The 72,089-nt window shown below is 43.6% G+C and overlaps 1 pseudogene; it reads left to right on the top strand.

The window, feature by feature from the left end:
* The first annotated feature begins 34,050 nt into the window (after nt 1-34,050).
* LOC102962793 lies at nt 34,051-34,831 on the top strand (annotated as a pseudogene).
* The last annotated feature ends 37,258 nt before the right edge of the window (nt 34,832-72,089 follow it).

The following is a 72,089-nucleotide window of genomic DNA, read 5'->3' as shown; positions in this document are numbered from 1 at the left end:
AAAATTAAAAAAAAAAAAAAAAGAACAGCACTGTCCTTCATGGGCTGTCCTGAGAATTAAATGAGATGCAGTAAATGAACAAAACTTGGCACAGTGCCCGACATAATAAGTGCTCAGTAAATTGTAGGTAGTTTTTTTTTTTAATTTTTAAGTCCCTTTCTCTCTCTCTCTCAAAATAATTAAATAGAGCATGAACATGAGCAGGGGAAGAGCAGAGAGAGAGGATCCCAAGCAGAGCCCTGATGCAGGGCTCGACCCCACAAACTGCAAGATCGTGACCTGAGCTGAAATCAAGAGTCGCACCCTTAACCAACTGAGCCCCCCCAGGGGCCCCAAATTGTAGGTAGTTTTAAAAACTGTAGTAGGCCTTCGATATGTATTTATTGTGTGAGTGAATTGTCTATAATGTTTTCAGTTCTTCTGAAACCACGTCTGAAACTGGAGGGTATCGAAACACCCCAGCTCTCTAATCCACACGCCGTCCACATTCGGGGAGCCTGGCATCCGCTCGGCGGCCTCACTTCCCAGCTTAGGGCTCTGGTCTCCACTACAGTGAGTCCCTGTGTTCATGCTCCTCTCCCGTGCTCCCTTCTCTCTCCATTGACTCATCTGGCAAATCCCAACTCTGCTGAAACTCAGCTCACCACCTGTCCCTCACCTGTGCCCCCCAGCAACTGACAGGGCCAGAGAGAAGTACAGACCCTCTGTGGCCCAAGTGGGTCCTCCCCACTGTGGGGTAAACCCACAGCCCTGTATTTCCATGGCCTGTCCGGTCCCCCTCCCCCAGAGGCTCTCTCGTGTCTTCCTTCTCTCTTCTGCCTTCAGCTCCTCACTCGTAGCTGATGACATACTTGCCTCTCTAACAAAACAAAAAAAAGAAGGAAAGAACCAATAAGGAGAAAAGTCACATTTTCTCGCTGCCAAATCCACCGGCCTATCTGCCTCAGCACCAGAGAGCCCCGCCTTCTGTCCTGTTACCATAAAGTCACCTTCTCTGACCCCCATAAGGGCTACCCTGCAGGTGCCCCCAGATGGCGTCTCTTCTCACTCACAGATTTTGCGTCTGCAGGTATCCCGTCGTCCCCCCTGCACCATCGGTGCCCTGTCGTGGCCCCCAGCGTCCGCCTAAGCTGTAAGGTGGCCCATCTTTAGACTGGCGGGGGCTTCCCCGGGGTCTACAAAACCCCAGATGATCTGGCACTGAACTACTTTGACTTGCTCTATGGCCGGTCTCCCCGTCTTACAGCCTGATCGCCCGTTCCTTAAACACACAGTTTCTTCTCGCCTCTGTGCCTTTGCACGCGCTGTTCCCTCTCCCGGAGTGCTCTTCCCCCTGATCGTCACGTGCTTACTTCACTTTATCCAGGTCTGCTCTGAAACCTCCTCAGCCAGATCTTCCGTGACCACCCCATCTTCTTGAATGTACCCCCCCAACCCCACTCCGTTCCCTTAACCTGCTCTAATTTCCTTCAAGGTACTCAACATCACTACTTTTGTGTTGTCTGACCTCTGCCTTAGTCGTAAGTTGCCTGAGCAGGAATGGTGACTGCCTTGTTCCCAGCTGTATCCCCAGCACCGGGAACTTACCTGGCACACAATCCGTGGCCCATATTTTCTTTATTGCAGCACTGAATAAACAAAGAAAAACAAACCATGGGTAAATGGAGGGTCTCTACGAATGTGACTCCTGTTATATTTGAATCTTCCTAAACACTCATATGCCAAGCATAGCCCTTCGTCTAAACTATTGTTGAAATACAGTCCCTGCAGCCGTACTGGAAGGATTTCTGACATGGTGGCTCATAAATGTCAAAACCTATGTTTATCTGCTTAAAGAAAGAGAGCCAGTATTTACTGTGGGTCTGTGTCTTATGTGGGGGACTGTTGCATATATATGATCTCATTCAAAGCTATCAGCTTTCTGTGGAGTGTCTGAGTGCCCATTTTACAGATGAGGAAGACTGAGATTTAGCGGTGCAAAGAACCTTGTTAAGGCCACACAGCTCGTTTGGTACCTAAGTCAGTCCGACTTCAAAGCCCATGTCCTTCCCTTTATACGACCCCCTGAGAACAATATAGTATGTGGGCATTTCATTCTGTAATTTGTTCTGTGTCTCAAGTAATTATGAAGCCTGGATACATATGAGATAAGTTCTCTATATGATTTATCTCACTTGCTCCTCTCATTCCTATGAGGTACGTATATTGCTACCTGTATTCTACAAAGGGGGAAACTGAGGCCCAGAGAGGTGGGGATATTTGCCGGGGGTTGTTTGATGAGGTGGTGAAGCCAGTATTCAAATCCGTTCTGTCTAATTTCAAGGCCTGAGTCTTTTCTGCAACATTGTGCTATCTCCCTTAAGACAACTCGCTGCCTCAGATAGGAAGAGAAGAAAAATGACTAAAGCAGACGAATAAAGTATCATTACGAAAATTCATGGTGACTTGGATTTTTAAGTGGGAAGCAAAGGGCAGGAGGCAGACAGCCAGTCTAGCCTTGGCTCTTGCAGGTTGGAGGTTCACATAACTCAACGATAACTTAATTTGCAAAGATCATTCTTCCAGGAACTGGGTCTTATCGTGTATTTTTGTGAGTGGAAATGAAGAGACCGGAGGGTGTCTTGGAGACTGGGGCGAGCGGTCAGGTGTCAGCACCAGCAGGAGAGGGCTCCAGCCGCTTGTGTGAGGCCAGCGCCCCCTGCTGGCGTAGGAAGTCATCTTCAACATCTAAAGCTGTGTGTGTGTGTGTGTGTGTGTGGTGGGGCAGGAGGTCATTGGGAAGCATATTCAATGAGATTTGAGAAATGTCTAGCACACCCAGTATATAAAAATAATAGCTACCACTTACCAATATAACAGAGTCGTGGGCAGGCACTGTTTTATAGATTTTACATTAATTTTATTTACTCCTGGGACTTTACGTACTACATCTAATTGAACCATCACCCCAATCCTCTGAAGTAGAAATTATTGTTTTCACTCCCATTTTTCACCACAGAAGCCTGAAGCACAGAGAGGGTAAGTCATTTATAATGTGGCTATTAAGTGTAGGATCTGGGACTTGAACAAGTAGACTCTAAGCTTCGTGCCCGCGCTCTGGAAACCACTAACTGGCCATTCCTTATGTCTGGGGCACCCCCTGGCAAGCCCCTTGTAAAGAGCCTTACTCAGGAATTTCCATGTCTGGATTCCCTGTACTTATACTATTAAATTTGATTTTCTCCTATTCATCTGCCTCGTATTAATTTGATTCTAAGTCCAGCCAGAAGGGCTTTGAAGGGCAGAGGAAATTCTTCCTCCCGAACAGTTGGTATAGTCAGCAGGATACTTTAACTCAGCGGGCACTGATGGGGGAGCATACAGCAAGCTGAGACCCTGCAACCCCCCTCCTCCCCTTGGGCGGGATTCCTGTGACATTCCCCAGGCACTCCTGGCTCCCCGAAAGCTAAGAAAAGGAGAAAGCAAATGGTTAACCGACGGAGAGATCACAGTCATGCAGGACAAGAGCCTCCATCGGTTCACAAAATCACAAGAAAAAGGCAATCTTGTCACTAGCCTAACCTCCAGAAACCCAGAGACTCTGTTTCCTGGAGCCCTAACATCACCTTCCCCTCCATACTGGGGTGGGGAACGAAGGCAAGAAGAAAATGTAAATAAACTCAAATTTCTTTATAACCTGCAGCCCACTGACAAACACTTGAGGCAAATACAGAGTCTAACACTTCTCCAGGACCCCTGCTGTCTTAATGTTAACACCTTGCTAGAGGGAAAAACAACCTTCCCTTGGCGGTAGCTAGGCCTCCCGTGTCCTTTGAGTCCTCTTTAACATATGAAAGTCCTTTTGGAAACCTTCCTCTTGCCTTTACTCCATAGTATAAAACCAGTCACTCCTCACCACCCCAGTGCAGTTCTTCCTGCCCACGGGTCCTGTCCCCGTGCTTTAATAAAGTCACCTTTTTGCATCCAAGATGTCTCAAGAGTTCTTTGTTGGCTCTTGGCTCCGGACCCCCACCACCACTCCGAAACCTCATCAGACACCATTGGCCCCAGACCGCTGAGAGATCCCTGGGAAATGTGACAGCCAGAAGAGTGGATTCATTTGAGAACAAAAACTGCCCTTCCCCCCCAAGCCTTGCAAACTAGATGTAAAGGACCTCGTGTAAACTTCAGGGAAATCACCGCAGCAGCTCATATAGAGACGATCTTCAGGCCCGTGGCTGTGTGTGCCAGAGACATTTGAACCACAAACCAGGAAAATCCGTCAGAACGCTGCAGCCGCCTCTCACTCTCTTTGAAGATGCTTCAAGTTGACCTCTAGAAAGGTTCCCTGGCTATCCTCAGAACCCCCAAACTGACTTCTGTTCCGACCCAATCATTAACCATCGTTTTTCTTGTCTTCCGGTAGAAACGCCTCTTGTCTAGTGTCTGATTTCTTGAACCATGAACCCAACTTTGAAAATGCATCCGCTTCGCCACCTCCTGAAATGAGTTTAACTGAACTGACCGATTTGTCAGGACCAAGACTGGTTCCGTGAGACAGAACGATTTACAAGATCAATTTTTAATGCATGGAATTTCAAGGAAGTTTTAGAGGAGGGAACTGTAGGGGCCAAGGGCAGGCTGCCCCAAGATGGGCCACTTTGGCAGGGACATTATTTTGAGTTAAAAGCAATCGGAACCTAGCAGATTCAGAGAAAGCTCTTTACCTCTCCAGCAACTGCCTGCTTTACCGGGAAGAGAGCTATTAACAGAGCTTCTATTCGTCTAAGGAACTTCTCTGCATAATAGGGCACCGAGTGTTTTCCAAACATCTCCATTCACCTTCCTGCTAAAGGCCTTTCTGCCCTTAGTATCCTCAGACCCCTACCCCTCTCCTTAGCTCATATAAGTATCATGTTGCCTGAATGTCCTTAGAATTTCCAAGTCTGTGTGGATTCCCTGTACTTACACTATTAAGTTAGGTTTTCTCCTGGTTAAAAAAAATGAACCTTACGCAGAGCAGACACACAGCAATGGCTCAATAATTTCTTAGAAAATGGCCGACATACTAGGATTTAGTGGTAAGTCTGCTCCTTCTGGACCCCAGCGGAGGCGGGTGGGGGAAGTAGATTCTTCTGGGTGACTGGTCTTGCAAACACTCCATCTGTCTGGATGGGAGATAAGCCCCCAGCCAGGGATAAGCGTGGCTCCTTGGGTCTGCTTCCCCAGCATCTTGGTTACAGCAGAAGCAGAGAATCCTGAACGATAAATGTACACTACTTAGCAGCCATTGAGGAATGAGTTCAGGACTGACAGATCTGAACAGACAGCTCCTGGAGAAGATTCCTCGGGGAATTTCTCTGCCCCGCCACCCCCCCCCCCCACCTCCTGTGTCCCGGACTGAAAAGTTACTGGAATGTAGAGAGGTGAAGAGGTTAGGGGTGGAGGGAGAGGTCAGGGCTGCTGGCCACTCAGCTGCTGCTGGGAAAACGCTCAGGGGGGTGAGGCAGCTCCTGTGTACCAACGAATATGGAAGAATTTCAATACTCGGACAACAGGTATGACTATGCTGGCTGAATAGTGCCGCCCTTACTGTGCATCCTGAGGCAACTGGCCCGACCTCTCTGAGAGTCCTTATCTTCATGTGTAAAACAGCGATGGCGTTAGAAACTGACTCATGAGGCTGGTGAGGGAGTCGCATGAGTTAAAATAAGTTAAGTTCCAGCTTCTAGCTCATGGTAGGCATTCAGTCAATGGGGTTGTGATTAAAGGCCAACCACTGTGTGTGTGTGTGTGTGTGTGTGTAAGAGTGGGGTAGCCTTGTTGACCAGATTCCCTCTGCCACACTGTCCCTTGCCTTCACCCCTCTGCCTCCGACTGTAAGCCCACTCCTAGAGCTCAGAGCCCCAGGAGGGGTGGGGGCCCCATTCCCGGTTGGTATTTCCTTGGCTCCGGTAGACTCTTTCCTAAGTTTTACTGACCTGACCTGGTTTGTCCAGAGCAGCTGCCCATTTGTTGAGAAACTGAGGCAGCCATCATAGAAGAAACGAAGGGCCCACTCTTGCCAGAGGCCCTGGCCTTGGAGCTCTGGCCTGGGAGGAAACTGTGTGGAGAGGCTCATATATGCTGTGGGAAGACCTTCCTGCCCGAGAATTCGTCTGTAGGGAAGATCTTGACTTGGACTGGGTGGTTGGATCATCAAAGATAAGGGAAGAGGAGGGTAGGAAGAAGCCAGCTAATGCAAGCCTGTCATCTCTGCTGTGAAGACTCTAGGTTTTGTTCTACGTGCAGTGGGAACGTATTAGAGGCTTGTAAGCAGGGGAATAGCACTGTCTGATTTGATGTTTTTTCAAACAAAAAGTCTCACGTATTTATTACCAAACCAACCTACTGCTGCAGAAGCATAGTAACCGAGAAAAATAATCTCCCCATAAAACACGTCTATTGGGGCCACCTGGGAGACACGGTGGGTAAAGCGTCCAACTCTTGATTTCGGTTCAGGTCATGATCTCACGGGGCGTGAGATCGAGCCCCACATCGGGCTCTGCGCTGACAGTGCAGAACCTGCTTGAGATTCTCTCTCTCCCTCTCTCTCTCTGCCCTTCCCTCTGCCTCTCTCTCTCAAATGAATAAATATTACAAACCTTGGCTATTGTTGGGGTAGTGATGTCCACAGAGCAACAGGACAGCAGCGCGTGACCTTCATGCAGCATGAACACAGTGCTATCTCACGGGCGATCCCTCATAAGCCCAGCCGGGTTCTCCTTCAACGCCTCCTCTTGGAGTTGAACCTGATTTTCTTACCAGTCTGCGTCCAAATCCACTGGGGAATGGGACCATTCTGCCTTTGTTTCTCCGTCGGGAATCGCTTGATCCTGAAAATCTTGTGAGGAGGCATGGAGAGGGACCATGAATCGCAGGCACCACGAGGGCGGAGTAAAGGAGAGAGTTGACTTGAATTTTGAAGGAAGATCCCATGGGTCGCTGTGATCAGACTGTGTTGAGAATGGCTTGTGGATACAAAGATGGAGGCAGGAAGACAAAAGAGGTGTGTGTGTGTGTGTGTAAATATTGAAAAGCCTGCACATGCCTAGGAAAAGAGTGATGGTTTCCTACGGCCCTAGCAACACGTCACTGCTGGAGCTGGCCTTTAACTTGCCCCCTAGGTCAATGGCCACTCATCTCGCCAATCTGGCCTCTGATTTATCTCATTTAGTCATCAGAGGGCAGCCCGGTCTCTTAAGATTTGGGGAAATCGCATCATTGTGGCCTCCTGTACTTCTTTCTAGTTCCTCCCTGCCTGGTGGGGGGCAGAAGCACGGGCAGCTGGCTGACCCCCGGCAAAGTGCGATGCCTTAGGTGAGTGGAGGCCCAGAGGAAGCGGGAGAATGTGGTGGTGTTCAGCCTGAATGGTTCGGATCCTCGGAAGTGACCACGCTGTGTTGGTACTGACCTCGAAGGCCGAGTGATGAGTAGAATTCCAGCAGAGTTGACAAAAAAGACCGTCAGGCCCATTTTACAGAAGAATGAGCTGAGGCTCCGAGAGTCCCTTTCTTGAGTCGGTAAGAACTCTGACTGCCTAGCACAGAGTCCTAAACCACTGCCTTGTGGCCCACTGCTTGTACTTTCTTGAGGTTTCTCCTCCTATGAAACGGGGAGAACGACATCTGCCTTTCAGGGCGGTGGTGAGGGTTTGCTGACTGCATACGTTAAATAGAAACACAGAGCCATTTTGGGAGACAGATGCTGGACACATTCCCACTCCCACTCACCAGCCTTGCAGCTTACAGTTCAAATTCGTGCCTCGGCAAAGTGAGGAAGCAGTCCATGCCCCGGATCTGGGGGTGGGAGGGGCGGTGGTGTTATGACAGAGTCAAAACTAAGAGGGTGAAATCTTGAAGGTCATTGTCTCAGCCGATACTATCAATGAGGATAACGATCAGATACTTCCATTTAATGAGCACCTACTATGTATGTGCCAGGCATTTTACGTTTATTACTTTGCTTTGTCTATTCATCGACTCGGTATTTAATGCACTACGTGCCAGGCATCGTTTTACGTTAATTTTAATAAGCACCATGAAACTCGGTGGTAGGAATTATTATTCCTGCTTCACAGATGATGGAGCTGAGTTAGGAGAGCAAATGGAACCAGATTATAGAATAAGGATCATTAATATCTTGGGCAAATGAAAGAGCCTGTTGTATCAATTTTTTTAAAAGTGCACAACAAGGGACGCCTGGCTGGCTTAGTCGGTACAGCATGTGATTCTTGATGTGGGGTCATGAGTTCAAGCCCCACGTTGGGGGTTGAGTTTACTTTAAAAAAAAAAAGTATTCAAAAAAAATTTTTTTAACGTTTATTTATTTTTGAGACAGGGAGAGACAGCATGAACGGGGGAGGGTCAGAGAGAGAGGGAGACACAGAATCCGAAACAGGCTCCAGGCTCCTAGCTGTCAGCACAGAGCCCGACGCGGGGCTCGAACTCACGGACCGCGAGATCATGACCTGAGCCGAAGTCGGATGCCCAACCGACTAAGCCACCCAGGCGCCCCCAAAAAAAGTATTCAAAAAGAATACAACAGCTTTATGAATCAAAAAAGTTTGATTCTTCTTAAAATAAAAATAATAATTCTTTTATTCATTTTGATTTTAGGGAGAGTGAGAGTGGGGGAGGGGCCGAGAGGGAATCTTTTTTTTTTTTTAACCTTATTTATTTTTGAGAGAGAGAGAGCGAGAGTGAGCGAGCAAGCAGGGTAGGGGCAGAGAGAGAGGGAGAGAGAGGGAGAATCCCAAGCAGGCTCTGCACTGTCAGCACAGAGCCTGATGTGGGGCTCGAACTCATGAACCGTGAGATCATGACCTGAGCCGAAATCAAGAGTCGGACACCTAATGGACTGAGCCATCCAGGCGCTGTGAGAGAGAATCTTAAGTAGGCTCCATGCTGGGCATGCAGCCTGACATGGGGCTCAATCCCATGACCCTGGGATCATGACCTGAGCCAAAATCAAGAGTCGGATGCTCAACCAACTGAGCCACCCAGATGTCGCTAAAAATAATAATTCTTTTAAGGATAAAATCTTGATAGATGGATTGAAGAGCAAAATGGATTTAGAGAGTGAAGTAGTGAACCAGAAGGCTGAGCAAAGGCATTCTCCCAGAATGCAGTGCCAAGGAATAAACAGATGGAAAGTGGGAACAAGCATGGAGGCGTGAAGGGTATTGCAAATGTCGCATTGTCTGCTTCATGTGAGTTACAGAATAAGAGAAGGAAACAGAAGGAGGAAAGTCCCTGAAGCAACGTAATAATTCAAGACTTCTTAGAACTTAAGAGACACATGAGCTCTTATGTCGAGAGGATCTAGTGAATATTTACAGGAAGAATATGGAAAGACTTACATCTAAGTACACCTTCCTGAAATCTCAGGACCCTAAGAATGAAAAGGAAACGCTGAATGTTTCCGGAGTGAAACAAATTATCCAGAAGGGAATGAGGATAAGGTTGACCTTAGTCTTCCTTCTTTGCAACTTTGTGAGCAAGACAACAGCCCAATGATGTCTTCAAAGTTCTCTGGTGGAATACGTGTGAGTTTAGGAGCGTTGAGGAGTGTTTACTCAGCTAATCTATCAGGCAAAAGTGGGGGCATCACCGACCATTTTAAGACACCGATGGACGAAAAATGTTTACAACTCATAGTCACAGCATTCCTCCGCAGGGTCCTGTTGGCATTTGGGGTGGAACGATTCTTCATCGCATAAGCCTGATCCACACGCTCCCGACGGTGTCCTTGGTGTCCCTGTGACCACCATCCATCAAATGCCAGTGGAACTGCTCCTGAGCCACGGTGACAGTACAAAACACCCCATGTTGGGAAGGGGTGTGGTACCGGCCTCTGCTTGAGAACCCACCGGTGTAGGAGTTATATTCCAACGGAGAGAAAGTGGATCCAAGAAGAAAGTGTGGGATATACAAAGCACAGGCAAGCAAAAACAAAACAAAACAAAACAAAACAAAAAAAACCCAGCAAAATGTCAGACTACATAAAAATCTTTACTTACAACAATTAACTAAAATCTGAGATGACAACCCAGGATGGGGAGGCATGAAGACTGGGAAGGAGGTAGGAGAGAAAAGTAAAAGCATGCTAAGATCCTCATTTTATTCGGTAGGAAGATACAGATATTAATTAATAGGCTTAATGATTCGTGTCAAAAATAAAGATAATAGGAACAGAATATATGCTTTCTTAAGTTTTTTACTATTGTATTAAAAAAAATTTTTTTTACATTTATTTATTTTTGAGAGGCAGAGAGAGATAGAGCGTGAGTGGGGGAGGGGGCAGAGAGAGAAGGAGACACAGAATCTGAAGAGGCTCCAGGCTCTGAGTTATCAGCACAGAGCCCGTCGCGCGGCTCGAACCCCCGAACCGTGAGATCATGACCTGAGCCGAAGTCGTACACTTAACTGACTGAGTCACCCAGGCGCCCCAATTATTATTATATTTTTAATGTTTATTTATTTTGAGAGAGAGAAAGAGAGAGAGAGAGAGAGAGAGAGAGATGAGTGTGGGGGAGGGGCAGAGAGAGAGAGCATCCCAAGCAGGCTCTAAGATGTCAGCACAGAGTCCAATGTGGGGCTCGAACCCACCAACTGTGAGATCATGACCTGAGCCCAAATCAAGAGTCATGTGCTTAACCAACTGAGCCATCCAAGTGCCCCTAAAGTTTATTTATTTAAGTAATCTCCACACCCAGTGTTGGGCTTGAACTGACGACCCTGAGATCAAGAACCAATGCTGTACCAACTGAACCAGCCAGGTGCCCCTATACTTTCTAAGTCATTAGAAGAAAGGGTAATTGGCAGCAAATAAATGCTATCAACTAACTGAAAAGCAGAGACGAAAAAGAAACATGAACACAGCATATATAGTAGAAAACACCAGGTAAATAAATTGGTAGAAACATACAAATCCATCAATAATATATTAAATTCACTGTGAGAGGACAGATACTCTAGAATTAAAAAAAAAAAAGTCAAACCGTATGCTGTTTTATTAGAGACAGCAAAAGCAGGGTAGCACAGAAAGACTGGAAATACTGAGTGGGGAAAGTTGTCCCAGGGAAGCCGGGGAGAGGAAAGCAAGTGGACAACAACAGCATTAGGCAAAATGGATTTCACAAAACAATGATCAGTGTTATTTGAAAAGACACACACACACACACACACATATATATATATATATATATTTAAATTAAAAAAATGTTTATTTATTTCTGAGATAGAGAGAGAGCATGAGTGGGTTAGGGGCAGAGAGACAGGGAGACACAGAATGCGAAGCAGGCTCCAGGCTCCGAGCTGTCAGCACAGAGCCTGACGTGGGGCTCGAACTCACAAACCGTTGAGATTGTGACCTGAGCCGAAGTCGGTCGCCCAGCCGACTGAGCCACCCAGGCGTCCCTAGACCGAAATATATATTGATAAATATTCAATCTACCAATAAGTTTAGCCCTTGTGCTTGTATGCGTCTAGTGACATAGGATTGAAATGTCAAATACTAACACTGATAGAATCCCAAGGAGAAACCACCAATCCACAGCTCAGTGGGAAACGGTTAGAAATCTGCAGAACAAGCAGTCGAAACAGTAAGTAAATCCCATGGAAGATTTGAATGCCATGGTTCACGAGCTTTATCGAACACATTTATGTGGAGATACATGTTTGCCCTTTTCGAACACACACGATAACTTCACAGAAATTGTCCTTCCTTGAAATGATAGTTTTTTTTCCTTTTAACCTCTCCCCCCCGCCATCGCCCCCCGCGCCTTTTCTCTGTTCTCATATTTTTCTTTCCTGCCTTCCCGTGTTTTTATCTGTACCACCTGCTTCTCCTCCTCCTCCCAGGTAACCTTGCTAGCAGGGCGATTATATCCTTCTAACCCTCTCTTCATGCTCATGAAATCAGATGTAAATATACATGTCTACGTAGATTTCTCTCCCGGTCGCTTACAGAAAGGGAACCACAGGTCATGCATGTCTCTGCATCTTGCAGAGGTGGAAGATGGTAATTCCCTTGCGTCAAGAGATTCTTTTCTAGTGGTTGCGTAACCTGGCATGATACAAATGTATCACACTTTATTCAGCCATTCCTCTGCCTATACTCATGGTCACTGTGGATGGGAACGTCCGTCCTCTCCGTATATTCTGGTGCTTTTATTTCCCTGGCGTGGATTCCCAGGCATGGGATTGCTGGTCAAAGAATATGGGGAGTTGTTTTATTTTGATAGATGTTGCCAGACTGCTCTCCAACAGGTCATAGCCACTGTGATGTGGTGAGGAGGGTCCCTTCCCAGCCTCCAGTAGGTGCTGCCATGCTCCCGATTTGCTAGTCTGATGTGAGTAAAGCAATGTCTCATTATTGAAGGTGTATTTTCCTGACTCCCAGGGAAGCTGAATATCTTCTTAGGTTTATTCACCATTTGGGTCTGTTCTGTGAGAACTTCTGACCATTTTCATTCCGATACTGATTTGCCAAAGCTCCTTGTGGATATAGACAGGAACCCCTTATCTGCCACCTGCATTGCAGATGGATAGAAAGATCTCACAGATGCTAGCTAGGTATAGCGTTGGACGTTTTCTTCTAAGATTTTAATCATTTTATTTTTTAGATTTACATCCTTAGTTCACTTGGAATTTGCTTTTCTTTAAATGATGTGTGAAATAGAGTTCTGATTTTATCTCTACTATCTAATACAGCCACGAGCCACATGAACCTTTTGGGCACTTGAAATATGACCAGTCCAACTAAAATGAAGGGTAAGTTTAAAATATACACCAATTTCCAAGTGTTAGTGTGAAAAAAGAAGAATGTAAAATGTCTCATTACTAACTTTTATATTGATTGTATGTTGGATTAAGTATTAAAATTAATTTCACATATTTCTTAAATATGCTTTTTTTCTTTAAAGTGTATTTGTTTATTTTGAGAAAGAGAGAGAGAGAGAGAGAGGCAGAGAGAGAATCCCAAGCAGGCCCCGCACTGTCAGCAGGGAGCCTGATGAGGGGCTCAAACTCATGAACCCTGAGATCGTGACCTGAGCCGAAGCGAATAGGTGCTTAACCAACTGAGCCACACAGGCGCCCCTAACTTCACATATTTCTTTTTTAACTCTTTTTCATGTGGCTGCTAGAAAAAAATTAATTACCTACACAGCTTCTATTATATTTCTATCGGACAGCACTATTCCACATAATCGGTTTGCCAGAACTCTCTTTCTCTTTTTTTAAAAGTAGGCTCCATGCCCAACGTGGGGCTTGAACTCACAACCCCGAGTGGGATGCTCTGCTCACTGAGCCAGCCAGGGGCCCCTCCAGAACTATTTCTTAAACATGTTTTTGTCTGTTTTACTTATTTCTGATCTGCCTCACGAGGGGTGTATCCGTTTTATTGCTTCTGGTAGACATCCATTTTCCCACCATCTTTGGAACAGCGGTCTTAGATCTGGAGAGATTCACAATCGGGAGTCCTGTCCCTCCAGGCTTGGATCGGAACTCAAGTTCCCAGCCTCCCTCATCGTTAGGATGTAGGCCCTGGGCCTTTGTGGGATGACTAAGTGCTCTAGCTAAGGGGGGCGGGGCGGGGGGGGGTTCAAGTTCTGCATGGAATTGTCTTTTCCGTAGGCCCAGGTGGCATAGGCAATGGGCTTTGCAGGAGGTAGTGCCCTCAGTGGTTCCAAGGTCAAGGTCCTGGCATGGGGGAGGGGCGGTGACAAGAATGGCAGTTTTTCATCATCATACAGAACAGTTGGGGGCATTACTTGACCTTGAGTCTGGCTTTTCAGCCCTCATAACAATAGTGTGAGCTGCTCATTATCTCTTTAACAAACTTGCTTGCTGCTTAATCATCAGAATCGGCTTGTATCCCTGACAACACGGAAACTTGACTGCTGATATACCGGGATTGTTTTCCTCAAAGAAAGCCATTTTGATCCCCCCACCCCTCCACGATTCCTAAAATAGCATCTTCTGTCTTCATGAATTCTCTCTTCTTAATTTTTTTTTTTTTCGGTTTGTTTTCTTGTTCTTTGTCTATTTCTCAAGGACCACGCTGTCTCAGCCTGGGCTCCCCAGAACGCAGAGCCCTCGGCAAAAGTTTACGTGGTAACACTTCCTGGAGGAAACCAGGCTGAGGGAGAAAGTGAGTCAGGGAGGAGGAGAGCCAGGGTGAGCCGGGGCATTGCTGGGAGTTTTGTAACAAGCATAGCTAGTTGCGTGAACTACTCCGACTTGGAACACCCCGCTGGAGGAGAAGGTGAGCAGAATTTGTCCACCGGCTCCTTCCTATCCCCGCACCGGGAGCCCCTGGGACCAATCCAAACAGTTCACGTCGTGGTCTGTCTCTCCCTTTCGGTCAGCACTGCCGTGGGGCTCCTTGACCTGTAGCGTCATCAATGGCAGAGGCAGCCATCAGGCTTAAGGACCAGGCAATCGCCCGCCGTTCCCCCGTAGAGCCCCTCCAGCTGGGAATCAAGGCGAGCGGCTGAGGGGTGAGGTGAGCGTGCAGGGTGGTTGCAGGGAGAAGGCTGGAGATCCGTGGTGGTGCATAAACCGAGTCTGGCACATTCCGGCCCTTGCACCAGTAAGAATAAGATGCCTTCAGCCAGTCCTTCAAGGGGGAAGCCTGTGGCAGCTCCTAAACAGTCTTGAAGAGGGTTCGCAAGCCAACGTCCGGTGTCTACAGTGGTAGCTCATTCCAGGGTGGTAATCTATAGTCGTCCTCTTCCTCCTCTGCCACCCGTTCCAGATTTTCCTGCCCCGTGGCCATCACTTCAACTGGCAGGTGCTACTGGCCTGCTGGGGTGACCCAGCCCTTCCTCCCTCGCCTTGCCTTTGTCTAACTGCGGTTGTTACAATCACCTGGAATGTCCTGGAAGCCCCAAGAGATGCCCCGTGATGCCCTGGGCGCCAGGCATAGGCTCAGTCCCACCGGGTAGCAGTTGGTTTAGTTCCTCGTGCGGCAGGTGGACCAGCCCCGCCAGCAGAGTCATTTCATTCTTCGCTTCCTACTCCGTTTTTTTGCATGAAGACGCCAACATTGCCAGGAGGTGATGGGAGGCGAAGCCTCCCTCCCTACTCGTTTGTTCCTGGGGACACCACGCCCGCCATACATCGGCCATTGGCTCAGTGCCTACGCCATATTCCGGAGGACAGCGTCCCACCCCCGACGGGTGTGGTAGCTGAGCTGGTGCCTTAACTGACCTTGCACAGGCCACCCCACCATTCTACCAGGCTAATTGCTTTGGGTGAGGGCGTACTTAAATTATGTGTGTGGGGGATGGGATTAGCAGCCTCGGCATCACCTGGGAGCTTGTTAGAAATGCAGAATCCCGGGCCCTGCCCCAGAACTACTGAATCAGAGTCTGCATTTTATTTTTTAATTTGATGTTTTTCAATGCTTATTTATTTTTGAGAGAGAGAGAGACAGAGAGAATGAGCTGCGGAGGGGCGGAGAGAGAGGGAGACACAGAATCCGAAGCAGGCTCCAGGCTTCGAGCTGTCAGCCTCTAGCCCGACGCGGGTCTCGAACCCACGAACCACGAGATCATGACCTGACCTGAATTCGGATGCTCAACCGACTGGGTCACCCAGGTGCCCTGGGAAATTTATTGACTTATTTATTTAAATTTATTTATTTAATGAATTAAAAAAAATGTTTTTATTTATTTTTGAAGGAGAGAGAGAGAGAGCATGAGCAGAGGAGGAGGAGACAGAGAGGGAGACACAGAATCGGAAGCAGGCTCCGGGCTCGGAGCTGTCAGCACAGAGCCCGACGCGGGGCTCGAACTCACAGACCGCGAGATCATGACCCGAGCCGAAGTCGGACGCTTAACCGACTGAGCCACCCAGGCACCCCTAGGCGCCTCGGGGAATTTTAATCTTCAACTTGTCTGGTATGAATGTTGCTACACTGGCCTTTTTTCTTTGCAGATCAACGCCAGTTTCTGGATCCTGAACACATGGACAGAGCAAGAGCATCAGCGCGGCCCTGAGCCCAGCTGCATTGGCCGGGGTTGTACTTTGCCCCTTTAACCTTCCCCTTGTCAGTGTCCTCCAGGAAAGACGCCCCTTGGCGTCCTAGAGGAGGAGCTCCTGGAACCGAAATGAAGTGGCACTTGGCCCCAGGAGGGAAGGACTTACTCCCACAGCTGCTGGAAGCACAGTCTTCAGTTGCTGGCACTCTTCAGGGCGATCCCCGGGCTGAAGGGAACTGCCTCATCCAAGGTCATGCCCTTTCCCAGGGCAGCCCGTGTCCAATCACTGGTTGACAGGGCAGTATCGAAGGACCCAGCTCCTCTCACGGCAACTCAGGACTAACTCTGAAGAAGCTTCGAAGCTCCTCGAGGGGCTTGCACATGCTTTTGTTGAATCTATGTGACACCCCACGTCCTCACTCCGCCCAGACCTTCCTTCCCTCTCGCGGACGTCCAGCCCCAGAGCGCTCCGCATGCGAATCCCTGCTCCAGAGTCCTTCTCCCAAGAAGGCCAGCTATGACAAGAGGACATTTTCTCTCTTCTCCTGGGATGCGTGTGGAAGAGGGAGGGGTCATAATCTTGGTAATTATTGTCGATGAATCAGGAAAAAAAAATGTGCATCCACGTATAACAAGAGAGACAGAGAGAGATGGCAAGCTAATGTGGCAAAATCGCAACCAGGGGTGCATCCAGAGATGTTCGTTGTAGTGTTCTTCTGCTCTTCTGGGGGATTTGAAATTCTACAAAATATAAAGGTGGAAATAAAATCTCTCGACTCTATTTTTAATAGGCATCTCAGTGGAAGCAAAATTAGACTTGCATACGCAGTGCACCGACTACCCCTGGGGGCTCTGCATTATTTTTAATCTTCTGTTTGTTTTTCTAATACCGTTCTATGAATCTGTATGTCTTCCTTCGAATTCTCCTTTGGTCACATCTCACGGAGGTTTATATTTTCCGCTCTCATTGTCATTCATTAGAAGTGATTTATAATTTCTGTCTTGATTTTTTCTTTAACCCAGTAGACAGTTAAAAAGAGTGAAGTTTGATATTTGAGTCTATTAGGGTTTTGTTGGTGAAGTTTTTTGGGGTTTTTTGGTTAATGATTTCTGGTTTTATTGCACTGTGGTCTGGGAAATGGCCTGTAGTATTTTGGAATGTAGTGAATTTTCCTCTAGGCATTCCAGGGAGATGGTTCTTGAATACATCCTTGCTGCCATCATCCTTCAGCTTAAAACTAGCTACAGAACATTCTTTGAGGCAAGAAGCCTGTGAGGTTTAGGGTGGACACAAGACCTTGCTTTCCTCTCCAGTCCAGAGGAAGGGAGCTGGCAGAGAAACTTTCCGCTTCCGGGTCCAGCGAGGGCCTGGGGACCAGAAGCACAGAGCCCAGGAGTCACGGTCAGAAGGAAACTGGTGAAATCTGGGAACATTTGATCTATAGAAGTCCAAGTGTATCCTGAGGGAGAGGCTGCACCGGCCCACACAAGGGTGCTTTGGGATCACTGCTCTGGGGCACTTAAGAGGCCGTGGGGGAGGGGTGACTGGCTGGCCCAGTCTCTTGATCTCAGGGTTGTGAGTTCAAGCCCCATGTTGGGCATGGAGCCTACTTAAAAAACAAACAAACAAACAAACAAAGCTGCGAGGGTGTAAACAATGTGCTGAATTCCCTCTTCCCCAGGAAAATAAGGAGACTGGAGAGCAGAGGAAGTCCTTCTGGGAACCATGGCTTGCCAGCTGGAGGCCAGTGATCAGAAGGGCCAAAACCACTGGGCCATCCACAACTCGAGGGACTGATCCTGCCGAAGATCCCCAGCAGCTGACCATGTGCCCCGATGAGCCAGCAAAGGAAAATACCAACATACCAGATGGGGACCTAGAAGTGAGCAAGAGAATGAACTAGAACATCACAGAGAACAGCAGGCACAGACCTCCTGGAGGAGAGAGAAGGCCCCCTGAACAGAAATCAATGACGAAAGCAACACCCAAAGAGGTACAAACACAGGGCAGTACACTCACTGACATAACGCGCCTTCTGGGCGGAAGGACACTCTCACGTCCAGACTAAACACCTCGGGAGAGGATCTGAGGAGGGACGGTCACTGTTGGAGCCTGACATGGAATAAATATCAATGGAGAAATAAGACAGCACACAAATCGAAGATTCAAAGAGATGGCAATCGTCAGGTGAAACGGAAGAGGGTTGAGGGGACAACGCAGGCAACCAAATACTCAGATACTGGAATCATTATTATCGGTATAATGGAAATTCATAAAATGGAGGAAATGGAAAATAATTAACGAGCAATAATTAAAGAGCATAAAGCAAAAATTAAAGGCAATAATTAAAGAGCATAAAGGAGGGAATTTTCCTTGAAAGTTTTCCAATAAATACTCGATCTGAAGATTTGAATTCCAAACAGAACTTAGGAAAAAAAAATAAAGCTCACCTTTAGGCATGTCCCTAAAAGCCGACTGAAGGCCAAATATAAATACAAAACTTTCCAGCTTCCAGGGGCGCCTGGGTGGCTCAGTCGGTTAAGGTTCGAGCCTCGCGTCGGGCTCGGTGCTGACAGCTCAGAGCCTGGAGCCTGCTTTGGATTCTGTGTCTTCCTCTCTCTCTGCCCCTCCCCTGCTCATGCACTGTCTGTCTGTCTCTCTCTAAAAAAGTAAATAAACATTAAAAATTAAAAAAAAAAAGCCTCCCAGCTTCCAGAAAGGGAAAATAAGCAACTTACAAAGAAAACCAATGAGGCAGGCATTGGACTTCTTTCCTGCAACACTGAAAGCAAACGATAATCTGCAGGGTTTTGAGAGAAAATGAAAGATTAATAATAGTACCTGGAGGACCTCCCCTCCCCCCGTAAACCGCCCCCCCCCATGTTTGGGGGAGGGGCAGGTGGAGAATAAAAGCATTTATTTTTTTTGAAATTTTTGGTGTATTTATTATTTCATAATATCCTTTTGCTTTTATTTTCTTTAATTTTCTTTTTTAAAATTTACATCCAAATTAGGTAGCATATAGTGTAACAATGATTTCAGGAGTAGATTCCTTAGTGCCCCTGACCCATTCAGCCCATCCCCCCTCCCACAACCCCTCCCGTAACCCTCAGTTTGTTCTCCATATTTAAGAGTCTCTTCTGGTTTGTCCCCCTCCCTGTTTTTATATTATTTTTGTTTCCCTTCCCTTATGTTCATCTGGTTTGTCTCTTAAAGTCCTCATATGAGTGAAGTCATATGATTTTTGTCTTTCGCTGACTAATTTCACTTAGCCTAATACCCTCCAGTTCCATCCACGTAGCTGCAAATGGCAAGATTTCATTCTTTTTGATTGCCGAGCAATATTCCATTGTATATATATACCACATCTTCTTTATCCATTCATCCATCGATGGACATTTGGGCTCTTTCCATACTTTGGCTATTGTCGATAGTGCTGCTATAAACATGGGGTGCATGTGTCCCTTCAAAACAGCACACCTGTATCCCTTGGATAAATGCCTAGTCGTGCAATTGCTGGGTCGTAGGGTAGTTCTATTTTTAATTTTTTGAGGAACCTCCATACTGTTTCCCAGAGTGGATGCACCACCCTGCACTCCCACCAGCGGTGCCAATAGGGTCCTCTTTCTCCAAATCCTCACCAACATCCGTTGTTGCCTGAGTTGTTAATGTTATAGAATAAAAGCATTGAAATCTCTACGGGGGTTGGGAGCGTGGAGATATAAAAGTATTATAAGTGGGAAATAGATGGTATTTTTTCATATAATGGAAGATTATATAATCGCGATTATGTATTTTACTCTAAATGTGAAAAGGGGAAGGTAACTGCTGTCGGAATGGAAAAGTATCGAACACTAAAATCTAAGAGAAAAAAAGATAATCAATGGCCGTGTTATCGAGCCAGCAAACACATGAAAAAGGAGAGAAATAACATAGAAAAATAAATAGTAAGGCTGAATTAAAACAGCAGGAATAAAGTATATTCATTTCTACACTAATCTCGCATGGGTTCCTGGGCGTAAATGCCAGTGCAGACCCTGTGGTGACGGTTTTTTTTAAATGCTTGCATATTCCCCCTTTCCCCGGCATGTTGTTAGCTGTCATGGTTTTACAGCGTCCTTCTAGGGATCCAGTCTTTGCTTCAGTCCATGTGTTTGGGATCCCAACACTGGCTCAGGTCTGGAAACTGAGTGAGGGACAGTGGTTTTTAAAGGGGTGATTAACTACCTGGTCAGGAGAGTTAAGTTGTGAAAGATCTATCTCAGTGGAGAAGAGACACAGGGTCATACATTTCTATGTACACTATGTTTAGGAAAAAGACGAGACCAGTCCACGTTTAGTGGACTGTGGGCCATTCTTACCTCTCACTGGTGGTATTGCAAGCCTTTTAATCTTTGCATTTTTCTATGTTTTCCACCATTTTTCCCAGTTTAGTTTTACTTGTTTTGAGGCAGGGGAGGGGCAGAGAGAGAGGAGAGAGAGAGAGAATCCCAAGCTGGTTCTGTGCTGTCAGCACGGAGCCCAACGCGGGCCTTGAACCCACAAACTGTGAGATCGTGACCTGAGCGGAAACCGAGAACTGGCCGCTTACCCGACTGAGCCACCCGGGCGCCCCACATTTTTGTGCTGTAGCAGATGTACTCTGCCACACCAGTGATGATATGGGTGTAGGTGTGTTTTCTCTCCTCTGGAGGAAGGTTCCAGAAAATCACCTTGCTGTAGTGAAAGCAGTAGTCAACTTGCTGCTCTCCGAGGGTGTGGCTATCAGGGATCACGTGAGGCTTCCCAGGAAAGACTCCTTTTGAATTATACAAGGTGGCTTCTCCCAGAGGAGTGGCAAAGGGGTCCCATAGCCTGGGCAGAGAGACTTTAATCGGTCCCTTTGTTGCCAAGTTAAAGGCACGCCTGTCATACAGGCCAGTAGCACTCTCCTAGGTATTTACTCAAGAGCAATGAAAACCCATGACCTACACAAAGACTTGGACGTGAATACGCACACCTTCATTCATGACAGCCTTGAACCGGACACAAACCAAACATCCATGAACAAGTGAGCGAATGAACAAATTGTGATACAGCATCGCAATGGAATAGTACTCAGCAGTAAAAAGAAATGGACTATGAATATACTCGGGGCGCCTGGTGGCTCAGGAAGTCAAGTGTCCGACTTTGGCTCAGGTCATGATCTCATGGTTCGTGAGTCTGAACCGGCGTCGGGCTCTGTGCTGACAATGCAGAGCCTGTTTCGGATTCTGTGTCTCCCCCCTTCTCTCTGCCCCTTCCCCACTCACACTCTGTCTCTGTCTCTCTCTCTCTCTCAAAAATAAAGAAAACATTTAAAAAATTTAAAAAAATATACCCAACAACATGGAGGAATCTCAAAATAATTACGCTGAGTGAAAGAAGCAAAAGAGTGTGCAACACAAAGCAGATCGATGGTTGTTTTGGGATGGACTGGACCTGAAGGGGGGGAGTAGGGTGGTACAGGAGAAACTTTCGGGAATGATTATAATGGATTATAATGGAATTTAAATTTTCCCTGGAGGAGTGCATTCTGAACAATAACAAGATCTTTAGTTAGGAGCTCTTGATGTTGGACAGGATCGTGGCCTACCCCAAGTTCTAGGAGAAAGGACTGCCCTAACTTCATTTTTTTTTATTAATTTTTTTTAACGTTTATTTATTTTTGAGACAGAGAATGAACGGGGGAGGGGCAGAGAGAGAGGGAGACACAGAATTGGAAGCAGGCTCCAGGCTCCCAGCCATCAGCCCAGAGCCCGATGCGGGGCTCGAACTCACGGACCGCAAGATCGTGACCTGAGCTGAAGTCGGACGCTTAACCGACTGAGCCACCCAGGCGCCCCGACTTCATTTTTTTTAAAAAAGTTTAATCAGAGACAGAGAGAGAGCGAGCAAGCAGGGAGGGGCAGAGGGAGAGAGGGAGAGAGAGAGAGAGAGAGAGGGAGAAGGAGAGAGAAAGGGAGAGAGGGAGAATTCCAAGCAGGCTTTGGGCTGCCAGTGCTGAGCCAGACATAGGGCTTGAACCCATGAACCATGAGATCATGACCTGAGCTGAAATCAAGAGTCGTATGCTCAACCAACAGCCATCCAGGCGCCCCTGGGTTGTCCTAACTTCAGATGTGGGCCAATGATGGGGCGTTCTCTTGATTCATCTTTCCTTATTGCAGTGTTTCTCAACCTTTATTTTTAAGTTACAGCTCCCCTCCGCCCCGAAAAGCCCTTTTAGATATTTTTTCCCCTAATTGTCCCCTTCCCCATGACATTTTAATACCATAGATATACTGTATATCTGTGTATGTACTAGGGTCCTTTGAAGGCCACAAACCATTACAATATCTAAGATTTTGGGTTGGACCCAAGAACTAATTTTCACCCCCTTGGGGGCAATATTGTTCCCGTGGAGTATGCATGCCTATTCCTGTATGAAAATAATTAAAGCAAGGAAAAGGAGGTGTAATTACAATTATCGATTTGATTCTTTGAAAGAAACATAGTGACACACATAGCTGTGAAAAATGTTTCCCCAGCACTGTGCATTAATGTGGGTTTATGAAAATGGGTGCCTGAAATGCCAAGGTGGGATTTGCAAGGCCGACAAGCTTTCAGGAAGTTATGGTCTTTCGTGTGCGATTAGAGCCCTCTTCTGGCCGTTCCGGGAACACCCCCCAGTAAATTAAATGGAGCCCATTCATTCACCTGCTATTTTTTCAGTATCCGTAAGATGTCGTTGATGAGCTCCAGGCTTGGGTTCGAGGTTTAGTGAGGTTTAATGTGTCATAATCACTCAGTGGTAAGGAACAAAACTAGAATTAAAAGTCAGGTTTGCCTGAATCTAAAGCCCATACTCTCCTCCTTTGGAAGTCGAGGTTCATTTCTTCATCTATAGATGTCTAATTGGTCAAAAGTCTCCTCTTCCTTCATTGCTTTTGCACGTTTATAAAAAATCAATTGGGGATATTTGTATGGGTCTGTTTCTGGGTTCTCCATTTTGTTCCATTGATCTACGCGTCTATCTGTTCACTGATATCACGCAGTCTTGATTATCCTAGCTTTATCATAAATTGTCAGTAGACAGCCTTCCATTTTATTATTCTTTTTCAAAATTGTTTTAGCTCTTCTCATTCCTTTCTCTTTCCATATAAACTTTAGAATAATCTTGCCCATATCTACAAAAAAAACCTGTTAGGATTTTTTTAATTAAAAAATATTTATTTATTTTTGAGAGAGAGACACACACACCAAGCAAAAGCAGGGGAGAGACAGAGAGAGAGGGAGACACAGAATCCGCTCCAGGCTCTGAGCTGTCAGCCCAGAACCTGACACAGGGGCTTGAACTCATGAACTGAGAGATTATGACCTGAGCCGGAGGTGGTCGCTTAACTGACTGGGCCACCCAGGCACCCCTCCTGTTAGGATTTTAATAGCAACTGCGTTAAACATATGTATCAGTATGGGGAGAATTGACATCTTTACTGTGGTTGAGTTTTCCAATCCACGAACAAGGTATGTTTATCCATTTTTTTATTTAGATCATCTTTGATTAGCATTTTGTACTTTTCAGCATGCAAGTTCCACACGTTTCGTTAGATTTACACCTAACCATATATTTTTGGGGGGAGCAATTTAAAATGGTATTGTATTTTAAATTTTGGTGACCATGTGTTCATTGCTGGAGTATTGAATTTCATATGTTTACCTTATATCCTGTGACCTTACTGAACTCACTAGTCCTAGGAGGGTTTCTTTTCCTTTCCTTTTCTTTTCTGGAAGATTCCTTGGGTCTTCTATTTAGACAATCATGTCATCTGCAAGTAAGGACAGTTTTAATTCCTTCTTTTCTGATCTGTGTTTTTAAATTGCCTTTTGTTGCCTTATTAGACAGGCTAGAACTTCCAGCACTGTGTTGAATAAGGGTGGTGAAAGCAGATATCCTTGCCTTGTTCCTGATCTTGGGAGGGAAGCATCCAGTCTTTCACTATTAAGTCTCAACATTGGCTGTGGGTTTTATTAGATGCTCTTTACCAAGCTACCAACTATTCTTATTTTTCTGAGAGTTTTTGTCATGAATTTAAAATACTTTTTGTCAAATAATTTTCCTTCGTTGGTCAATACAATGTGATTTTTCTTTCTTAGTTTATTAAGATAATGGATTACACTGATTGATTTTGAATATTAAACCAGCCTTGCATCCTTGCAATAAACCCCATGGTATATAATTCTTTCATATATTCACATGTCTTTTTATATAATTAATGAATCATTCTATTTACTATTATTTTGTTAAGGACTAGTGTGCTTATAGCCAAAGGAATATTGGTCTGTAATTTTTTTGTATTGTATATATTTTTATTTTTTGGTTTTGGCATCAGTGAATATTAGCTTCACAAACTAAACTGGGAAGTGTTTTCTTTTCTTTGGTTTTCTGGAATAAAGTGTATAGAATTGGTGTCAGTTCTTCCTTAAACACACGGTAGGATTCTCTGGTGAAATCATTTGGGGCTGGAGATTTCCTTTTGGGGAATTTTTATATTTCATTTCATTTCATTTCACTTCATTTTTAGAGAAAGAGTGAGTTTGAGCTGGGGAGAGGCAGAGGGAGAGGAGAGAATCGTAAGCAGACTCCACACTTAGTGCACACCTCGACACTGGGCTCCATTCGACAACCCTCTGAGCCGAAACCAAGAGTCAGAAGCTCAAACAACTGAGCCACCCAGGCACCCCCTTTTGGGGAGGTTTTATATTACAAATTCAATTTCTTTAATTCTATTTCATATTGCGTGAGTTGTGGTAGTTTGTAGGGTTTTTTTTTCTTTTTTTTCAGAGTGGGTTAAGTTGTCACATTTATGGGTATAAAGCTGTTGATTGATTGCTATATTAGTTTGATGTCTGTAGGGTCTGTCATGATATCACATTTCATTACTGATACTGGTAACTTGTGTCTTCTCTCTTTTTCTGTATCAATCTTTCTACAGACATCAATTTTATCCATTTTTAAAGAACCAACTCTTACCTTTGTTGCTTTTTTTTCCTATTATTTTTCTGATTTCAGTGTCATTGGTATCTTCTATTATTTCTTTCCTTGCTTGCTTTGGGTTTATTTTGTTCTTCTTTTTCCAGATTCTTGGATTGTGATCTTAGATTATGTCTCTCTTTTATTTTATTTTATTTTTTTACGTTTTATTTAAGTAATCTCTGCACCCAACATGGGGCTCCAATTCACAACTCCCGAGATCAAGAGTCGCTTCCTCCTCCGACTGAGCTAGCCAGGCCCCCCTATGTTTCTCTTTTAAAATGTTTTTAGTACATCCCAAATATTTTGGTGTATTGTATTTTCATTTTCTTTTAGTTCAATGTACTTCTATTAATTCTCTTGAGACTTCCTCTTTGATTTGTGGATTATTTAGAAGTGTGCTGCTTAGTTACCAAGTGTTAGGAGATGTTCATGTTAAATTTTTTCTACCGATTTGATTTCACTGTGGTCAGAGAAAACAGCCTATATGATTTTAAAAATTTGAGGTTTATATTATGGTCCACTGTCAAGTAGATCCTGTTGTTTGACGGTGTTAATTAAATTCTGTATCTTTAAAAAAATTTTTTTAATGTTTATTTATTTTTGAGAGAGACAGAGACAGAATGTGAGTGGGTTGGGGCAGAGAGAGAGTGGGACACAGAATCCGAAGCAGGCTCCCGGCTCTGAGCTGTCAGCACGGAGCCCCACACGGGGCTCACGCTCAGGAGCTGCAAGATCATGACCTCAGCCGAAGTTGGATGCTCAACCAACTGAGCTGCCCAGGCACCCCAAATTCTGTATCTTTTTTTAAAATGTTTATTTTGAGAAGGAGAGAGAGCGCACGAGTGGGGAGTTGTAAAGAGAGAGGGAGAGAGAGAATCCCAAGCAGACTCCACACTGTGAACACAGAGCCCTACATGGGGCTCAAACCCACGAGTCGTGAGATCATGACCTGAGCCAAAATTAAGAGCGGGACACTCAACCGACTGAGCCAGCCAGGCACCTCTGAATTATATATCTTTGATAATTTTCTGTCTCTTTCTATCAATTATTAAGACGGGGTGTTGGCGTCTCCAACTATTAATTGTGGATTTGTTTCTTTCTCCTTTTAGTTCCATCCATTTCTGCTTTACATATTTGGCAGATCTGGTTATTGTTGTTTTGGTACATACACATTAGGATTGCTGTGTTTACTTTTATTATCATGTAATGTCTCTTTGTGTCTCTGGTAACTTTTTTCTTAGATGTTTAACTTTATTTGATATTAATATAACCACTCTTGGCTCTTTCTCGACTCTGTCTTCTCGGTTGCAGCTCCAGTGGCCACAGTTCAGTTGCTGATACGCAGCTCTTTGTCTGTGCCCAGGAGCTATACACCCTCGAGGTGACTGGTGAGGAGACTGTTGCCCAGATCAAGGCTCATGTAGTCCCTCTGGAGGGCATCGCTCCAGAAGATCAAGTTGTGCTCCTGGCAGGCACACCCCGAGAGGATGAGGCTACCCTAGGTCAGTTTGGAGTGGAGGCTCTGGACACCCTGGAAGTAGCCAGCTCCATGCTTGGAGGTAAAATCCATCATTCCCTGGCCCGTGCTGGGAAAGTAAGAGGGCAGACTCCCAAGGTGGCCAAACAGGAGAAAAAGAAGACAGGCTGAGCCAAGAGGCAGAGGTAGTACAACCATTACTTTGCCAATGTTGTGCCTACCTTTGGCAAGAAGAAGGGCACCAAGCCAACTCTTAAGTTTGTTGTAATCTTGGCTTTCCCCAATAAAACCACTTAGTCCAGTCAAAAAAAAAAAAAATATATATATATATAGCCACTTTTTTCAATGCATGTTTGTATGGTATATCTTTTCCCATCCTTTTACTTTTAACTAGCCTATATAATTTTATTTCAGGTGAGTTTCCTGTAGACGGTATATAGTGGGGGCATGTTTTTTAATTTGCACTGTCAATCTTTTAGTTGAGGTGTTTAGACCACTTATATTTAATGTAATAATTGACAAGTTAGAGCTTAAGTCTGCCATTTGGTTTTTTGTTTATTTCTATTATCACTGTTCTTCATTTTTTCTCTATTTTCTTCTTCCTGTCTTCTTGTGTTACTGGGAAGTTTTCAGAATTCTATTTTTATCTATCTATAGTGTTTTTGAGTTAGAGAGTGAGCAAGGGTGGAATGGGCTAGGTTTGCATTTGTTTCTTCTCTTGAGCAGGGTGCTGGGTAGGAGCCCAGGACATGAATCAAAGGGCACAAGAAGATTCTGGAAACTGTGCTTTTGCGAGTGTGGCCTAGCCAACATACAGGCTGGTACTCTAAGAAGTAATTTCCTTGAGAGGTGCCTGGGTGGCTCAGTTGGTTAAGTGTCCAGCTGCAGCTCAGGTCATGATCTCGCAGTTCATGAGTTCGAGCCCCATGTCAGGCTCTGTGCTGACGGCTCAGAGCCTGGAGCCTGCTTCAGATTCTGTGTCTCTCTCTCTGCCACTCCCCTGCTTATGCTCTCTCTCTCTCTCTCTCTCTCTCCCTCAAAAATAAACATTAAAAAAAAAGTTTCTTGAGAGCATCAAGGAAGAGAATGAATATTATGTGCTGATCTGAAAAAAGCAACAATAGTGCAAATTCATATAAAAAAAGGCAATAATACTGGAGCCAAAGAGACCTGGGTTCAACTCCAGGGTCTTGGCTTCCCTATAATACCAGTAATTTTAAGCGACATTTATAACGCTTGTTTTCCTCGTCTCTAAAATAGTCTCGGAAAGAGAACTTACTTCATAAGCCTGTTTTGTTTTATCTATCTTAAAATAATTTTTAATGTTTATTTTTGAGTGACACAGAGAGAGTGAAAGTGGGGCAGGGGCAGAGAGAGGGAGACACGGAATCTGAAGCAGGCTCCAGGCTCTGAGCTGTCAGCACAGAGCCCGACGCGGGGCTTGGATTCACAGACTGCGAGATCATAACATGGGCTGAAGTCAGATGCTCAACCGACTGAGCCACCCAGGCGCCCCCCACCCCCGCCCATAAGCCTGTTTTAAAGATTAAACGCAAAATGGCGTATACATACTTGCTTCATTGCTTGTTGCATAACAAAATCCTATTAAAATACATTACCACCACCATCACCACTCACTACGGGCACTTTGCTAGGTTCTTTTAATTAAGCAGCTCCACGAACTCTACAATACAGCTGGTGTTGCTGTTCTAATTTTAACAAATAAATTGATGCGCAGAGAAGTGAAATAAGTCCTCCAATCTAGTGGAAGTTCTGGGATCAAATCCTAGGACAACTTTACTTCAAATTTCACGTTTTCCCAATATACCACACTGCTTAAAACCCAGACTTGGACTTCGATCATCTTTGAATTCTTCAGAGCACTCAGCCCAATAAAAATGCCCTCAAGTGACTCCAGGAAACACACGTTGAATTAAAATTGACTCCTGCCTTCTAGTCCTTGAATTTCTTGGTGTTTCTTCAGAGTTTGAGGCCAAATTGAACGTCTGGAGCTTCAGGATGGCTCCTGGACTCTCTAGACTGCTAGGTCTCTTAGTGGCCCTGTTTTGAGTTTACCAGAAGCCAGGTTTGGGATTCCAGGGGGCAGCGGGTGCCATCAGAGATAGATACTGGTCCCAGGAGTGGAGGTTCCATTTGAAGTGAATTTGTGCTTGGGGCCCAGATGCTGACTCCCTGTAAATACACCAGCTCTTGTGTGTTAGGAGGCTCAAGGAATAATTCTAGTAAGGGGACCCACACTGAAATGAGACTTCTTACCAAGGCTCTGGGAAGAGGCAGGAGGGCCTCAGACAGGAAGCCAGGTCCGATATAATTCTTGGTCTTCCTATTCTGAGCATGCCAAATTTGCAGTGTTACCCCCTGCAGAGACTGTCAGGACTGAGTGACAATGGAAGGCTTGGGGCACCTTCCAGAGAGGTGAACTGAGGGGCGCCTGGGTGGCTCAGTCGTTTAAGCCTCCGACTCTTGATTTCAGCGCAGGTCATGATCTCGCAGTTTGTGAGTTCAAGCCCCACATCAGGCTCTGCACTGACAGTGCAGAGTCTGCTTGGGATTTGCTGCCTCCCTCTCTCTCTGCCCCTCCTGTGTGTGCTCTCGCTCTCTCTCTCAAAAATAAATAAATAAACATAAAAAAAAAGGAAGTGAACTGAACTGGGGGACTGGCAGGAAAAGATTCTACCAGAAAAAGACTATTACTGGGTGTCTGCAAGGGTACAATCTAGGTAGGAGGGCGTCATCGGGCTCAGCTGAGGACATGCACATTCCATGCTTTCTTCATTCTCCACTCCTTCTTTCCAGGTCATCGCCTTTGGCCTCTAAGGATGTGCAGATTGCTCTGTACATTGACATGCAAAGTTCAGAATGACAATACCGGAAGCACATAATAGCTCCCATGGCCTGTTTGTATCCCTCCAAAATTCATATATTGAAATTCTAACCGCCCAGCTGTGATGGTGTTAGGAGGTGGAGGCTTTGAGAAGTGCTTAGGTCATGAGGTGGAGCTCTTTTAATGGGATTACTGCCCTTAGACCCTACAGAGCTCTCTCACCCCTCCCACCATGTGAAGCGACAGTGCACCAGGAAGTGAGCCCTCAGCAGACCCTGCCATGGTCTGACTTCCCAGCCACCAGCACTAGGAGAAATAAATTTCTGTTCTTTATTAGACCCTTAGTCTGTGGTATTATTATAGCAGCCCAAACAGACGAAGACAATAAAGTTGTCTCAATCTGCTCTTTGTTTTAAAGATTAATAAGATTGGGCTGGAGGCCATGCCAAGATTAGAAGTCAAGGTGCCCACCCTCAGGGCCCTGTCCGTCATTCCAAATGAAGTCAAAACACGCATCTCAAAAAGTTTCTTACTAGAAAGGACAACCAAGGGAGCGCCATCAGTCAAAAAGACACACATGTTTGAAAGCCCATTCCTTTCTTTGCTCTTTCCAGAGCTTCCTGTGGATCCTCACGTTACGGAGGGTTAAAAACATTAGTTTAAAAAGCAAAACATTAGTTTAAGACAGAAAAGCAGCATAACCTGAATATATATACATATTAATGGCCACTTCCCTATGAGATCATTTTTGATGAGACGCTGAAGAACTTAAAGGTTAAGAGCATATTTGGATCGGGGCGCCTGAGTGGCTCAGTTGGTTAAATGTCTGACTTCGGCTTAGGTCACAATCTCACGGTTCATGAGTTTGAGGCCTCTATTGGGATCCGCGCTGACAGTGCAGAGCCTGTTTGAGATTCTCTGTCTCTCTCTCTGTCTCTACCCCTTCCCTGTTCTCTCTCTCAAAATAAATAAGTAAACATTTTTTTAAAAAAGAAAAAGTCATTATGGAAATTTTGGATATAGAAAAATAGATGAATGAAAAATATCTTAACTATGATCCTTATGCCAAAACACCACTTTTGTTAACATTCTAAGGCAATGATCTTGAAGCCTGTTTCTTGAAAATCAAAGTCTATAAACAGAAATAGTTATGTATGCATAGATATGATACAGCATATTAAAAGCAACACCTGTATACTCATGACCCCTTTAAGAAACATGAAGCTTTCTCTCTCTGTAAATGTAAGTCCCTTTTTCCTCCACACGTGTAATTGCTATCCTAGATTTTGTTAATCATCCACTTTCTTTCCTTTGTAGTTTTATGGCTCACATATATATTTCTATGTGTATATTTACACAAAGATCTATCTATATTCCCAAACAATGTACTCCTGCATTCTTTTTTTAAAAAATTTTAATGTTTATTTTTGAGAAAGAGAGAAACAGAGCATGAGCAGGGGAGGGGCAGAGAGAGAGGGAGACACAGAATCCGAAGCAGGCTCCAGGCTCCGAGCTGTCAGCACAGAGCCCGATGCGGGGCTCAAACCCACAAACCGTGAGATCATGACCTGAGCTGAACTCAGACACTCAACTGACTGAGCCATCCAGGCACCCGTGAATTCTTTGTGTTTTGAACTTTGTTTTTGAAATGCAGTAACATGATAGCTATATATATATTTTTCCATTCAACATTATTGCTTTAAGGTATAATAATCTCGAGGTGTCTAACTCATTAATTCATTTTCATTGTTATATATTATCTCCATGGTATGACCATCACCAACATCTATTTATCTAGTCTGTCACTAACGGGCACTTTTTACTTTCCATTTTTTTAAAAACTGTTATTAAAAAAATTATTGCAGTGCTGTGGTGAACATTCTTGTACACGTCTGTGGCTGCAGCTGTGCAAGAGTTTCTCCAGGGCAGTGTTGTTCTGTGATGGAGCCACGTCTTCATGGATGAACCTCTTCTTCCTGTCCTTTTCCTGACACATTGTAGGACGTTTGGGATCTGCGGCCCTCCCACACGCTAACTGCCTGTAGCACCCTGTCACAGTGACAGCCAAACCATCCCAGTGTTTCCAAATACCCCTTTGGGAGGCGCAGTTGAGAACTATTGTTTTCGGGTACGTCTCTAGAAGTGGAATTGTTGGGTCACAGGTTAGGGGATGGCTCCATTTCCACTTAGTCTCTATGTGCTGTACTGTTGAGATTCGGGAACAGCGGTGGGTTCCTGCACACAAATCGACCATACACGTGATTCATGTCGTATGGCACACTCATGTACTATATGCTTATAGTCCAAAATGCCTCAGTCTTCACACATACATTTCAGGCTGTTGCATCAATGACTTAAATTATTTATGCTTTTAGAAAAGCTCCACGCTTCACAATCTGTTAACAGAATATCTTCTGTTCTCTTTTCTATAATAAGTTTGGTATCACATCTGAAATAGGACTTCTGGTTAATATTTCTGCAAGAACATTTTTATCCATATTCCTTAAACTGATACATTTCCCCTCAATATCCTTGAATATTTGTCGAAAGATTTCACATGTTCAAAGCATTCATGAGGTCTCACTCCCATATGAATCCTCTAGTTCCAATAAGCTATAACTGACTGATGAAGACTTTCCTACACGTGTTGACATCTTAGCTTTTCAGCCCTGTGATTTTGCTGACGTTCAACGAGTCTGACTTGTAGACACAGGCTTCCACATGCAGGCAGCGTTGATGGGAGTTTTCTTCTTGTGTGTTTTTCTCTGACGTTCGGTGAGGGCTGACCTCTGGCCAAAGGTTTTCCTACATTCATTACATTCATAGGGTTTTTTCCCCTGTGTGAATTCTCTGATGTTTCGCGAGGGCTGATTTTTCATGGAAGGTTTTCCCACATTCAGGGCGTTTGTAGGGTTTCTCTCCTGTGTGGGTCCTTTGATGCTGAGTAAGGTTTAATTTCACATGGAAGGTTTTCCCACATTCATTACATTTGTATGGTTTCTCTCCCGTGTGAGTTCTCTGATGCACTGTGAGGGCTGACTTCTGGCAGAAGGACTTTCCACATTCATTACATTCATAAGGCTTCTCTCCTGTGTGAGTTCTCTGATGTTCAGTGAGGTTGGACTTCACAAAGAAGGACTTCCCACACTCATTACACTCAAAGGGCTTTTATCCTGTGTGTGTGCTCTGAGGTTGAGCAAGGTCTGTTTTCCTATGAAAGCTTTTCCTACATCTATTACAGTCATAGGCTTTCTTTCCCTTGTGAGCGCTCTGATGTTGAGTGAGTTTTGGCTTCTCACAGGAGGACTTCTCACATTTTTTACCTTTAAAGCTGTTCTCTCTTGTGTTAATTCTCTGATTTAGAGGGAGGTGTGACTCCTTCTTTACAGTGCTCTCACTATCATTACCCTCACTAAGTTTTTCTGTTGTATGAGTTCTCTGATGTTGAGTGAGGCATGGCTTTGCGTGGAAGGATTTCCCACATTTATCACTGTCATAGACTTTCTTTCCAAGAGTTCTCTCACTTTGAATGTGGTATGACTTCCACAAGGTTTCCTCACTTTCATTATACTCCTTGGGTTTTCCTCCTCCATACCCTGTCTGATGTTGAGTTGGGTTGGACTTCCTGCTAAAGGATTTCTCTAGTTTATTACAATCATAGTATTTCTCCCCTAGGTGAGCTCTCTGATGTGCATGTTTTGACTTCATGCATGAAGATTTCCTGTTTTTATTGGATTCATGCGATTTCCTTTCCCTAATGGTTCTTGGATGAGCATTGAGCTTTAACTTTTGGGTGATGGCTTGTCTGCATTCATTACCTTCAGAGGATTTCTCTCCTTTTTGAGCTCTCTTACGTGTAACAAAGGCCGCCTTTTTGTGAAAGGCTTTCCCACAATTGTTATATTCAAGAATCTTCTTCAAAACAGAATTCTTCTGATGTTGTATAAACTCCTCATTATGTCTGTGGGATTTCTTTTGATCATTTTCACAGGGCTTGTTCCCTGGGTGAGTCTTCTCATGTACCATATCAAGGAATCCATATCCATTGAGATCATTAGGCTTTTTTCTTATCTGGTTTCTAATAATAATAATTAATCCTGAAACACTTTTCAAGCTTGTTCCAGAGGAGTCACATTTATGGGACATTTTTCTTGAGGGCACTGGATTTGTGGCCATATTAAATGCTTCTCTCAACATCTTGCCTCTCTCCATAGTCAATATTCTGCTGTTGAAGAATAAAGCTTGCCTCAAGTATTTATCTACCTTTTCTTGGCTTCTTTCTTTCATGTTATTGGCTTTCTGGTGTTCTAGAAATATGAAAAGTTGATACACATTATAAATCTTCACACATTTCTTGAGATACGGCATGTGTGCAAGTGGACTATGTAGAATTGATTCTTAAGTTTTTAGACATAGTCTTCTGGGATGAAAGAAGTCCTGAGCAAATATTTATTCTACTCTTTTGGTTTGGTAGCATGATAACAAAGACAAAAACACATTGTGGTAGGAAAAGTAGAAAGAGGAGAGAAAGCTGAAAATTAATACAAGTGACTTTGGTTTGTTGCGAATATGCTGTTAGGATGGACAGAGAGGCTGAGCCAGCATGGCGACGTCCTTGTAACACAATCTGTGCCGAAAAAGGGAAGGTGGCTGTGGCGCTGGCCCCTCGGGGTCACAGGTCAGCATGCTGAGAACGGCATGGAGCGCGCTGAGGTCGCTTCAGACCCAGGCAGCGGCCCAGGCTCCAGTCCGTGGGCTGCCGGGCGGTGCGCGCACCAGGCCTCCCCGCCACCAGTGGGGCCTTCCCTCCCCTCCTGGGGGTGTCACCCTCCTGGCTGCTTGTGGATATGCCACCCAGAAACCAGTCCAGCCCAGCCAAGAAGATGACCCACCCACCCCCTTCCACAACAGCTCAAAGACTACCAGAACATTCCTGGAATTGAGAAGTTTGATGACGTTGTAAGAAGACTCTTGTCTTTGGAAATGGCCAACCAGAAGGAGAAACTAAAAGTCAAGCAAGATCAGTTGATGAAGAAGATTGTGGCAAACCCTGAGAGTAGCAGCTTCCTGGAGGCTTGAATTGTCGCCTTGACCGTCAAGATCTGCAATTACAAAGCGCACACGCGGAGCCACCGAAAGGACGAGACGCACAAGCACTGTCTGCTGATGAGCATCCACCAGAGGAGCAAGATACAAGACCAACCTCCATAAGACCAACCATGTGCCTTTGAGAAGGTATGCAAGGACCTGGGGACGGAGTACACCTTTCCCCCTCCGTTCCACTGGAAAGCCCACCACCGCTGGGCGACCAAGAAGGCCCTGTGCATTCGGGTTTTCCGGGAAGTACAAAGGCTGAAGAAGCAAAAAAGGGCCTTAAAATCTGCAGCAGTGGCAGCCCGGAAGGCCAGAAGAGCCCAGAAAGCCCTTCCAAAGCTGGACCAGAGGCAATCAAAGAAAACCAATAAATCATATTAGAGTTCTGTCAAAGAGAATGGCTAGAGGGCTTGAAATAAGACATAAGGAATGGTGAACTGAGCAAAAAGGATGCTCAGGAAAACAAGGAGGGAGGATATTCAGAGGATGGGCAAAGACAAGGGACAGTGAGGAGGGAGACAAGGGAGACTGGGGGGGGGGCGGGTAAGAAGGAAGTACCAGAGCCCAGATCAGGTTTACAGCAGGTCAGAGACTAGAGCCATATCCTCCCCGCGCCCATATTTTAACACCTGCAGCGGAATCCTTACTCCATTCTCCATGTTCCCAATCTCTTCCTCCTCTTTCCCATTCTGTACACCAACTCCCAATTAAACCTATGAAATTACTAAGTTCCTTGGGTCTAAAGGTCAGTCTTATAGTTCATCCCCATCTCTTCACAGAGCTGTGATATGGTGAAACAACGTCCAAAGAGAGTGTTAAAATATAGGCGAGAACCAGCCATTCACCTCAGCATTCTGGTTGGTGGGGCTTCATTTGATTCTGTCAGAATTGATCACCAGTTATCTGTCCTGACTGACACCTCTACTTTTCCCTCTTTCAATTTGCTGATTTACTCTGCCAACCCATTGTGTCCTGTCACAATACTAATTTTTAATTCCACCTTTATATCATGTTTTCTTCCTCTCCGATTTCTCTTTTCTGTGAAAACTCAAGCAGCTGGCTATCCAACTCGGTCCAAGGACCTTTATTAATCTTTGTCTTAAACATTTTTTTTAGCTATGGGTGATTATTATCATCCTCTGCTATTATCATTTTATGCAATAAAATCCACGGTATGCCTAAAAGTATATGACTTTTCCGTATCAGACAAAACAAATACAAGCCAATACGTGAGCAAGGAAAATTTGATATTGGATTTTTATACCTAGAGTTTACGTTAGGTTCTTATACCCAAAATCACAATACGATTTTGAGTGACCAGCCCAGTCCTGTCAGATCATATCGGACCAGGGCATTTAATTCTGTGAACTGGAAATGTCTAGATACAAATCCACTCTCGTGTTCTTACTCGGGTAGCACACAGTCTATCCTTCGCTCTACTCAGAACCTATACATCCTTCAGGGCAATGCTACCATCCAATTGCTTTTTTAAACAAGAATCTCATCACTTCAAGTTCCATTTACGGCAAGGTTTGCCAGTAAGTACTATCTGTACAATGTGTTTTGACACTATTTTCCACGGCTGGTTTGTATGGTGTTCTTTTCTACTTCTACTTCCGTGACCAAGCCCGATTTCCGTTGCTTTCAGTTTGGGATTTCAGCCGCCTCCAACCACTGACGAAAATGGGGCTGACATGTTGCTCTTATTTTCCTTGTGGCCTTTGAATAACTTGCAGGAAAAGAGGAGGCGATTCTGACTTCACGCATCCACCTGCAATGCTGGAACTCACTCCTTCCTTCTGAAAACCCTTTGTTCATGTCTGGGACACCACTGTCTTCTGGTTCTCTTCCCTCCATACTGGGTGCTTCTCAGTCTCCCTTGCTAGAGCCACGTGCCTTCCTGACCTCCAAATGTAGTGCTTACAGGTGCAGTCCTTGACCCCCTCTCTAATGTCTCACTCGGAGTACAAGTCAGTCTTATGAGGACCAGAAACCTTCGCTCCTGCTGACTCTCTGACATCAGCTGAGACTTTCTTCTGACCCTGCTCTGGTCCCACTGACTGCTTGCTGTTCCCTGATTACACCCAGGACACTCGCATCTCAGAGGCTCTTGTACCTGCCGCTCCCTCAATCTGGAAATCTCTCAGATAACCTGTGGCTTACTCTGTCCTGTTTGAAACTGTATTCTACTGTTCCTGACCAATGTCCACCTTCGCAAAGAGGCCTTCCCTGACTTCCTTTCCAGAACAGCACTCCATGTCAGTCCCAATGCCCTTCATCTGATTTCAGTTTTTCGTACTGCTGATCACTACCAGACATATATATATAGATATATACATATAAATGTATATATGTATACATGTAAATATGTATATATACATATATGTGTGTATATATACATATATATGCATATATATACATTTTTTGCTAATTTTTTAGCAATATACATTTTTGCTAATTGTAATATATACAATTTTTGCTAATTGCCAATTTTTTGTATATATATACACATATATATCCATATATATCCATATATCCGTATATCCATATATCCATATATATGGATATATATGTGTATATATATACAAAAAATTGGCAATTAGCAAAAAATATATATATATACATATATATGCATATATATACACACATATATGTGCGTATATATACATATATATGTATATATATATTTTTTGCCAATTGCCAATTTTTGGTATACATATACATATATATGCATATATGTACACACATATATATACATATATGTATATACACATACACATATGTATATATGTATATATACACATATATATATGTGTGTGTGTATATATATATATATATATATATTTTTTTTTTTTTTTTTGCTAATTGCCAATTTTTTGCTAAATTTGCCAATTTGCTAATTGGGTCTACTGATAGGAGTAGAGACTTTGTATCCCCTCTGCTTGGAGTGTGACTGGTGCACAGCAGGTGCTTAATAAATATTTGTTGAAGGGCGTCTGGGTGGCTCAGTCAGTTAAGCATCTGACTCTTGATTTTGGCTCAGGTCATGATCTCATGGTTTGTGAGATCAAGCCCCGCATTGGGCCGTGTGCTGACAGTGTGGAGCCTGCTTGGGATTCCCTCTCTCTCCCAGCCTCAAAATAAATAAATAAACATGAAAAAAAATGAATAGCTGTTGAACATAAGAGTGCACCAACAACTGTATATTTGCAGAGTGTTTGGCACAGAAGGGAAGGTGAATGGCCACTGCTGAACAGAAAGACAGGGAAATAAAGGTGTCGGGTGAGGAAGGCAGCAATTGGGTTCTACGAAAACCCAGCCAATCTCTCTGTATGTAAAAGTCAAACAGAACACGAAGAGCATTTACTCATGAGAGTGCTATTTGGAGGTTTGATATCTAAGGCATGGTGATCATCTGTCTTTAGTCACTTCTAGAAGCCTATAAAAGAAATTTCTGGGGCACCTGGGTGGTTCAGTTGGTTAAGCATCTGACTCTTGATTTCAGCTCAGGTCATGATCTCACGGTTGGCAGGTTTGAGCCCCACATCGGGCTCTGTGCTGACAGTGTGGAGCCTGCTTGGGATTCTCTCTCCCCTCTCTCTCTGCCCCTACCCCGCTTGTTCTCTCTCTCTCAAAAGAAATATATGAACTTAAAAAAAATAAAAGAGATTTCTAAAACATTTTGAAAAATACCCTGAACTGGCCATTTGGGATCCAGTGTCCACCAGCTGCCTTCTGTCTACCTTCGTTAACTCACCCGGGGGGCTCTGACTTGGGAGTTCCCTCCTTGGTACCCATGGCCCTTCTCCTTGCTCCAACTTGAATGTCAGCTCAGGTCTGGTGACACAGCGCCCTGTTGTGGGAAATGACATGGGGCTTGGCGAAGTTGCTTAAGGTTCAGGCCCTTTGAAGAATCAGAAGAGAGAAGCTTCAGAAGCTGTACGATGACAGAGCCTTCATCAAAGGAGACCCCTGCACCAGGGAGGCGAGGATACAACATACTTTCAAGTCCGGAAAGGGTCTTTAAATCCCAAATCTCAAGTCTGATACTCGCTACGTCCTACAATCATTTGGTTCCTAAGATAGGAAACGGATGCTGTCGGTAGTTGAGCGGGGAGCTGTGCTTACCCAGGGACACCAGGTGCCCGTAGTTCTCCAGCATCACATCCCTGCACAGGAGCCTCTGGGCCGGGTCCAGCAGCCGCCACTCCTTCCAGGTGAAGTCCACAGATACATCCTCGAACAACATTGATCCCTGTAACAGACCAATCCTGCTCTCTGTGAAGTGCTGAAGACCAGACAATGTGGGAAATACGCGTGGGAATGAATCCCTACTGCGTTCAATGTTAAGAATTTACCAGAAAACATTACAAAGGATGTCAGCCATTAACCTTCCTTCATGTTATATTTTGTGAGAGAAAAGACATCATAATAGAAATACTCTGTCTCTCCATTTACTTTTTTTTTTTTTTTAATTTTTTTTTCAACGTTTTTTATTTTAGTTTTGGGACAGAGAGAGACAGAGCATGAAGGGGGGAGGGGCAGAGAGAGAGGGAGACACAGAATCGGAAACAGGCTCCAGGCTCTGAGCCATCAGCCCAGAGCCTGACGCGGGGCTCGAACTCACGGACCGCGAGATCGTGACCTGGCTGAAGTCGGACGCTTAACCGACTGCGCCACCCAGGCGCCCCTCCATTTACTTATTAATTCATAAAATGATAAAAATGGGAGTCCCTTTATATGCCTAGAACTGTTCTAGTTGTAGAGGATGGTAAGGCAAAGGAGACACTGGTCCCTTTTTTAAGGTGTTTATAGACCATCGAGGAGACTTTCTACAAAACACCTACATGCACAATAATAAATTTCGGGGGGCCGTGAAAAAATGTGTATATAAGGTGGAGTGAAATCACAAAGGGAGGGGTGTTCAATCTCCTTGTTTTCTCAGGTTATGTTCATCAAGGAGATCAATATTTGATTGCACACCGATCAATGTGAGTTTCGTGTGAATATGGGCAACAGCTAAGCAAAGGTGTAGAAACGTTAAAAACACATTAAATTAAGAGAGCTGTAGGCAGTGCAGTGGGACAGGATAAGGCTGGGGGCTCTGACGAGACTCAGAGCAGTAGAGGTACTTAGTGGTCAGACACAGAGAAATTTTGGACTTTCTCCTGGAGACCACTGGCCTCCAGGTATTTATCAACCCCGTCAGTAAGAGTTCCTAAGCCTCCCTCGGTGCATTAACTTGTAAATGATGTACCTCTACGACTCTCCGGCTACCCACCAAAGGGAAAGCTTCCTTTCTTAATTTTTGTGGACACAAAAGACACACAAAAGGGTAGTCTAATACTTTCTTTGCATACCATACACTACTTGATTGTCTCATGCAGTTTTCCGGGGTGGACACCTGGCTTTGGAGATGACTTCCGTGGACAATGGGGATATATACATAAGTAACATGACCAGATTCATATTTGGAAAGCAACGCCCTAGGAGCAGAGCGGGGGAGTGTGTGAAAGCGCGGTTTCGCAACCGACATGATTTTGCCTGCTGGGGGGCACCTGGCAATGTCTGGAGACACTTGTCGTTGTCCCAGCTGAGGAAAAGGTGCTTCTGGTATATAGTGGGGGGGAGTCCAGGGATGCTGTGGAATGTTCTGTGATGCCCAGGACAGCCTCTACAACAAAGGATTATCTGGCCCCAAATACCGATAGCGTTGAGGTTGAGAAAGCTTATTTTAAAGGGAAGTCAGAGAGCCAAGTAATAACTAGTATAAGAGAAGATTTTAATGTAGTAACAGGGGCATTTACAAGTGCAGCAGATTCTGGGGTGCCTGGGTGGCTCAGCAGGTTAAGTGTCTAGCTTCGGCGCAGGTCACGAACTCGAAGTTCGTGGGGTTCAAGCCCTACGTCAGGCTCTGTGCTGTGCTGACTACTCAGAGCCTGGAGCCTGCTTTGGATTCTGTGTCTCCCTCTCGCTCTGCCCCTCCCCCACTGGCACTCTGTCTCTCTCTCTCAAAAATAAAGATTAGAAAAATGAAAAAAAAGACGTTAAAAAAAAAAAAGGCGCAGTGGAGGGGCACCTGGGTGGCTCAGTCTGTTAAGTGTCCAACTTCAGCTCAGGTTATGATCTCACCGCGCGTGAGTTTGAGCCCCACGTGGGGCTCTGTGCTGACAGCGCGGAGCCTGGAGCCTGCTTCTCCTTCTGTGCCTCCCTCTCTCTCTGCCCCTCCCCCACTCATGCTCGGTCTCTGTCTCTCAGAAATAAATAAAAGTGAAAAAACATTAATAATAAAAAAAAGTACAGCAGATTCTAAATGGAATTGATCAGCGATGGGTTAGGGAAAGCAGGGAAATGGAACACTACTTACTCCGAGGTTATATCCAAGAGCAGCTGGGTCGATGCTGGTGGCGTATACGAACCTAACCACTCAGGAGAGAGACAGAGAGCGGGGTGGATCTTGGACATGTTCTGTGTAAGGCGTCTGTGACACATGCGGGTGGAGAGGTCGGGTTGGCAGTTGAAGTAGGCTCCGCACTGCCAGCATGGAGCCCGACGCGGGGCTCGAACCCACAAAACGTGAGATCATGACCCGAGCCAAAGAAATCGAGAGTCAGACGCTTCACCAACTGAGCCCCCCAGGTGCCCAGTATCTGCAGCATCGAGAGCAGAGGAGGTCCACAGTGGTGCTCACTAAACAGCCATCAAATGAATGAAGCCACCGGCGGTGACAATTTCAAGAATCAGTGATGCTTTCAACACCACAAGATGGGCTGGATTCATCTCCAGATTTCTCTCTTCTGCCTCCAAGACCATAGCAGGGAGAGACATAAAAACACCAATACGTTATCAGGGCAGAGGAGTACAGGGAAGGGGGCTGTCGGCAAGTGACAAATTCTGACTGGCTTCTGTAAGATACAGAGTAGGAGGCACGTACTGGAGGCGGTGTGCTCAACCCCCTAATACAAACACGGAATGTGCAAGAGTCTTGGGTTCTGTCCAGAGCCAGGCGGGATCTCCCAACTCAGAACCGGCCACAGCAGGACGTGGGCTCCGGGCTGAAGAACCAGGAGAGTGAGTCGGGGATATGAGAAAAGACAGCCACACTTCTGGGTTGTTCTTACACCCCGAGGGGTTGCCTAAGGGTTGACGCTCAGGATTGTGTTTCCTGTAAAATGTAGGAGAACCACCTCCAGGAGTCTGCGTGAACTTTGCAACCCAAGAGGGAAGCGAGTACTATGCGGAGGGCCCTGAACTGGCCACAGCTTTTCTTTTAAGGCAACTCTAGGGAAACAGACCAACGTGCTCTGCCATCAGGTAAGGCACTGCCGGCTTTGGCGGGGGAAGGGAGGGTCCCCTCGAGCTCCGTCCCCCTCTATTGAGCCTACAGAGAGGCCTGTCTGTACACATCTCCCAACAATCCACATGAAAGGCCCCCAAGTCCGCCCTTTCATTCAAGGGAAAAGCTCGCCAAAGACACAGACTCCTGTGTTGCCGAGTGAACACACATCAGCTGCCTGGATCTAATGAGGTTTTTGCCTTTCCATTTACACAGAAAACTAAAAAGGGCCCAGATGCTGGAGTAAAAACAACCATCGGAAAAATAAGCATTCGCAAGTAAAACCGCTTAACAAATTATTTATTTTCTGTAAATAGAAACCAACATCTTAAAAAATAAGCACCAAGATGAATAGATTGAAGCGTAGGGAAACAAAATCAATTTAGATATTGAAGACAAATATTTTTAAGACTTCAAATTGGTGTCCCTAGATTGATGTAAGAGTCTTACTTCCATAAAATGAGAAAAGTCGATTGCTTGCATTTCTATACACCAATAATCGAGCAGCAGAAAGAGAAATCAAGGAATACCTAGGAATAAACCTAACCAAACAGGTGAAAAAATCTATACACTGAAAATGATAGAAAGCTTATTAAAGAAATTGAAGAAGGCCCAAAAAGGCGGAAAAAACATTCCATGCTCATGGATAGGAAGAACAAATATTGTTAAAATGTCGATACTGCCCAAAGCCATCTACATATTCAATGCAATCCCATCAAAATAACAGCAGCATTCTTCACAGAGCTAGAACAAACAATCCTAAACTTTGTATGGAACCAGAAAAGAGCCCGAACAGCCAAAGGAATCTTGGAAAAGAAAACCAAAGCGGGAGGCATCACAATCCCGGACTTCAAGCTGTATTACAAAGCTGTAATCATCAAGACAGTATGGTATTGGCACAAAACAGACACTCAGATCAATGGAACAGAATAGAGAACCCAGAAATGGACCCACAAACGTATGGCCAACTAATCTTTGACAAAGAAGGAAAGAATATCCAATGGAATAAAGACGGTCTCTTCAGCAAATGGTGCTGGGAAAACTGGATAGAAACATGCAGAAAAATGAACCTGGACCACTTTCTTACACCATACACAAAAATAAACTCAAAATGGATGAAAGACCTAAACATGAGACAGGAAGCCATCAAAATCACAGAGAAGAAAGCAGGCAAAAACCTCTTTGACCTCAGCCCCAGCAACTTCTTACTCAACATGTCTCCGGAGGCAAGGGAAACAAAAGCAAAAATGAACTACCGGGACCTCATCAAAATAAAAAGCTTCTGCACAGAGAAGGAAACAATCAGCAAAACTAAAAGGCAACCGACAGAATGGGAGAAGATATTTGCAAACGACATATCAGATAAAGGGTTAGGATCCAAAATCTATAAAGAACTTATCAAACTCAACACCAAAAAACAAATAATCCAGTGAAGAAATGGGCAAAAGACATGAATAGACACTTCTCCAAAGCAGACATCCATCCAGATGGCCAGCTGACACATGAAAAAATGCTCAACATCACTCATCATCAGGGAAAGACAAATCAAAACCACAATGAGATACCACCTCACACCTGTCAGAATGGCTAACATTAACAACCCAGGCAACAATAGGCATTGGCGAGGATGGGAAGAAAGAGGAACCCTTTTGTACTGCCAGCAGGGATGCAAACTGGTGCAGCCCCTCTGGAAAACAGTATGGAGGTTCATCAAAAAGCAAAAATAGATCAACCTTATGACCCAGCGATTGCTACTAGGTATTTATCCTAAGGATACAGGAGTGCTGTTTTGAAGGGGCACATGCACCCCAATGTTTACAGAAGCACTATTGGCAATAGCCAGAGTATGGAAAGAGCCCAAATGTCCACCGACTGGTGAAGGGATAAAGAAGTCGTGTATATATACAATGGAATATTACTCAGCAATCAAAAAGAATGAAATCTCGCCATTTGCAACAACGTGGATGGAACTAGAGGGTATCATGCTAAGTGAAATAAGTCAGAGAGACAAACATCATATGACTTCGCTCATAGGTGGAATTTAAGATACAAAACAGATGAACATAGGAGAAGGGAAGCAAAAATTGTATAAAAACAGAGAGGGAGACAAACCATAAAAGACTCTTAAATACAGAGAACAAACTGAGGGTTGCTGGAGGGGAGGTGGGGGGTGGGCTAAATGGATGAGGGGCTTTAAGGAGGCCACTTGCTGGGATGAGCACTGGGTGTTATATGTAAGTGAGGAATCACTAACTTCTATTTCTGAAATTATTATTACACTACATGTTAACTAACTTGAATTTAAATTTTAAAAAAATGAGAAAAGTGGACTATGGGCAAAAAAAAGGGGGGGACCCAGATAGTGAATATATCTTTTTTTAAAGATTTATTTATTTATTTATTTAGACAGAGACAGCATGAACAGGGGAGGAGCAGAGAGAGAGAGAGAGAGAGAGAGAGAGAGAGAATCCCAAGTAGGCTCTGCACGGTCAGCACAGAGCCCCACACAGGGCTCGAACTCACGAAACCATGAGATCATGACCTGGGCTGAAACCAAGAGTCAGACACTGACTGAACCGACTGAGCCACCCAGGCGCCTCCCCAGATAGTAAGTATTTTGGTGTCCCCTTGGCGGGGGGAAAAGCCAACCCTAAAACTCTCTAAAGAAGGCTTGAAAACAAAATGGCACGGGTGACAAAAATGAGCTGATCTTTCAATGCACAGAACAAAAGCCCAGGAAAATGGAAAAGGTGACAGAAAAGTAAAGGAGCCCAGACGAACCGCAGGGGAGAGGCGCCCACAGCCTTGCAGGAGGTCTGGGTGGCGAGAATGAAGAGGAGGAAGGGAGGGAAATAACTCCCAAACCACTGAAAGTTGTCCAGGTGCACACGGGTCTTCATGGGCAGGAACCATCCGGTCGGCAAGTGGGCATCCTGGCAAAAGAGCTCAAACCCCTCCAAGAAAGAAAAACTTGCAAGAAGAGAAAACAGAACGGGTCGCCTGCACAGGCGTGAGGACCAAACTTGCACACGACTTCTCAGCCTGTCCAGACGCTGGGAGGTAAGGGAGACCCTGCTTTCCCAGAACACCCTGAAGGAGAAGGGAGTCCGAACCCTGGTTCTGTAGCCGGTCACTCATGTAACAGGGCGGAATAAAGTTACTTTCGCATATTCAGACTCAGCGGGCATATCACCACACAGCCGTTGTGCAAAACACTCCAGAGCCTTCCATGAGGACTCAGCAGTCGGAGAAGGAAGACAACTACTGGGACAGTGTGGTGAACAGACAGAAGAAGAACAGGCAGGAAGAACCGCTTCCTGATGAAGCCAGCGAAGTGAGGGAGACTTACCGACTGTGCAAGGGAAGAGGCAGGTGATTACCCAAAAGGAGGGGCGCCCGGGTGGCTCAGTCGGTTAAGCGACCGACTTCAGCTCGGGTCTTGATCTCATGGTTCATGGGTTCGAGCCTCGCGTCAGGCTCTGTGCTGACAGCTCAGAGCCTGGAGCCTGCTTCTGATTCTGTGCCTCCCTCACTCACACTCTGTCTCTCTCTCTGAAAAATACATGTTAAAAATTAAAAAAAAAAAAAGATACTCAAAAAGAAACTTTAAAAAATATCTATAAAGTGTAAGTAGGCAAAATTTTCATCTTTGAACAAGGCTACACATTGTGGGTGTGAAGCCCAAGAATTCTTGAAACTTTGGGAGAGGGACGGCCACAGTGATTGACGGAGAAACTGAGGCAGGCTGGTCCCGTCCAGCAACAGGCCACCTGGAATATGGTGATAAAATCAGCCACTGAAAATAGAGACTGACTGGTCCTCTGGATGGGCTAGGACTGTCAGAGCTAAGGGTCAGCAAAGGGTACGTCACACCCTCTTTCTACCGAAGTATCGTTCCCAGATTTAGTAAATAAAAACACAGGGCACCCAGTTAAACACCAAATAGATTTTTAGTATAAGTATATCCCATGCATACTTTACTTTATTATAAGTGTGTCCCTTTACATGCCCCGTGTCTTATCTGGCAACGCCACGCCTAAGAGATGTCCCATTCCAAGTTTTTGGACAGGGTGGGATGGAAACAGATGGTATCTTCCTCCCCGGAATGGGTGGAAAGCTTGTGGATTTGGACTCTAGGATAAACTTGATCTATCTAGCCAAATTCCTTTTATTTATTTTTAGTAATCGCTACACCCAATGTGGGGCTTGAACTCACGACCCTGAGATCAAGAGGTGCATCTTCCTCCCCAGAATGGGTGGAAAGCTTGTGGATTTGGGCTCTAGGACAAACTTGATCTATCTAGCCAAATTCCTTTTATTTATTTTTAGTAATCGCTACACCCAATGTGGGACTTGAACTCACGACCCTGAGATCAAGAGGTGCATCTTCCACCAACTGAGTCAGCCAGCTGCCCCCTATCTGGCCAAATTTCTAATGATGTATCCTTAGAACCATACCAGCTACAGGCACTTAAATCTTTTATTTAAACTTTCAGTAAAAAGGGCATAATAAAAGTACCTACCTTTTAACGTTGTTGTTGTAATTCCAAGAGCCAAGCCAGGTAAGGAATTTAATAGAGACTGGAATATTTTTTTTATTAAATTTTTTTTCATGTTTATTTATTTATTCTGAAAGAGAGAATGTGTGAGCCTGGGAGGGGCAGAGAGAGAGGGAGAGAGAGAAAAACCTAAGCAGGCTCCACACTGTCAGTGCAGAGCCCGATGTGGGGCTTGAACCTATGAACCTGTGAGATCATGACCTGAGCTGAAACCAAGAGTTGGACGCTCAACTGACTGAGCCACCCTGATGCCCCAACAGCGACTGGAATATTATAAGCCATCCTAAATTGTAGATAACATTATAACTATTATAACTTCATCTCTTTGTCTTCAAACTTGGGACCACAAAAATAACAAGAAAACGTATACTAGAATTGCAATAATTATTGGGGCGCCTGGGTGGCTCAGTCGGTTAAGCATCCAACTCTTGATTTTGGCTCGGGTCATGATCTCATGGTTGTAGGATCGAGTCCTGCATCAGGCTCTGTGCTGACAGTGTGGAGCCTGCTTGGGATTCTCTCTCTCCTGTCTCTCTGCCCCTCCCCAACTCGCTCGCATGATCTGTCTCTCAAATCCCCATTAAAAAAGAAAGAAAGCACGGTTACTAAACATGTAAAATTAATTCTTAGATGTCTTTGAAAATTTTGAGTAGTAGGTAAACGACTCACCTGGGATGTGTTCATTTTCTCCTGCTCCAGGAAAAATTTCAAGAAGTGTGGGGGCAGAGCTGGAGGAAGCGGAAGCAGCAGAGAAATCACGAGAAAAGCGGTCGGTCCTGACAGTCCTCACAGCACTTGCCTAGAAATCCACACGTCGTAGCTGGCAAACAGCCACGTGGTGGGAGAAAGTCTCTGACCCTTCAGAGGGGGCAGGTGTCCCGAGGGGACTCTCGTGACCCTGGTGTAACCGCGGGGAGCCAAGAGAAGCATACTTGTCACCGGGGAGAGTAAATATTTTTATCTTATTGGTTTCTTACCATTGGTTTCTTACAGCTTTCTTTGATTTATAACAGACAAATATGAAACCAGACAAAGACCGGGTTAAACAAATCTTAGCAAGGGTGACAGCCGTGTCTCTGGCCATTATTAAACATGGCACATTCTGAAGTCTTTGCTGTCTGGGACCTCCTTTACAGTAATCTGGTCACAGGAAGTGGAAGGGAGAACACGTACATGTGTGCAACTGGGGCAGGGACAGATGAAACAGAATGATCATATGTTGATAATGGCTGAAGCTGTGACAAATATATGGCAGTCATTACACTATTTTCTTTACTTCCGTATGTCTTGAATATTTCCACCGGAAAAAGTGTAAAAAAGGACGCAGCAAACAACAGAAACCTGACAGAGATCTGCTCATTTACTCTCCTACTTGTATTTTCAACTCCTTCAAGTTAAAGAATTAATAGGAACCTCTGACAAGAGGGACAGGTGTGCTTCAAGGGAGTCCATTTTTTCTAAAAGGGATTTATTCTCCTTTGGTTTCGGTGTCTCCAAAGGATTTTTTTAAATGTGTATTTATTTAATGAGAAAGAGAGAGCATGCACGTGGGTGGGGAGGGGCCGCGAGGGAGAGAATCCCAAGCAGGTTCCATGCTCAGCGGGACATGGGGCTGGATCCCACAACTGTGAGTTCACGACTTGAGCCTAAATCAAGAGTTGGACGCTCAACTGACTGAGCCACCCAGGTGCCCCTCCAAAGGATTTTTTGTTAAGAAACTAATTTTGCTTTAACTGAGACACAGTAGGCAGGACGGGACTTGGGAGTCAGGGGGCCCCCATGCTCCTTTAGGTGCTGGGACTAACAAATAATGTGAACTGAGATTATAATAATATTGATGATACTGAAAATACTTGGGTAGTGCTTCCTGTGTAACAGGCACTATTCTAAGTCCTTCACATATATTACCTCATTTATTCCTTGAAATAAAGCAGAATGTAGGTAGTATTATTACTCCCAGTTTACAGATGAGGAAATTGAGGGAAATGGTAGAGCCACGCTTTGAACCCTGGTAGTCTCCAGAAACCTTGAACTTAACCCTATGCTAATGACTCGCTCAGAGTTAATACTGTTCACTTCTAAAATGAGGCAGGATTATAGAACCCCTGAAGACCCCCTTTCTGTACTCCTACAAGGGCAGGAATGAGGGGTGGGTAGCATATCTCTAAATTCCACATGAGGTGATGGCCGGGGTCTGTGGGCTGTGTAGATCCCAGAAGAGGGACTGGAGAATAAAAATTGCGGGGAGGAGTCTCCGGGAGGAGTGGAGAGAGTGTCTCCCCCGCCTTCCTCCCAGACCACAGCCTCACCAACCATCCACAGGATTTCCTCATCCCAGGGAGCCTGCCTCTTGCCCAGCACCCTCAGCTCAGCTGACCTCTCTCTTTTGAAAGTTGGCTCACATCTTCACCGATTGACGGCTCTCGACAACCTCTGGTGTGGTGATGCTATTCAGGGCGGAAGGATCAGGAATTGCCCCAGAGGAAGTCAAGATAGAACGTGCTTGTTCCTGGGATCTGTGCCCCGCATCGGAGGTGAACTGTATCCGGGTAGGATGGGGACCTCTCCTCCCAGGTGGGAGTCCTGCTTCTGGTGGCCCCACCTTCTTTCCTCACAAGAGCTGTGTGATCCAAGGAAATAGGAACCTGGCTGGAGGGGGTAAATTCAAATAACTGGCATCTCCAGCCCAGGTCCCAACTCTCTCTTGGCCTTCACCACCCCCGTACAACTTTCGTGGCTCCCAGACCAGCAGTATTAGCATCACTGGGGAACTTGATAGAAATGCCGATTTGGGGGCCCTTCTGAACCAGAGACTCTGGAGGTGGGGCCCAGACAGCTCTTGGGTTTTAACAAGCCCTCAAGGGGCTTCAAGCCCCTTGACGTCTAGAAGCCTCCATTACGCAGTAACCCGAGGGTTCTGAACAGATGCCAAGAAATCTCCAAGAACTCTAGAGAAGTCTCTAGACTTCTGGTCCACTCCAGGTTGTTCCTCGTGGCGCTTGGGGGCTTGCCACTCTGGACGAACCCCGGCATGGGATTTAGAAATAAAACTGAGATGTGCATCCCACCTCCCTCAGTTACTGTCCATGAGGCTTCACCTCCAGAGCCTTGGTTTTCTTCTTGGTTAAAATGGGATTAATACCAAATTTACAGGGGGTCTTTGGAAATAAATAATATTCTTAATGAAAAGAACGGTGATAAAGGTAATTAACATTTCCCAGTTACTCAGTGAGGACCCATGATGAGTGCTTCATAGACGCTCTCTTATTCAATCCGCAGAGCAACCTTGAGGCAGGTTTTAGGAATGAGTTCATTTTAGGATGGGGAAACTGAGTCTTAGAGGCTCATCATGTTGCCCATGGAGACTCAGTGGCCGAGCTAGAATTTAAACTCGTCTGAGTTCAAACTGAGGCTCCTGTATCAGTCTGCTATAATGCAGACCCGCCACCTGCCCTTAGCTTGCAGGCATATAATAAATACAAGAATTTACTTTCATCCCTGCTGCTGTCCTGGATTTGACTCGCTAACGAATACGTGACCAGGGCACGGGCAAATTCAAAGAGCTTCTGGAAACAGCTCTTTAACATTCAGATGCCTTTTCTCGGAGCACTTCATTCTGACCAAGAAACCCGCGCCCTTATCCTTGTCGTGGAACCTGCGGGTCTGCAGCCAAACTACTTTGTCTCTGGTTTTCGTTAGGGTCTCGGGCCGCGTGGGATTCGCCCAAGTTTTCGCTTCCACCAGGAGTGGGCACAGACCTATCCCACACCCGGCAAAGCAACCCTCCAAACTAGGTTCTCACCTGGGGTGCGCATTCTTCCCGCAGGACTCGGTCACGGAGCAGCGCGTTGACCCGGAGGCTGGGCGATTACTTGCCCTGCGAAGCTGGAGACGAGGGAGCGGGCGAACAAGGAGGAAGAGCTGCACATGCGCAGAAGGAGCTGCGAGGGACCCCCGTTCCCTGGGCTCTGCTCCCGGTCATCCATCAAACTCGGAACGCCGGTTCCCATAAGTCTCTGCGCCCCCTCAGGGCATGTCAGAAGAGCCCTTGCCTATTGGGTGAGTTGGGTTATTTGTCCAAAATCATCTTTACTCTTGTTTTTTTTGTTTGTTTAAAAAAAAATTTTTAACGTTTATTTATTTTTGAGACAGAGAGAGACAAAGCATGAACAGGGGAGGGGCAGAGAGAGAGGGAGACACAGAATCTGAAACAGGCTCCAGGCTCCGAGCTGCCAGCACAGAGCCCCACGCAGGGCTCGAACTCACAGACAGTGAGATCATGACCTGAGCCGAAGTCGGACGCTTAACCGACCGAGCCACCCAGGCGCCCCTTTACTCTTGTTTAGAGCCCTGGTTCCTCCATAACCCCCTGGATTAGGCATCTGAACCCAGCTCCGCCTACATCCAGGGTCCCCTTAGACTCAAAGCTACCTTGAGAAATGTACCTTGAGTATGTCAACTGCACACATGAAAACAAGAATTTAACTAAAGTTCTAGAAAATAAAGCCCAGCAATATAGTAAAAGATTGATGCCCACCACCAGCAAGTCTCCCCCCAGGAATGCAACACCACCTCCGCTCAAAATGAGATTTCAGGGGCGCCTGGGTGGCTCAGTTGGTTAAACGTCTGACTGCGGCTCAGGTCATGATCTCAGGGTTCATGGGTTCGAGCCCCGTGTCGGGCTCTGTGCTGACAGCTCAGAGCCTGGAGCTTGTTTTGGATTCTGTGTCTCCCTCTCTCTCTCCCCCTCCCCTGCTTGTGCTCCCTCTGTCTCTCTCTCTCAAAGGTAAATAAACATTAAGAAAATTAAAAAGGAGATTTCAAAATGCACTAAAATTGTAGATAAAACGGCAGATACACTAAAAGTCAAAGGAAGATTTGATCAAGGACAGCCCTCATAATCTCCCCTCCCAGGGATGACCATGTTAGGGGATACCTTTGCTAAAACAGGACCCTAAGAGTTCAATGTGGTAGTTTGATCTTTTCATTAAACGTGTGGTTAATAATTTTCTGGCCCTTTTAACCTTTTTATTTTGAAAAATTTCAAACTTACAGGAGGATTGCAGGAGTGATTCACTCTGCATGAACACCTGGAAACCACTTACTTAGATTCACCAATTGTTAACATTTGCACTTTCAATTTCTCTCTTCTCATCCTCCTCACTATTTGAGAGTAAGTTGCAAACACGAACTGTCACCCCTAAAACTTTAGCCTATATTTCCTAAGAACAAGGGCATTCGTTTATGTAATACCACACAAAGATCAAATCCAAGGAATTGAACACTGAAGTGTTACCGAATATGTAGACCATATTCACATGTTACCCACTGTCTCAATAATCGCCTAACATTTTTTTTTCCTGATCCAGGATCCAATTCAGAATCATTCATTAGATCCATTTGTCGCACCGCCCAGACTCCTTTAATCTAGTTCCTCAGTCTTCCTCGGTCTTTCATGGCACTGTCAGTTTTCAAGCAGACAGACCAGTTGCTTTGAAGAATATTCCTTCATTTGGGTTTGTTTCCTCACAATTAGATTCAGGTTATACATTTCTTGGCAGAAATTCTACATAAGGGATGTTATGTTCTTAGTCAATCACATCAGATCAGTTTCACGTACATGATGTTAGTTTGTTCCAGTTTTGGTCATATTACCTTTGATCCCATGATTAAGATGGTGTGAAGGCCCATATACTCTTGTATCAATTGTATCTCTTATGCCAATGATGGTAATAGGAAGTGAGATCCATTGACAGAGGCATTCAGTATCTAGCACTAGGTTAATAAGAATTTAGCTACACTTGTGGTTAGCATAGCATAATGTGTTAACCTGTGGAATCACTATGTTGTACCCTTCAAAGTAATATAGCATTGTGTGTCAACTATACTCAGATAAAAAACCCCCAAGAATTTGGCAGAATTACACAAAAGAAACTATTACCTTCTACCATGTGACATTAATGATGTGACACATATTGTATTGTAAAGACACAGATTGTTTTCCTAGATGGGAAAGCTCAACATTCTTTGATAAAGTCCAGTCAAAATCTCAATAACTTGACTGATGCAGTTTTCCTTTTTTCTTTCTTTCTTTCTTTCTTTCTTTCTTTCTTTCTTTCTTTCTTTCTTTCTCTTTCTTTCTTTCTTTCTTTCTTTCTTTCTTTCTTTCTTTCTCTTTCTTTTCTTTCTTTCTCTTTTCTTTCTTTCTTTCTTTCTTTCTTTCTTTCTTTCTTTCTTTCTTTCTTTCTTTCTTTCCCTTTCTTTCCTTCCTTCCTTCCTTTCATTCTTTTGTTCTTTCTTTGTTATTTTACTTAACAGAACACATCTAAATTTCATCTGGAACAAACAAACAAAAAAGCCCTGGGAAAAAAGCCAAGACTTGAGAAAAATTGTAGTATTTCCTATCAGACATGTATATGTATGATATAAATGTGATAGTCAAACGGTTGCCTCTGGCTTCTTAGAAGAGCAGGTACCCAAGAGCTCATAAGAATTGAGAGCAGGTAGAATTTCCAAGTTGGGCACTGTGGGAGGAGGGGACAAATGAGACAGTCAAGAAATCATGTTAGGAAACTAGGGGCAGTGGGAGGAGAAGACAAGCTTATGTCTCTAGTACAGGCACATTATAAGACATACATTTTGTATCGACTCTTAATTTGACATTTTAACAGGAAGCCACCCAGTACCTTGAGAAAATATAAAAGAACTTTCTCACTAATTTCTGGGCAGGGATGGCCAGCTGTCAGACTTGAAATGAGTGCTGAATTTTACTCTAGAAAAATTTGAAACCTTACTTTCAGGAAAAAAAAATCAAGTAAAAACACACTTGGACAACACATTTGTTAAATATATGAAAGAAATGGTTTATGGACTTCATTTAATTATCTCTTACACATTTATAAGAAGATCGCACTACCATAAAAGTGATATATGGATATGAAGGGGAAAGTAATAAAAGGGAAAATGCAAATGAGGAATAAATATGTGAAAGCAGCCGATAAACTACAAATAAAAAATGCAAATGTTTAAATACATTTTTTGGCCTTTACAGTTGGCAAAGATTATAAAGAAAAAATGATATCCACGGTGGGCATAAGTTTGGGGAAATGTTCATTCTCATAAATTTCTATTTGGAATATAATTTATAGAACAATTTGGAAGCTACTCTGTACCAAGATTTAAAGAAGCATGTACTTTAATGTAGCAATTCTATTATTAGAGATACAGCCTAAGGAAATAATTGTCTAAAGATACACATATAAGTACATTTCTTACGATTTATGTTAACAGCGCCACATTGTCAAAAATCTAAATCTAGGGGCGTTTGGGTGGCTTAGTCGGTTAAGCATCTGACTTTGGCTCAGGTCATGATCTCACGGTTTGTGAGTTTGAGCCCTGCATCTGTGCTGACAGCAGAGAGCCCTTTTCGGATCCTCTGTCTCCCTCTCTCTCTCTCTCAAAAATAAACATTAAAAGAGAATCTAAATCTAAAAACAAAACAAAACAGAAAAATGGGGAAAAAAAAGAAAACAGGTTGTAGGAATCCATAAGGTGGGAAATATATCAGGTAACCATGAAAGTTCATAAGGCCGAGATATATAAACTGACATGGGGAGAATTTACAATATTTAAAAAATAATATACTTTTCAGAACACCTGGGTGGCTCAGTCGGTTAAGCATCTGACTTTGGCTCAGGTCATGATCTCGCAGTTTGTGAGTTCAAGGCCTGCATCAGGCTCTGTGCTGACAGCTCAGAGCCTGGAGCCTGCTTCGGATTCTGTGTCTCCCTCTCTCTCTGCCCCTCCCCTGCTCACACCCTTTCTGTCTCTCAAAAAATAGATAGATGCTAAAAATTTTTTAAAAATAATATGCATTTTACACAAAAATATAAGGTATTGATCTTTTTTTGTATGAAAATCATAAATGTTGTAAGCATATGAAAGCAAATGTAAAAACCGAATACAGGAACAAAATTGAACCAAAAAAATTTAAAATTACTTTATTTCATATGTAACAATGGAGCAGTCTATGCAAGGATTTTGTTCATAAGACCTGGAAAAATTCAAAGCCTGCATTATTCAATTCTCATATCCCCGTAGGAAGAGATGTAGAATAGGAAGAAAACATTCTCAGGGAGCATAAATTCGCACCCACCGTGGAACGTATCTGCTTTAATACTGCCTCGTTTTATTTTCTCGGCATTAGCTCTGATGTTGTATTGAGCGTTCTCCGCTAAATTAACTGCACAGTGCATTATGGTGTTTGTTTAAGTGTCTTTGTAGTATATTGTAACATCTAATTTTCACTTCAAAGTAATTGGTCTTCATGAATTTTTAAGCCCCTTAAGAGCACTACCATTTAATGAATATTTGGATGAGACTGGTGTAGTAATTAAAATATTTAAAATTTTAATAACGGTGAATGTTAAAATAACGGCCAAAGTAATAAAATCACTCAAAATATCCTAAAGCATTAGTAACAGTGTACTTATTCAAGGACATTAACAATCCCGAGCTTGATTGTTAAATGGGTGAATTTTAGTTTATTTGCTAAAATGACATAGCCAAATCTCAGTAACATAAACAAAACTCACAATTAGCGCTCTTTACTGCTTATAATTTATGTGGTTCCTTACAATTTTGGAAACTCCAAAAGGCTTGTATTATATTGAAATTTGTCCCTAATATGAAGCATTAGTATACTTGCTGTTGGTGTCTTATAAATGTCCATTATCAATCATATTTAGGAAACTGCCTTCCTTCCTAGTTTGCTAAGGATCTTTGAAATTATGAATTTAAAAAATTATGACTAGACTGAATTTTAACAAATGCACTTTCCATATTATTGCTATGACCTGTATGTTGCTAATATATTTTTGTTTCACTGCTTAATTTTTAGAGTTGAACAAATACTGTATTCCTGGACTAAATTCAGCTTGATCATGAAATCTCACCTTTTAAAAATATTGCTTTTTTTGTATCTAAGTAAGGTAATGGATATTAACTAAATTCACTGTGGTAACCATTTCATAAAATGTAAGAGTCAAGTCAGGGTGCCTCACTGGCTCAGTCAGTGGAATGTATGACTCTTGATCTCAGGGTTGTGAATTTGAGCCCTATATTGGGTGTAAAGATTACTTAAAAAAATAAAATCTTAAAAAAAAAAAGTCAAGTCATGCTTTACATCTTAAAAAAATTTTTTTTAACATTTATTCATTTTTTGAGAGACAGAGAGCACAAGGAGGGGAGGGGCAGAGAGAGGGGGAGACACAGAATCCATAGCAGGCTTCAGGCTCTGAGCTGTCAGCACAGAGCCCGACACGGGGCTCGAACCCATGAACCGTGAGATCATGACCTGAGCCGAAGTCGGATGCTTAACTGACTGAGCCACCAAGCTATGCTGTACATCTTAAACTTACGCAGTACCATATGTCAGTACAGTATCTCAATAGAACTGGAAATTATATCGCAATAGAACTGGAAGAAATATTGCCCAATTTGCTAATATTTTGTTTAGAATTCTTCTACTTCATGAATGAGATTGACTTTTAATGTTTCATTCTTATAACATCCTTAATTTGGTTTTGATATCAAGATTATGTTGGCCAATAAAATAAGTTGAGGATGGGGCGGCTGGGTGGCTCAGTCGGTTAAGCGTCCAACTTAAGCTCAGGTCACGATCTCGCGGTCCGTGAGTTCGAGACCCGCATCGGGCTCTGGGCTGATGGCTCAGAGCCTGGAGCCTGCTTCCGATTCTGTGTGTCTCCCTCTCTCTCTGCCCCTCCCCCGTCCATGCTCTCTCTCTGTCTCAAAAATAAGTAAACGTTAAAAAAAAAATAAGTTGAGGAATACTTCCTCTTGCTCTATTCTCTAGAACAATTCCTACAGGATTGTGTTACTTCCTCATTATATATTTGGTACAATTAATTGGTGATAATACCTGGGTCCTCAAATTTTAAGTTATGGAATGAATTTTTAAAAGAATTTTAAATAGTGAAAGAATTATGTAGATTTTCTATTTCTTCTGTTGTCAGTTTTAGTAATTGATGTTTTCCTAGACATTCATCCATTTCATCTAAAAACAATAAGCAGGAGGCTTCTCTCAATTTCTAGTCTTAATTCTGTTGCTAACGATATATGTGATCCCAGGCAAGTTACTCATTCTACCCTAATGTTATTGCTATTTTAAACAAGGAGCAAGATTTAGATAACTTGTGAAGTTCACTCCCGTACTACCTTTCAGTGCTTTTCTAGCTAAGAGGAAAAGCTTTTCTTCACCTTGGCCAGGATCGAGGGGAAAAAAAAAATCAATCAGTTACCATAAGTATGGTAACGCATATGGTATAAAACCAGCCCAGAATCTGGAAAGAGGAAGCAGAAAATAAAATTGGTGTGTAGTTTAGGGGAGAGTGGAGAACACTTCATCTGCTGGGGATGGTGAGCTCTTATTCCAATGCCAACCCCTCAAACACCCTACAGTAATGTTTATTTCCCCCTCAGACCCTGTCCCTTACCAGTCCCTTTTGCCCTGGCTTACTGCTCCTCTCTCCAAGTTTGCTCATAGCTTCCACCGTCACACTGTCATGGATGGCCATGGATGTGGTGCTGTTTTCCCCATTTTGCTCACTAGAAGTAGGAGAATCAGAAATTGCTTCAAGCCCAGCAATCTAGAACCCACTCCTTCAGGGATTCTTTTACTCTGCCTTAAGAGGTCTCAGGTTAGGAAGGGTACTCTCCAAGGTACTCCTAGAACCATCCCTTTCTTCCTTCTTTTGAGCTCGTTAGTGTTCCTCTGGAGCTTGGACGTGTGCCTGGGTGTCAAATGAACTCGATCTAGAACCTCAGACTGGGCTGTAAACTCTATACTGGGTGACTGAGGACAGAGGCAGACTAGAGAGGCTTTCTCACTGTCTGACCCTTTGAAATGCAATCACCAGAATAGTAAGATTAATTCAATATTTTCTCCACAATTATTTGGCATGTGGGACACAGGATATTACAGATACTTTATATCCTTTTAATATTAAGGATAAAATGGTGCGTACATTTTTAATTTTAGGCATAAACATGTATTGAAAAGATAATCAAATTTAGAGTTACGTATCTGTTTGAATCCCAGCAACTCCATCCACTAGCTATATGACCTCTGAGCCTTACTTTACTTATTTATCGAAATGAGGATTTAAACCCTAACCTCGGGGAGCCTGGGTGGCTCATCCCATTAAGTGTCCAACTTTGGCTCAGGTCATGATCTCATGGTTCGTGGGTTCAAACCCCGCGTCAGGCTCTGTGCTGACAGCTCAGAGCCTGGAGTCTGTTTTGGATTCTGTGTCTCCTTCTCTCTCTGCCCCACCCCCACTTGCTCTCTCTCTCTCTCTCTCTCTCTCTCTCTCTCTCCAAAATCAATAAATATTTTAAAAAATTAAAAAAAAATCCTAACCTCATGACTGTGAAGGTGGAGATAGTTAAGAACCTAAATAAAGAGGCTTGTAATAACAACACTGATCGGATGCCTATGCGCCTATTAGGTACTAGGTGATGTGCATAGAATCACTTCGGAACCTTGTTAAAATGCAGATGTCTTATTCAGCCAGTGTGGGGTAGGGCACAAGATCCTGCATTCCTGACAGTCCCCAGTGATGCCCATGCTGCTGGCCCCCTATCCCATTTTTTTTAAGAGTACTTATTTGAGGCAGGGAGGGGCAGAGAGAGAGAGAGAGGGAGAGAGAGAATCCCAACCAAGCTCATGCACTGTGAGCATGGAGTCCAGTGCAGGGCTCAGTCTCATGACAGATCATGACCTGAGCTGAAACCAAGAGTCAGACACTCAATCGACTGTGCTACCCAGGTGCCCCCATCCCCATCACATTTTGAGTAGCAAGGTGCTAAAACTTTTCCTTTCTAATCTCATTCAATCCTCATAACAGCCCCTTCATTTTTCAAAAGAGGAAATGGAATAACACAGATTAAATAGCTTGCTCAAGGTCAGAGAGCCTCTCAGGGGCAGATCTGGGATTTGAAGCCAGGCATGTTTGGTTCTACAAAGCACACAAGCACTGCGGATGATCCCTTATCAGGGAAACTAAACAACAACAGCAGCAGCAACAACAACAACAACAACAACAACAACAACAACGTCAGTGATCTTACCAGCTGCCCTCAAGTACTTCATTATCAAGCACCTTGCATTTATGGAATCAATTCTGGTAACCTGTTTTTTTTCTTTACTTTTTAAATTTGTGAAATATAAAACACTTATGGAGAAGTATGGAAAACAAATGTACAGCTTACCAAATTACTGTAATGGGAAACCAGTGTAACCACACCCACGTCAAGGAAGAGAATTCTTGTACATTTCCATGGTCATAACTAACACACAGAGTGCACTTACTGAGAAAGAAATCAGCTTTCTCCAGCCCTGGAAAGGAGCTCTCCGGCTAGGGTCCACCTTGGTCTCCTTGTCTCTGGGGTGACTTTAGAGTAAGCTGAGAAACAAAGAATTTAGGGGGTCCTTGCTGGCATGGATGGGGTGATCTCAAAGCTTTGCCTCCAGCCCACCGGGGCCAATCCTGCTACCACTTTTTCCCACAAACTGCCTTGGAAAGAAGAAAAAAAGTAAAAAGAGAAAGAAAAAAACAAATGTGAAGAAGCCACATGAAGAAAACTGCACACAAGAAAGCTTGTCATGGTTTAACAAACCCAACCAAAATCGGATTTATTTTTGCTGTTTTATTTGACAGTCTTTTTTAAATTTTTTAGTGTTTATTTTAGAGAGTGAGAGACAGAACGTGAGCCGGGGAGGGGCGGAGAGAGAGAGGGAGACACAGAATCCGAAGCAGGCTCCAGGCTCTGAGCTGTCAGCACAGAGCCTGACATGGGGCTCGAACTTAAGAACTGTGATCATGATCTGAGCTGCAATCAGATGCTTAACTGATTGAGCCACCCAGGTGCCCTGACAGATGGTTCTAAAAGTTCATCTGAAAGGAAATTAATTAGGAAACCAGCAGGACTTTTTTTTTTTTTTTTTTTTTTTTTTTTTTTTTTAAGAACAGCAGAGTAATACTTTTAATAATCAGAATGGCTTAGGACTGGCTCCATATAGTTTTCCTGTTGAAAGACAAGCAGAGGGGAGCGTTGGCACACTGGGGATCCCCCACCGACCTCCTAGAGCAGGAAAGGGTGGAGGAGAAGGGGCAGCTTGAGGGACTGAGGGCACTCAGCTCCCCAGGGACTGTAATAGGCACCTGGTCTAGGAATGCATCTGGAAACAGATAGAAGGGAATGGATTTGAGAAATATTTTGGCAATCAGATGCAAACTAATTGGTAATTGATGTGTGTGAAGTATTAAGTAGAAGATATTTCTGGGGCCTTATTTACCATTATTGAGCTTGTGAAAGCCATATAATCTACATACATATTCTTACATAGCAATATTCTTCTGCATAATCTGTATCTTTAAAGAAAGACTGAGATCCCCACTCAACAGATTATGCAAATCAGTCACAAAATACCCAGCACTTCCCTACCCAGTATGCAAACATACTCCACTCATTCCAAAATACCAATTCTGTGCTATGAATGCAGTAGTAACTCTCGGTGCAGTAGAATGCTGTTGCACAAAAATCAAGTACATGATCCAATCATATTCCAAAAATTCCATACAGAGCTGTCTATATAATTACAATGTGCAGAGAGAGGCATATTTTTTCTTATCTAACCCAGCCTGAAGTAGCAGGATTGGTGACACTTATTTCTCTCTCTTTTTTAAAGTAATCTCTACACCCAGTGTGGGGCTCAAATTCACAACCCTGAGATCAAGAGTCATTTGCTCTACTGACTGAGCCAGCCAAGGGCCCCTTGTTTCGTTTTCTTAGTGCTATTATAACAACGTCTCAGAAAAGTTTACTCCTAGACCAGTCACCAAGGAAAAAGTGAAGGAGATGAGCAAGCCAAATCAGAGAGATCTCCTTGAAGGGGGCTTCTTATAGAAAAATGGGAAGGGTCACTCGTTGTTAGGAAATCCTGCAGCTTTGTCATTTTTCTTGGATTTGACCATGGCTGTTACTGGACCTTCAAATTTGTGTGTACATATTACAGTCAACTTGACATATTAAGAGTCAACTTGAGGTATTCAACAGTAAAATCTGCTGGGATTTTTTTTTTTTTTACTGAGAATGCATTAAATCTACAGACCAATTAGGGAAAATTGCAATCTTTATAATATGGGGGTCTTCAGGCCTAAGAGCATGGTACATTCTTTCTTTTATTCAGAACCTTTTAAATTTCTCTCCTTATTATTTGTTGTTTTCAGTATTGAAAGCCTAATATAGCTTCCGCTAGATTTATTCCTCTATATGAAATGACTCTGATACTATGCAAATGAATATTTTAATATTTTAAAATTTTCATTTATTATCTGTTGGCATATAGAAAAACCACTGACTTAAAAAAGATATTTACTTCATATCTAGGCACCTGCTAAATTCATTTACCTGAAATAATTTCTAGATTTATTTATTTATTTATTTATTTATTTATTTATTTATTTATTTTGAGAGAGCACGCACAAGTGGGGGAAGGGGGAAGAGAGAGAGAGAGAGAAAGAGAGAGAATCCCAAGCAGGCTCCGCACTGTCAGCATAGAGCCCAAAACGGGGCTTGAACTCACGAACCGTGAGATCATGACCTGAGCTGAAACCAAGAGTCAGACGCTTAACCAACTGAGCCACCCAAGTGCCCCTATAGACATAATCATGTCTTCTGCAAATAGTTTCATTCCCAATCCTTCTGTCTTGATTTCTTTTTCTTTCCTTTTGCACTAAGATCATTGCAATGTTGAGGAGATGTGGTGGTAGCAGGCATGCTTTTAACTCATTCTTGATGAGACGAAATAAAAATTCATCTTTTGATCCCATTCAAGGGGACAGCTCCTGATATTTAACCATTTCTTGACTAAGGAATTTTTTCCTTTCCTATTTCAAAAGTGATATTCAGCACGTTCTTCCTCAAGAGTTCTCCACTTCTCCCTCTTGGGCCTCAGTATCTATCTAGTCTTTATGCAGAGGGCTCTTAGTCCCGGGACTGGGACAAGATGTCTGGTCTGGGTGTTGTCTGCTGGGTCCTGCTTGCTTCCGACAGGGTCATCCGATCCTTCCTGGTCTTCGATTTTGGCTTCTGTTCTGCCCCATCTATTGATGGTGTCACTTGTCTTTGGGTACAAGTGTATCTGGATCTGGTGGTGCCCCCTTCTGTGGCCTTTGGTCTAGGTATTCACATTTGGGGCGACTTCATCCCTCACCCAGGCCACGCTTAGGGGGACAGCATGTGCTGCTTGCCCGAGGGCACCTTGTCAGTGTTGGCCTATGGGATAGGGAGGTGTCTCTGCCTAAGGTGCCAAGTTACTTCTCCTCCTCCACTGTAGGTACCTTGTGAAGGTAAGGATGGCTGGGTGAGACCCTTCTTCTCAAAGTGTCAAGGGGGAAATGGGTCACAAGGCTTGCGGGGTCTGTGTACTACAGACCTCACAACTGAGGCACATAGCAGGCATTGCTAAAGAATGCTCATAATTTTTCAGCCTAAGCCTTGTTTATTCCTCAGTCCACTGGTTTTCAAAGTATGGTCCTCCACCAGCAGCACCCAGAAGCTTATGAGACATACAAACTCTTGGGCCCCACACCAGACTTACTGATTCAGAGAACCTGGGGTGGGGCTTGGCAATGGATGTTTTGACAAGTGCCTGTGGTACAAGCTCAAGTTAAGGATGACTGCTCTACTCCTCTCCTCATTACACTATGGGCCCGAGGGCTGGGCAATGTGTAGGCAGGTGACTGGCCCTGACTGAGAAACCAGAAGGTCCCGGGTGTGTTTATCTGAGCCCCATATAAGTGGGTTCGGGTGTAGGCCGGGTCTGCCCTAGTAGTGGGATTTCCTTCTTGCAGAAAGGGAGTTCACTCCCTGTCTGCTGGATGCTAAAGGCAGTTTCATTTTCCAGGACAGATTTGGTGAGGGAGGGCAGTTCGGACTCTAGATCACTGGGGCAGCCTGCTCTACCCCAGGTCCTGACTGCTGTGGCAACCCTGTTGGCCCATCAGGTAAAGCAGGGAATCAGAGGGTCCAAGTTAGGGGGTCTGAAACAGTCTAGTCTGTTCCCGCTCTGTGGTGGGAGGCGGGGCTGTGGGATTCCTGGTCTCTCATGCTCCTGTTTTCAGTTCCAAGGTGTGGCTTCTCAGAGTCTGTTCTTCTCTAGTGACGGAACGAAGGAGAGGAGAAGGGGGAGGAGAAAATGATTCTTTCATTAAAAAAAAAATCCTGTCCCAGACGCATTAGCTTCTCGTCTCTTCTTCTGAGATGCCGACAGGCAGTTCCTAACACGTCAGCTGCTGTGGTGTCCCAGCTTCTCATACTCTCATGTCCAGTGGCAAGTTTTCCACGTCTGTCTCTCCAGATGAAACTAGTCAGAAAGCGGAAGGTCTCTTCCAAGACTCACATAGTCACTCAACAAACGACTCAAGGAGGTACTGACCAAAGGGTATCAGAAGACGGTCTACTATGGGCAGTGCCGGGGGATTTGCTAGGAATTTCACTGTGGGGGTGCAGCAGAGACCAACTGAGTTGGGGATGGAGCTAGAGAGCAGGTATTGGACAGCAGCATCAGGACCACCTGGGAACTTGTTGGAATTGCTAGGACTTGTTAAGAGTTGCAAAATCTCCGGCTGGAGTTGCATCTGTTGTTCTGAAATCTCCTGTCGATCAGGGGTAAAGCAAACGGTCAGTTAGGACAGACTGGTGTGAACCTGTTGCAATGCCAGGATACATCTGGATAAGAAAAGAAATTTAGGGATTATGCACACTACCAAATTCTTTTTTTTTTTAATGCTTATTTATTTCTTGAGAGAGAGAGAGAGCGAGCGCGCACGGGAGCAGGGGAGGGGCAGAGAGAGAGGGAGACACAGAATCTGAAGCAGGATCCAGGCTCTGAGCGGTCAGCACAGAGCCTGACGGGGGGCTTGAACTCATGAGCTGTGAGATCATGACCCGAGCCGAAGTCGGATGCTTAACTGACTGAGCCACCCAGGCACCCTTACCAAATTCTTTTATTAATCTCACCAAGGTACAATGAAATTGGCCTTAATGTTGAGAGGTTAAATGCAATGACGGTGAACATTCAGAAACATATCAATGTAGACAGAAAGGTTAGGTGATTGATGAATTTTTGCAGAATTTAACATAAGAGGACAAAGCTTAGTCAATGCATGACATCAAAGAACTGGAAACAAGCCAAACACCCACATATAGAAAATAGGACTTTTAAGTACATTTAATTCAATTATACTTAATTTGATCAAAATATTTCTTAAAATGTTTAAGGAATTTTCATGAATATAATATACATGATGTCATTGAGTAGAGTGTAGTGGTTATTAAGCTGGACCCTGAGAATCAAACAAAGCTAAACTGAATTCTGTGTTTGTTCTGGCATATCACACTTCTCTTCTTTCAAACTATAAACATACTTACAGATTCTCATATTTAAACAATTTTTTTAAAGGTTTGTTTATTTTTGAGAGACGGAGCGCAAGCAGGGGAGGGGCAGAGAGAGAAGGAGACACAGAATCTGAAGCAGGCTCCAGGCTCTGAGCCGTTGGCACAGAGCCCGATGTGGGGCTTGAACTTACAGACTGCAAGATCATGACCTGAGCTGAAGTCAGACACTTAACCGACTGAGCCACCCAGGCACCCCTGCAGATTCTCATATTAATGAAAAAAATGCAGAATAAAAAGTGAAATTCTTCATTGATCACCATTGATCCCCAACCCTATCTCATTTCCTCCAGTTTTTATAGACTGTGACTCTTTAGGCATTTATATGTGTGCATATACATAATTATACATATAATTAACATTTTTAGATTTTTGTATAAAAATGGGAAAACCTATGTAATATCCTGTAAACACTTCTTTAAAACTTCACCGTATTCTATGTGTGTGTGTGTGTGTGTGTGTGTGTGTGTGTGTGTGTTTGAGAGAGAGAGAGCACACGAGATGGAGAGAGGGAGAGAGAATCCCAAGCAGGCTCCACACTCAGTGTGGAGCCCGACGCGGGGCTCAATCCCACGACCCTGGGATCATGACCTGAGCCAAAATAAGAATCAGACCCTCAACCAACTGAGCCGCCCAGGTGCCCCTTCTAGAGATATGTCTATGGCTATCCATAGAGAGCGCTCTAATTCTTACAACTTCTGCATGCAATTCCACAGTCTGATTATCCCATAAAGTACTCCTCTAATTATATATCCATACAGTCCCTGCGTATTTTACTGTTGCAATAATCTGCTGTAAATGTACTGTGGATGTGCAAATATTTTTCTACTAAAACGTAGTTCATTAAAAGATATGAGCTATTCTTGTTTTCAGAAGTGTTACCAAGTTGTACTTTGAAAAGACACGGACCAATTTTTAAACCCATCTCCAGTGTTGGGGAGTTCTTTGTTCCCAGAGCTCAACCACAGTAGATATTATCTGTGTTTGGGTATTGGGACTTTCTTGCCAAGAAATTAGAGCTCATGAGTAATTTAATTGCATTTCCCTGATTCCTACTGGATCTGACCATCTTTCACCTTTATATGCCCTTTGTCTTCATTTGAACAATGAATTTTCACAGAGTCTTATTCACTACCAAGAGCTTATCCTTTTCTTAGTTATTAAGCTGCATATAGATTCTGAATATTAATTTTGGCTATGCCCTAGGCAAAGGTCTCCAGATATGTTGCCTATCACTTTGCTTCTGGTAGATTTTCTATCTTTAATATAGGGTCATTGACTGTATTCGTCATTTCCATTTTGTTTCTTGAACCTTAAGTTTTGCTTAAGACCTCCTCTCCCCTCTGACTCCGAACTATTGTAATTTATTGTAACATTGGTATGCCCTTTTCATGTTAGTGTCTGTCTCATCTGGAATTTACTTCTGTGGGCAACTCCAGACAGACTTTCTTCTTCTCTTCTTCCTCCCCCAGAGGATGTTCATTTATCTACTTGTTGTTCATTCAATCATTTTATAATTGATATGTGGATTTCTGGGCTTGTTACTCGATTCCATTGATCCACCTGTTCCTATGCCAATTATTATTCCATAATTACTACAGCTTTATATTCTGTGGATGTGGGAACCTCTTCCTTATTCTCTTAAAAAAATGGATTCATCTCCCACACTCCCCTCCATTTGAATGTTAGCATCTATTTACGAAGTTCCATTAAAAAGAAAAACCCTGTGAGGGGAGCCTGGGTGGCTCAGTCGGTTGAGCGTCCATCTTTATCTCAGGTCATGATCTCATGGTTCATGGGTTCAAGCCCTGCATTGGGCTCCATGCTGACAGTGTAGAGCCTGCTTGGGATTCTGTCTGTCCCTCTCTCTGCCCCTTTCCCACTCCCACTTTCTCTCTCTCAAAAATAAATAAACTTAAAAAAAAACCATTGCTATTTTTATTGGTACTTCATTAAATTTATGGATCAACTTTTGAGAACTAATGTTTCTGGTATTAATATTTCCTTCCAAGAATTTTTGATGGTTAATATATTCGGAGCTTCCAGCATTCCCTTCAGACTTTACTTTTGCCCTGTCCATAGGTTTTACACAGTTCTTTTTGAATTACCAGCTGTTTAATTAGGGGTGCTTTGCCATTGAGAATGCAATGCTTTTTTTTTCTTCTCTAATGTTTCCTTTTCCTGGATGGGAAATCTCCTGACTTATAAACTTGTTCACATTTTGTTTTTCATTTTTGTTGATTATTTGTCTATATATTTATATATAGTTTGACACGCATATATGTGTTTTATTACCCTTGTCAATTTTTTTTCAAAGAAAGCTAAACGACAATAGGAGCATCCTAGACATTTTTGTTATAATGAAAATGTTCCCACTGTTTCATTATTTCAGATGTTTATGTGCAATGGGTTTTGAGTAGCAATGCTTGTTATCTAAGTGATTTTCTTTTCTTCCTTGGTTTCAAGGAGTATTTTTTTCAGTTTTTGCATTAAAAAAGCTATCATTGAAGTATAGTTGACATACAATGTCATAGGAGTTTCAGGTGTACAACATAGTGATTTGACAATAATTCTATTACTCAGTTCTCACAACGGTAAGTGTTGTCACCATACATTACCTTATTGACTACATTCTCTATGCTGTATTTTTCATCTGTGACTTATCTGCATACAGTATTATTTTTTTTAATTGGCTGAATATTATCAAATTCATAATTTGGTGCCCATTGGAAGCTTTTCTTTCCTCTCTTAATGTAACAAATTTAAACAACAGGATCTTGGTAATCAATAATCAACGTTTATGTTCATCCCAGAAACAAAATTTATTAACTATATAGCAGAATAATTTTGCTATTTTATATTTAGAATTTGAATCTGTTTAAAATAGAAATTATTTATTCTTTTGTGACTACACATATGTACTATGCTTGCCCTGTTTATTTGGGGGGTGTCTTTGTCTCCTAGAATAAGGTGGTTAAGTTTCCCATATCTATTTTCTTTATTCTGCTTTGTATAATAAGGAAATGTGTTCTTTGAAGTTTGATTTATTGATTTTTTTTTTTAAAAAATTTTAAGTTAACTCTACCCCCAACGTGGGGCTCAAACTCACGACCCCGAGATCAAGAGTCACACGCTCTACTGATTGAGCCATCTAGGCGTTCCTACCCTTTGAAGTTTTCTTTTTTAAGTTTATTTGAGAGAGAGAAAGAGAGGAGAGGCAGAGAGAGAGAACCCCAAGCAGTCTGCACTGTTAGCGCAGAGCCCGACGCAGGGCTCAAACCCACAAACCACAAGATCATGACCTGAGCCAAAACCAAGAGTTGGACACTTAACTGACTGAGCCACCCAGGCTCCTTTGAAGTTTTGATTGGCTTTCTGCATAAAATGGTCAAGGCCATGTCCCTTTTTAAGAAATGATTTTGCTTAAAGAATCATAGGTTTTTTACAGACATGTCACTTTTCTTTATGGTAGAAAGGGGCTGGTCTGGCAATCGCTGGTTTTGGCTTCATGTCCCGTTCCCACTAGCACCTTTCGCTGAGTTGTACTTATTTAAGAATAAGTACAGGTAAGGCTATAGCTCACATTTAGCCTCAATTTCTAAATAGCTGTATTTTCTAAATAGCTCAAAATCTGAATTAATAATTCTTTTGCTGTAGTGTTTCATAATTAAAAAAATTTTTAGGGTAGGGGCACCAGGGTGGCTCAGTGAGTAAAGCATTCGACTCTTGATCTCAGCTCAGGTCATGATCTTGAGGTCGTGAGACTGAACCTCGTGTCAGGCTCCATGCATAGCATTAAGATTCTCTCTCCCTCTGCCCTTCTCCTCTGCTTGCACTACAAAATTAAAAAAAAATTTTTTTCAGGGGAACCCTCTTACCCTGTTGGTGGGACGCAAACTGGGGCAGTCACTCTGGAAAACAGTATGGAGGTTCCTCAAAAACTTAAAAATAGAACTACTCTATGACCCAGCAATTGCACTACTAGGTACTTACCAGAAGGATACAAAAATACAGATTCAAAGGGGCACATGCACCCCAATGTTTATAGCAGCACTATCAACAATAGCCAGAGTATGGAAAGAGTCCAAATGTCCACTGACTGATGAATGGATAAAGAAGATGTGTGTGTGTGTGTGTGTGTGTGTGTGTGTGTGTGTGTGTGTGTGTTTAAAATGGAATATTACTCAACCATCAAAAAGAATGAAATCTTGCCATTTGCAATGGCATGGATGGATCTAGAGCGTATTATGCTAGGTAAAATAAATCAGAGAAAGACAAATACCATATGATTTCACTCATATGTAGAACTAAAGAAACAAAACAGATGAACATAGGGGAAGGGAAGGAAAAATAAGATAAAAACAGAGAGGGAGGCAAACTGTAAGAATCTTAATGATAGAGAACAATCTGGGGGTTGATGGAGGGAGGTTGGTGCGGGATGGGCTAAATGGGTGATTGTTGTGTTGAGCACTGTTATATGTAAGTGATGAATCACTAAATTCTACTCCTAAAACTAATATTATACTATATGTTAACTAACTTGAATTTAAATAAAAATTTGGAGGAAAACATTTTTTCAGACAATATTTTATTATTTTGTTATGTTTGGCTTTTTAATAAATACAATCAGTTTGGGCAGAAAATCAGACATACAATTTTTTTTAATTAAAAAGATTTTTAATATTTGAGAGAGAGAGAGAGAATGAGCAGGGGGGAGGGGCAGAGAGGGAGACACAGAATCCGAAGAAGGCTTCAGGCTCTGAGCTGTCAGCACAGAGCCGGACACGGGGCTCGAACCCACAAACCACGAGATCATGACCTGAGCCGAAGTCAGACGCTTAACCGACTGAGCCACCCAGGTGCCCCAGACATAGAATTTCTGCTTTTAGAATCTGTGGAGATTTTCTTTGTTCCTAATACATTACAAAACTCAAAGGGCTGGCTATTAAATAAATGTTGGGTATATAGTAACTTTGTAACATTTAGGTCAAGTTTAATTGTGACACTCTTCTGTACTCAATTTGCCCACGTAGTTTTCTGAGACAGACGTAAAACAAAAAATTCTTTTTGTTTCTATTAAGTTTTACTTGATTTAAAGCATACAGCTTTGGTGCATAAAGACTAATATAGAATCTGAAGGCTAATATTTATCAATGTACAATTCTTCTTTGTCTCTTTGATACAGAACATTTGGACATTAAGTTTATGTGGTCGGGCGTCTGGGTGGCTCAGTCGGTTAAGCGTCCGACTTCTGCTCAGGTCATGATCTCAGTTTGTGGATTCGAGCCCTGCATCGGGCTCTGTGCTGACAGCTCGGAGCCTGGAGCCTACTTCAGATTCTGTCTCCCTCTCTCTCTGCCCCTCCCCTACTCACACTCGGTCTCTCTCTCAAAAATAAATAAACATTAAAAAACTTTAAAAAAACCTTTCTGTTCTCTTCCTATCACTACATAGGCATTGAAAGGTGGCGGGGACTCTGAGAGCATAGGATTTAATGGGTGCCAAAGGAATATTTTGGCACAAACACATCTATTGTTTCCAAATTAAATGTAATAGAGAAAAGTCGGTCCTTGAGCATAAGGAGTTCCTACTATATACACTGTGACTTATTTACATTATTTTATTTACTCTGCATGGGCCATCTAACCTTTTAGTGATTTTTCTGGTCTGGCGATTTTATTTATTTAATTAATTAATGTATTAATTAGTTTATTTTTTTTAATGTTTATTTTTATTTTTGAGACAGAGAGAGACAGAGCATGAACAGGGGAGGGGCAGAGAGGGAGACACAGAATGTGAAGCAGGCTCCAGGCTCTGAGCTGTCAGCACAGAGCCTGACGCGGGGCTCGAACTCACGGACCATGAGATCATGACCTGAGCCAAAGTCGGACGCTCAACCGACTGAGCCACCCAGGCGCCCCAAGGTCTGGCGATTTTAAACGTGAGTATTCCGTGTATTCTGAGTCCTGGATACTTCATCTGCCCCAAAAGGAATGTTCACAAAGATGTATTTCCAGGATAACCTTCTTTCCATAACACAATTCTGTCAGTTACTTCAGGCTCAAGAATGAGATTCATTCCTCAGTCAACCCAAAAGTCCTGGACAACCTTCCTGCTATTATAATAATACTTTAAAGAAAAAAAAAACCATACCCATTCAGTGGAAAAGTTGAAAGTATGGGTTACAAAGAAAATACATCTATATGGCCACATCTCAGACTTCCACTATTAGTCATCCTTCCTAGGAACTGTATATTTCTTTCAAAGGCACAGTATAAAAAATTTATAATATATCAGTTTAACGTAAATTCTACAAGTCATTAGATATTATCAATGGCAGATTATAATTTAAACTTGACTTTAATATTTAATAGCTTCTTTGTGGTATGTCCCATAAATAGGTATAATCTGACTAATCCCTCAATGTAAACAATTTTTTTCCTTTTTTCACTATGATAAAACAGTACTATGGACGTATTTCTAGTTAACTCTTGTATATTTCTCTTAGGATGCATTTCTGGGAGTTCCTCTGTTTAACCCTGCTTTTTCATTTATGACATAATCCAAATTTACCTTCTTTTTGAAGGCAACATTCCTATACAAATAGTGATCTCACTTTTTGATATCCCTTGGCCAATGTAACACATTTAGCACTACCTGTTGTAATAATTTTATTTTTATTTATTTTTTTAAATTTACATCCAGGTTAGTTAGCATATAGTGCAACAGTGATTTCCGGAGTAGATTCCTTAATGCCCCTTACCCATTTAGCCCATCCCCCCTCCCACAACCCTTCCAGTAACCCTCTGTTTATTCTCCATGTTTAAGAGTCTCTTATGTTTTGTCCCCATTCCTGTCTTTATATTATTTTTGTTTCCCTTCCCTTATGTTAAGCTGTTTTGTCTCTTAAAGTCCTCAAATGAGTGAAGTCATATGACATTTGTCTTTCTCTAATTTCACTCATCATAATACCCTCCAGTTCCAACCATGTAGTTGCAAATGGCAAGATTTCATTCTTTTTGGTTGCCGAGTAATACTCCATTGTATATATATACCACATCTTCTTTATCCATTCATCCATCGATGGACTTTTGGGCTCTTTCCGTACTTTGGCTATTGTCAATAGTGCTGCTATAAACATTGGGGTGCATGTGCCCACTTTGAAACAGCACACCTGCATCCCTTGGATAAATGCCTAGTAGTGCAATTGCTGGGTCGTAGGGTAGTTCTATTTTTAATTTTTTGAGGAACCTCCATACTGTTTCCCAGAGTGGCTGCACCAGTTTGCATTCCCACAAGCAGTGCAAAAGAGAGCTTCTCTCTCCCCGCATCCTCGCCAATATCTGTTGTTGCCTGAGTTGTTAATGTTAGCCATTCTGACAGGTGTGAGGTGGTATCTCCCTGATGTATTTCCCTGATGAGTGATGTTGAGCATTTTTTCATATCTGTTGGCCATCTGGATGCCTTTGGAGAAATGTCTATTCATGTCTTTTGCCCATTTCTTCATTGGATTATTTGTTTTTTGGGTGTTGACTTTGATAAGTTCTTTATAGATTTTGGATACTCACCCTTTATCTGATATGTCATTTGCAAATATCTTCTCCCATTCTGTCAGTTGCCTTTTAGTTTTGCTGGTTGTTTCCTTCGTTGTGCAGAAGCTTTTTATTTTTATGAGGTCCCAACAGTTCATTTTTGCTTTTGTTTCCCTTGCTTCCAGAGACATGTTGAGTAAGCAGTTGCTGTGGCCAAGATCAAAGAGGTTTTTGCCTGCTTTCTCCTCTACGGTTTTGATGGCTTCCTGTCTTACATTGAGGTCTTTCATCCATTTTGAGTTTATTTTTGTGTATGGTGTAAGAAAGTGGTCCAGGTTCACTTTTCTGCATGTCTCTGTCCAGTTTTCTCAGCATCACTTGCTGAAGAGACTGTCTTTATTCCATTGGATATTCTTTCCTTCTTTGTCAAAGATTAGTTGGCCATACATTTGTGGGTCCATTTCTGAGTTCTCTATTCTGTTCCATTGATCTGAGGGTCTGTTCTTGTGCCAGTACCATACTGTCTTGATGATTGCAGCTTTGTAATACAGCTTGAAGTCTGGGATTATGATGCCTCTTGCTTTGGTTTTCTCTTTCAAGATTGCTTTGGCTATTCGGGGTCTTTTCTGGTTCCATACAGAATTTAGGATTGTTTGTTCCA

The sequence above is a fragment of the Panthera tigris genome, chromosome A3 (assembly GCF_018350195.1).
Source record: "Panthera tigris isolate Pti1 chromosome A3, P.tigris_Pti1_mat1.1, whole genome shotgun sequence".
NCBI classification, from domain to species: Eukaryota; Metazoa; Chordata; class Mammalia; order Carnivora; family Felidae; genus Panthera; species Panthera tigris.
The sequence above is the reverse complement of the archived record's forward strand: the minus strand, read 5'-3'. Positions and strand labels throughout refer to the sequence as shown.